The 72,089-nt window shown below is 35.6% G+C and overlaps 1 protein-coding gene across 1 annotated transcript; it reads left to right on the forward strand.

Annotated features, from left to right (window-relative positions):
* Nucleotides 1-4,545: 4,545 nt before the first annotated feature.
* triqk (triple QxxK/R motif containing) lies at nt 4,546-51,722 on the forward strand. The gene is made up of 4 exons (NM_001127256.3): nt 4,546-4,627; nt 16,414-16,485; nt 33,460-33,545; nt 51,066-51,722. The coding sequence occupies exons 2-4, from the start codon at nt 16,425-16,427 to the stop codon at nt 51,171-51,173; spliced, it is 255 nt and encodes an 84-aa protein (NP_001120728.2). The 5' UTR covers nt 4,546-4,627; nt 16,414-16,424; the 3' UTR covers nt 51,174-51,722.
* The last annotated feature ends 20,367 nt before the right edge of the window (nt 51,723-72,089 follow it).

Genomic DNA, 72,089 nt, shown 5'->3' on the forward strand with positions numbered 1-72,089 from the left:
AAACACATATGATTGGCTTCTGCCTTTTCGCGATGAACGACTCAAAAGACTTGAAATGAACGATACCACATGCACAAATGTGCACACACGGGGATGAACGAATCACTCCCTGAGAGGACTCGTAGTTCCCGAGTCATATTGAAGATTCGTTTAAAATGAATGAATCGATCATGAACGACCCATCGCTAGTAAAAACCTACAATCTGGCTGATCGTTATCTGTCTGAAGCGAGGATGGGGTTCATTGTGAAAGTGTTGCAACATAGGCTCATTCTGAAAACGTAGCCCTACATACAATGCTGGAGATTGTAAATTATTTAGCCAACTGTAATATATAGTATAGCTACATTTCACCTTTAAAATGAACGCTATGGGGCAGTGTGACACTGTTCCTTTTTGCACTTACCAGCTGACCGCGTACCTCTGTGTGGACAGCTTTTCCGCTGTTACCAGTTGGTCCAGTGGCTCGCCGAGTATGTCAGAGGATTTGAGATGCAGAGCGTAGTTGACTGTGACAACAGGTTCATGTGTGGTGAAGAACAATTTCAGAAAGCGGAAAATAAAAACAAAAGGCAAAAAATAAAACAAACAAGTAAATAACGGAGTGAGATTGTAGTAAAATCTGAAAATGTGGTAAAATCATTGGATTTACACAAGCAGAGCGGGCACGAATGGCACTCAGAAAAGAAATTTGAGTTCTCAAAAAGTGTACACAACGGCCTCTGGTGGATTCCAAAAAAAAAAAAAAAAAAACTGCAAAAAAAAAAAAAAAACGTAGCTCCTGGGACAAATTTGGTGCTCTCCAGAAATGTATATAGTGGTACATATTCCAAATGAGCCTGGGTTGAGGTTTTGCTGAATCATGTGTTTATAAGATTTCATTTGTCACTTCAGGTTTCTCTCACAATCATTATTTCTCATAGTTTCATAGCTTTTAAAATACTATATATCAGCTAGCTGGGGGTAAAAAAAATAAAATAAAACAGCATCCAAACACACAAGCAAGTAATAATTTTCCAAGTCCAAATTATTCACGGTAGTGAAGCCTAACCTCTTTGAATTAATCACAAAAGATTGGGTGCAGCATGCAAATGAGAAAATTAATTATGCAAAACACATGGTAAGCAAGTCTCTCCCTCAACGAAGATGGCAGGGCTTATTTAAATATTTGAAAAAGATTTTTGCTCTGAGTCCTTGCGCTATGAAATAAAGAAAAGAAGCCATGTTACATTTTGTAGCAAAAGCAACGTTTATTTATTTCTCTAAAATCAGAATTTCCGTTCTATTGATTCCAAGAACGGTTCAAAGGACAGCGCAGGTCATTACCGTTACATCCACATCCACTTGTGTTGCTTTATCAAAGCACTGCTAAATTGCTCTGTATCCGTGTTCTCTGCTGAGTAAATAATGTGTTATACAGGCTCATTATAAGCAGATTAGATCTATTAGTTACCGCTGCGCTGCTCTCAAATCAGCTGCCCATAGGAGAGCAGAAAATCATTTTAAACTTCAATAAGTTACAAGCAGTGGCAAGCCTCTCCATAATCCACACTGCCCCAGGCAGCAATAAGACTGGATGCAATTATGCAGACTAAATTCAACACAAACAAAAGAAATGGAAATTAGCCTTAAATAAAACAAAAAAGGCAAGAGAGGAGTAGAGAAAACAAGTTGGTCTCTTGCTGTCTCCCTCTCGCTTTTTCTTTCATTCCGAAATATCACATTGTGCATTTCAAAGCATTGTGTAAAGATCTCGCGGCACAAACATGTGGGATTGTTAAGGTAAATTAGCCTTCTCCCTGAGATGCTGTGCGTGGTTCATTCATGTGCATGCAGGCAACAAATGTATGACACATTTTTAAATATTCCATCACATCAAGCTCTGTGAACAGAACTGCAAGTATAAAATAGCTGTGTCACATTTGTAGGTAGACTTTTACAACAAAGCCTTGGGAATTTGAAATGGCTTTCGGTGTGTGCTAAACTCCAGGGCTGTGCTATTTCTTATGCCTTGGAGTTGAGCATATAAGATTGCTGTGTCACTGTATGAGGACATGATCACACGAACAGAAACTCAAGTGTCTACACAACAATTTGTTAAAATAGCTTAAAGAAAATTGTGGCAGAAATATATTGCTGTATAATTTATAATGTTAGAAAAATACTAATTATTTCATAGATGTAATGAATTGTAAATTAAGATTCATTCATTCATTCATTTTCTTTTCGGCTTAGTCCCTTTATTAATCTGTGGTCGCCACAGCAGAATGAACCGCCAACCTATCCAGCACATGTTTTACACAGCGCATGCCCTTCCAGCTCAACCTATCACTGGGAAACACCTATGCACACTCATTTACACACATACACATACAATTTTATCATACCCAATTCACCTATAGCGCATGTCTTTGGACTGTAGGAAAAACTGGAGCAAAACTTACGCTAACACGGAGAGAACATGCAAACTCGACACAGAAACGCCAGCCGAGGCTTGAACCAGCAACCTTCTTGCTGTGAGGTGATTGTGCTACTCACTGTGCCACCGTGACGCCTGTAAATTGAGATAACACTGTAAAAAATATTATCTTACATTTTAATTATTATATTTTTTTTTAATTGGACAGGGGAGCAGTGGGGGCGCATTTAATAGGGCCCTCCAATTCTTGTTCTTGTAATTATTCATATTTATGTAAACATACAATGTAAACATACAATTTTTGCTTGTGTGTGTGTGTGTTATGTCTCTAACTGTGTCTCTGACCAAGATTTTTGCACTCTGTGCTTAAACTAATGTTTCCCATGAGGTCATTTAAAAAAAAAAAGTATTTGTGTGCCTGTGAACCCCAAGCAGCTTTATAGAGCTAATGATATGCCAAAACAATCTGAATTTGAATTGTGTTTATTTAAATAATTGATAATTGTAATTTATTCAATTTGTGAATTTTTATATATCATTAAAAATGGTTTTGAATTTTTTTTATTTGAATTTCATAACTTGAATATTGAACATCTGAAATTTAAGACAACTGATTTTTTTCAAGGCATAATTTTTTATAGACTTATTTTCAAACTTTTTTATGTTTTGAATTCCTAGACATTAGGCTAGATATGAAAAAAAAAAAAACACACACCTATCTTACCTATTACCCCCAACCCCCCTGTAATTCACACCCTTTAATTCATCCATAACCATGAATCAAGCAGAGATGAGTGATTCTTATCATCTCTTCCCTGTTGATGGCTGACCAACTTTCTGAGCTGAATCTTAATTTCACAATCTGAAAATCTGGTTTTGAATTTTAAAATATTGAATTTGATGTTTTGAATTTCTTTATCTTAAAAACTTGAAACTGTATTTTTACAAACGCTATCTGCAGTCAAGGAATTCAGAACACACAAAAAAGTTTGAAAATACGTCTATAAAAATGATGCCTTAAAAATTATTTGTCTTAAATTTTAGATGTTTAATATTCAAGTTATGAAATTTAAATTAAGAAATTCAAATTCAAAACCATTTTTAATGGCATATAAAAATGATGTTTTATTAAACTACAATTGTAAATAATTCAAATGAACACAATTCAAATGTCTTGGCATATTATAAAGCCTGATTTATACTTCTGCGTCAAACGTCGGCGTATGCTACGGCGCTGACGCATAGCCCTTCGCCGTGGCCATCGCCGTCGCTGACGTGCACCTCTCAAAAAATGTAACTACACGTCGCAACGACGCGTAGCGTAAGCTCTGTGATTGGTCGGCTTGGTAGCGCTGACGAGTCTGGGCGGGACCGAGAGGCGCAAGAATGGCGCGACGCCGCGCGAGCGATTGTTTACAAGTGTGGAGTACCGTGAAGGAGCTCCGGATGGAAAGTTTTGTTTTGTGTTTACCTCATAGTTAAATTTGTTGCACGTCCGCCGGTTCCTGCCTCAAAATGAGCGAGTTTGAGCCACTTGTACATCCCGGAAGTGTTCAGGAAATGCAAAAAAGTAGCGAAGAAACTCGACACAGAGGAACATTTACACCTCACTGCCAACTAGCGTTTCGGAAGTGTTAATGCAGACCAACAGAGACAGCGCGCAGAAGTATAAATGCACAGCCACGCGCGTTGCCTGCGCCGTGGGTTACGCCGGTTACCTGACGCAGAAGTATAAATCAGGCTTTAGATCCATACAGCTTTACCTGTATGCATCAAAAAACTCAACATGTTTTTTGAAACTTATATTGTTTTGTTTTTCAAAACAAGGGATGTTTTAATTATTTGATTATGAAGCTGTATTTTCCCATAATTTAAACTCTCTAAATAAACATTTAAGAATATTTAGCTTTAAAGTTAAATCATATGACTGTGAACATATGTATAATGTTTTATTTTACGCATACTCTTACTGTTATAAATGTCATATTCTTTCCATCAGTCCACGATGACATCTTGGGTTTGAAGCATAGACTGTAAAATATTGGGTTTGAAGCATATAGGTTTGGACTGAAATGGACCCGCCCACCAAATGACGTGTTTAGATTTTCCCTGCAGTGAATAATTTGTGATTGGCTGAATCGCGCATCCATTTGAAGTCCACGAGACTGAACCAGGAACTACGGAGAGGATTCTTTCCCTCTTTTTAGTGGTAAGTCTGTGCTCTCTGACATAACGCTATCGTTTTACACAGCTAAGCGATTTGTATTGTGTTTAGATGTCGGTCACTGACCTGGGAAAACAGAAAGCATAATTTATAGCGATTTGTCGCGCTTTTAAAGCTTCCTGAAAAATCCAAACATTGGCTTACGATTTAGCTCCCGCCCCCGCACAGTGTGTGATTGGTCGAGCCTTTCAGTTTCCGTGTTATGATTGGATAACTCCTCAGACTGTCAGAGCTTCAGCTCAGAGTGCAGGAACTGGATGATGCGTTTGCAGGATGGAAACAGTATATCTGATGCAATTGCATTACGTGGCATTCCAGTGATCCGAGTGTTTATTTATCTCATTTTTTTAAATCGCATTTTGGAAGAACTTACAATACGATTTAATTATTGCATGTTTGTATTCAATGTGTTGCATGTGATGCCTGTTTTATACCGCATATAGTGAGCATCACTGAAATAACGTATATTGTCTATTTATGTCAGATAAATTCAGCTCAGCTCTTTTTTCAGCTTCTGGCTGCACTTGTGGTAACCTTTTTGAGCACTTGGTTACTAAAATGCATAATGCTGTCTATTTTTTTTTTTTTTTTTTTTTTTAGAATTGCCTGAGGTGCTTATTTTAATCTTAAATCTCTTTCAAACTGAAACCTTTGTAGTTCAGCTTCTGAAAAAAGGATTCTAGTCTCAATTTGAGTCTTCAAAGCGCAAGTACACATAGCCCTTGGCGATCTCCCTCTATTTGTGCATCGACCACATCTCACCCAACTTATGTTGTCTGCAATTTGAAGTGTTATTTTTGAACATTTTTTTCCTACACATTGGGGTGTGCATGCTTTATGTGTCATAAATAGTTTAATATATTCAGTAAACACAGACTTGATGTAATTAGGTTAAGTCTGTTTGTTGTGATTTTATTTTAGTCTGCAGTTCTGAGTCAGCATCAGAGTAATCGCTGTTCAAATCTCAAACTTTGTAACCTGTAGCTTCCCGATCTCCGATTGAATTATCACCACTTTAAAAACCCTAAGGGTGTATGGGCAGAAATAGGACTGAAGTTTCTAAAAATGGGCGTGCTTGCCCATTAAAGGGATCGTTTATCCATTAATGAAAATATCCTTTAAATACACTCATCCTCAGGCTATCCAAGATAATATTTCTCAGAAGGTCAGTTCTTGCAGAATCCATTGTCCTCTCTGATTCAATGACTACTGGCACTTTGAGAATAAAAAAGACATATATCGGAAAAAAAAGAAGTTGGCTTCAATTTTGTCTTCACGATAATTGAATTTATTTAGATGTAGAGCCATCTTCACAACAACCGTACATGCGAGGTTCCAAGAGCATCAGGAGATGAATAGTGAATAGTAGATAATATACAAAACAGTGGAACAGGTATTCCAATTAAAAGTGATTAAAAACGATGTCAAAACGTTTAAGGACATATCTCTCAAATTTATGGATTAAAATGACAGTATACAGTAATTGAAGTAATTAAAAAGTTTTTTTTTTTGGTTCTTTACACCTGTAAGTTAATGCACAAATACATGTGAGCACCAGTGCATTTCTATAAGAGAATATGCTCAAATTTTGCTTTAGATCATACAAAGCACAAATGAAAACAAACCACATTTAAATGTGCATAAAGTAATACACTTCCCATTTTTAACGGCTATGTGGTTGACGTTTACACTATATTCACATTCTTTCACATGTAGGCAGTGTGCAAATTACACATTGATGATCGGAGGGGGGTCAACTTTTTTGGTAATGTTAGTTTTTTTTTTAATACATGCTTTAGTGAATCAAATTTATATATTTATTTAAATTGCATAATTTATAAATAAAATGTATAATGTAGAAGTTTTCAGTGTTTTAAGGCTAATTTTGTGTATTCTGACCTACAGTATCCGATTAGCTACTTTTGAGGTTACTTTAAATCAAACTATGCATCTAATTTGACTTTACTTTGAAGGCTTTATGTAGAAACAAACAGCTATTTTTCGTGTGAACGGTAGCATTGTTTATCGGTGCTCTAGATCTGCCGGTTTCAGATTGTTGAATAAGTTTTTTCTCACCGACTGATTGGCGGGATTTTGTAAACACTGTGGAATAAACCATTATAGCGGTGGTCAAATGTATATATATTATTAATTCGATTTTTTTTTATATATTCATTTTAATTATTAACATTATTATTTAAAATACAAAGCAGAGAAAAGTATTTCTCAGTATTAAGAAGCTGACCCCCCCCCCCCATACATGTTGTTTTGATCAAGCTTTAATTGAGGGGGTCAGTTCCCCCAAACCCTTCTGTAATTCGCACTCTGCATGTGCTGTAGGTTCAAACTAAAAATAGATTGAGTTCAACTAGTTACTATAAGGTTACAATTGTAGTGCTTTTAGGGTGTCGGTGCATTTAGTCCTAACCAAGGGCAACAAATGATACATTGTAGCATTTTTCTGCCGTTTTTGGGATCCTTTTCACACCACACTGATTGCTTCGGTCCAAACCAGTTAAAAAGAACCAAAATGCAGTCATGTGACAAAATCCACATCAATTATTGGCCTGATGTTATTGAACGTACAGTATTTCCTATACAAAACTGCTTTTTGATTGGTCAGAATTAACATGTGGGAAAATGGCAATGAACTCTCCTCCAAGTAAACAAATCGGCTGACACAAAATGTGACGACTGCGCTGGCTGACTGTATCTCTGGTCATCGTATATTATATAGTTTGTAAACATCACTTTTGAAAACCTATACATTTTGAGAATGAAGCGCAGCTGTGGCTGGAAAACAATGTTTAAATGCATTGCAAACGGCGAAGGCACATCGCGAGTCACTTTAAGAGGAGTCGTGAATTAATTCAGCTAAACTGCAACATGGTTATCTTTCAGAAATATTACCAATGATCCATTAGGTGTTTTTTCTCTTCTGGGAGGCCTCGGTACGCTTTTTTGGTCTGCTTTTGGTGCGCAGTTGAGTGCGATTGCTACATTCACACGGTCTGGATTGTGTGACTCCTGTCACAGTCTCACATGTGAACTAATACTGCTTGCTCATATTGGAGAATGAGGAAGATTTGCTTCATAACATCAACGTATTGTCTGTATAGCCATGGACATTAATTTTGTTTTGCCTCTATATGTTTTTTTTACTCTGACTGTTGAATTGCATTTTACAAATCACCAAAGACCATGGCTTCAGCTCAAATTATTCTACAGAAGAGAACAAATTTTCTTTTTTTTTTTATCTTGGATGACCTTTATCTTGGCGAGTAAATTAACAGCAAGTGTTCATTTTGGGGTGAACCCTTAACAGCCCTTGTCAACTTCCTTTAGTGGTTACACTCATTACAAAGGAAGCGTTTGGTCATTGTAGGTCATGCCTTGGGGCTTGACTCAAACCATGTTGTGTAAACACAGTAATGTTCCTCTTCCTCTAGCATCTTCGGAAAAGTAATTGATTCCTTTTTGTCCCACTTAGATGTTGCTTGTGAAGCCCTTGTAATTACATCAACTTAAAGCGCAGATTAAAGACATCAAAAAGTAGGATGCTAAGATGACCCTCGAACTCACTTTACATAGACAGCCTTAGGGAATGAGGTTTGGCTTTCACATTCATGCCTAAAGAGAAGATGAAAACAGGCTCGTAATTCTGTGTTTTCATGCACCTCTGCACTTCCTCCAGCTCTTCTCCGCTTCCATGCTAATCAGTCTGGGCTCTCAGTACAGAGCCTGCACACCTTTCCTCAGGAGATATCTGGCTTATGAGCCAAAATGGATCAGGTCGAAGGTCTGCAGCTCGATTTCTCTGGGAGAGAATAGGTCAGAGAGGTTTAAACATCATCAGAAACATAGCCTTGCCCTTTGGCTCATGTGCCCTTTTTCCCAGTCTTTAACAGAAGAAGCAGTATTGATTGCAAATAGTATTGTGAGGAGTGCAGAATCTTGATAAAGGACTCCCTGACCACCTCACAATAAAAACAGCTTGTGAGACTAGAAGTATGGCTAGTGCTTTAATGCACTTAACCCATTACCAATTTTAACATTTCTTGCCTTCCAAACTAACCATTATAACATACATCACAAGATAAGGCGCCTTTTTTTCTTCTCCTCCGGTCTTTTTTCACTTCAGTTGCTATGGAAATCAATCTGAGATCTCTATCGGGAAAGTCTGAGTAGTGTAAAATGAGATGGAGTGCACGCTCCTTTAATATAAATGGACAATCTTTGCAGTGTTAAACCTACTTTAACATTACATCGAATGATCAGATACTGTACATTCAAATACTTGGAAAAAACGTAGGAAACCTTTTTAAAAAAGCTTCCAAAGGGAAGTTTTGTTCTAAAGTTATAGAAGAATGATCTAGAGTTCCACTGAGAATCTTTTGGTGAAAAATTTGGTGAAGAATATTTTAAGTGTGACGAATATTTTAAAACTTAAAAGAACCTTTTTGGAAATTTAAAATGTTCCTTGTATGTTAAAGTTTCTTTATTTTTTGTGTCTATGGAAATTTAAAATTTTTTTTTTTTTTGAAAATGGTTTCATTTATACGATTTTAGTTGTACTTTATAATAACCATCATGCAAATTACTTCAAATATTTTCTCAAAATTAAATATCATTTATTTTTTTGCATTAGGCATGGGCCGGTAAAAGATTCTGACTATATGATAACCTTAGATAGATATATGACGGTTTCACGGTATTGTGATTACTGCTCTAAAACATATTCTTTTTAAATGTCTGGGTAAAAATCAAAAACTTTCCCCCTTTTGAACTCCAATATATTTTATATACATATTTTGGAACAGTAAACATGTCAGGCAAAATAATTAAAATAAACTGTTTACTTCTGCTGTCTGTATTAGTTTCTAAAACACAGATTTCTTTACAATTTAAAATGGCTTCTTTGGATATCTTTTCTGCTGGACATACTGTTGTCCTAAAAAACTAAAAACAAAAAAACATTAAACGAATCTTACAAATACCTTATGAACGGTAGCAGAAATTTTAACAGTTTTAAAACCTTGAATTTTCCAAACCGCAGCATACCTTGAAAATGGTTATAATCCCATGCATAGTGCAGACTTTCTGAAGTCATTATTGTTTTCTTAAATATCAGATCATTTGACCTTTTTATGACAAATTCAGATTAGTTCAGTATGTAAAATGGCATGTGGTGTGACTCTAAAAGTATATTAAAAAGCTAAAGTATCATGCCAGTGACTTAAAATATTTTTCCAGGAGCTTTAAGAAATGCTATTTATTAGGGGTGTAACGATACACTCAGCTCACAATACAATGTGTATCACGATATAATGTTCACAATTCGATATGTATCACGATATTTGAAAAAAAAAGGAAAATTAAACTGAAATGCAAATTTTATTAAAAAAATTTAATTACCAAGTAAACTATTTTTTTATGCATTTCTTTTGTTTCAACTTGTTAAACTGAACCGTCTTTAAGAAAATAAATTAAACAGAACTGTCTCTGGAAAATAAAACAATTTAAAAACTTCTTATAAAATATTATTGAAATGATTCAATTCAATTGAATTTAACAGTAAGAGCTTAAGGCTTTGCTTGGTCACTTGCTTTTTTTGTGTGTGCAAAATAAAAAAAATTCTAAGTTCTTTAAAATAATCCTGAACTTATGTGTGTCTGCCTGAGAGGTTTTTGTGGATGGCTGTCTTCATGTTGGGCATGAGGTTTACTATTTCAATAGGTTTACTATTTCTTCGGCGTTGACGTGCATTTTTGTGTACCTCTGTACTCAAAAGGGTTAATGCTCGTCGTAATCATAACTCTAAAATGCGATATGATTATTTAAATAATGTGCACGCTTTCGGTTTCATTTCCACTGCTGTTCATTCTTCCCACGCGGCTCCTGAATGATCACTCTGTTCCACAAACTGAATGTTGTTTACTACATTATTACCTGTTAGTCACAACCTGCAGGTTCTGTTCACTAAAGCAGACGCGCGCGCGTCTATCATAGTCCGCCCTCTGTAGTTACAGCTCACGGTCAGCTCACGTCATGTGTGATTTTGCGGTCGCCAATACATCATTATTTGAAGACAGAATGATATTTTATGGTGAATTGTACCTTATAAATACAGTATGTGACTCTTTCAACACCATTAGAAGGTAAGGTAGGTGAAGACTAAAACTTAGGCTGTTTGTCCCAGTATGCGTGTCAAAAAGCGGACGAGTCTAAAGCAATGACTGTACAATCGAAATGTTGCCAGACGTCTGATTTTGAGAGGATGGGCCATCCTCTATTTCAGCTTCACTCATCTTGGTCTGCTAACATTACTGCTGCTGCAATCTGAACTCACGTGCGACAGCAGGTGGAATGTAGCTCACGTGCAAACAGCTCAACTAATAAGAGAAAACGGACGTCATATCGTAATGAAATCGTCATAACGCCATGATGCATATTGTGACATTTTTGCATCGCAATAAACCGTACAACGATAAATCGTTACACCCCTACTATTTATGCATGTAATATCTTGAACACATTTACTGTATTGAGTTAATTTCTGTAATTTCTTTAATTTAAAAATATATATTAACAGAACTGCTTCATTTCTTACTAATAATAAAAAAAGATAGCTTTCCCTGCTTAATCAGTCACGTGTTCTGACCAGCATAAAGAAAAATTGTAACACGGGAAATGAAATATCATATATTTAATGATCTGTGCAGACTCTCCTGAAGTTAATTATAGTTTTCTAAAAATATCAGACCATTTTATGAAAACTTCCAGATTAGTTTGTTATGTAAAATAGCATGTGGTGTGACTCTGGAAATACAACACTAAAGTATTGGGCATGTGACTTCAAATATTTTCTCAGAAGCTTTAAAATATGCAATTCATACATGTAATAACTTGTTTACTGTAATGAGGTCATTCCTGTAAATTCGTTAATTGAAATATATGTATATTAAAAGAACAGCTTTATTACTTACTACTATTGCAAAAAGCTTTCCCTGCTTAATCAGTCATGTGTTCTGACCAGCATACAGAAAAATTATAACACAGGAAATGAAATATCATATATTTAATGATCTGTGCAGACTCTCCTGAAGTTAATTATAGTTTCCTAAAATATCAGACCATTTTACCTTTTATGACAAATCCAGACCAGTTCAGCCTGTAAAATGGCATGTGGTGTGAAGTACGCTAAAATACCATGCTTCTGGCAGGTATAAAAAAATGAGATTACCTATCCTCAAACAAATATCAACGTTGCCTTTCCATACAATAGTCCAAGTGCTTAAATCAATTGCAATGTTTTAATTTATGTTGTTATTATTTTAATCAGAAATGTCAAATAGTGAAAAATGTGTAGATCTATAATTTCAAATGTAATTGTATCGAAATATAAATATAAAAGTATGTAAAATAACAGAAAATGCAGTGCCAAATTTATTACAAGGTTTCTGTACCATAATATACAACACCAACCCAGACATTACATTACTTTAAAGTTTAAACTATTAAAAATGTTAATAAAAGTCACTTTTTTGAATTTTTGCAAGTTTAAAAGTTGTTGGAATAAAGGTCAATGTCCCAAAATGCAACCCAAATGCACAAATAAACAGGGTAAAATAAAAAAAAAGAAATCATAAAATATGGAAAACTGCTAATTTGCGGATATTTTTTTGCAGTGAAGTTTACACAGTAGGCATGACAAAGATTGACTGTATTCAATTTATATGGTAAAGATTTTTTTGTTATTTTACATTTGATTATTTAATTTCTACAGTAAATGCTGTTAGACTAAAATATTAAGCATTGTTGATTTAATTTTGACCTCTTATGTTGTAATTTGTTTTATTTTATACAGATGTACTGCCCTACAAAATCATCCGAATCTTTTCAAAATAATGAACTCTTTCCACAAAGAGCTACTCAAGTCATCTGGTGCTTTCATATCACAATATACAAAAAGAATACCACAACTTTGGAAATCTGTATTTAATCAAAGATAAAACCTTGGGTAATTACAGGTAATCAATGTGAAGATTACTTTAAAAAATTTTTCAGTAGAAAACAAGTTCATAGATGTTCAATATGACCCCCTCCAGACACTCGAGGGACATCAACCCAAAAGATAAATAACAAAAAAAAAACAATTCAAATAAAAACTCAGTTTGTTTTTATTCCAGTCATGCAGTCCTATTCTGGGCATTGTTCTTATTAATTGACCTAATGTTCAATTCAACCAATACGAACAAATAGCATCTATATTTCTACAGCTTTTTTTTAACAATGAAGATTGTGTTAAAGCAGCGAAGTAAAATTTTCTTAATCATCACCTAGATGTTTCACATTGTACATCCCACACAAGTGATTTAATTTCAAATGTGTTCCTGACCAGATGAATTCACTGTAGAGCAATTCAACACAAATTCACTAGCGTAATGGTGGTTTGCAGGCATGGGAAGACTTTCAAATAGACTTTGTCTCGCATCGACTTTCGCATGATTGAATTCCTTGAAGTCTCCCGCCACCTCTGGGGATGTGCCTCACATCCATTCCTCTTTCTAACTTCAAGATGCTTTCCGTCTTACACAATCACCCATGACTTTTGCAGCAATTTAGGATGTGATGCTGAACTCTGAAAGGGCAGGAAAGGCTGCGGTTCCCAACTGCTGGGTCACAACCTGAAAAAAAAAGGGAACAAGAAGGGGAAAAACAGCTAAACGGTTTTCAAAAGAGCTCCATTTTGCTCAGACTTTCTCTTTTATAGAAAAATGTTCTTGTACTTAAATCTTTGAAGTAAATGTTGCAAAATTGTCAGTTCTTTTGTTAAATTAGTCATTGTACAAATCATTAATATTTAGTTATGAAGTTTTCGGTAATTAAAAAAGATGGCAAATACATTTTCATAGTGTTGAATTGCAATGTTACATCTAGGTGGTAAAACAAAGTTATTTGTGTACATTTGAATGAGCTTTGGTATTATGATGCTCCTTTTGTGTGTTGGAAATATAGTGTTTTAATCATTAAAAAAATTAAGAAATTTTGTTGTTGGATGAAGCATTTCACGTGCTTGCTCCAGCCACTAGAGTTTTTATCGTTGTCTCTGTGATATAATACAAAACAGACAACTAAGATGTCAGCAGTGTGCGAGTTTTTCATCATAAAAAAAGAGAAACCGACTGTTGTATGAAAAGATGCTTCTTTTTGTTTAAAAATCATTTGTTTTTGCAATCATGCAGAGAAAATGAAAAAAAAAGTATTGCTCAGGCTATTTGTTGGCTATCGGTCTCCAAATCTAAAGAGTTATTGGTTATTAATGTTGTCAAATTCCATATTGGTGAATCCCTTTTAGGGCTGCACAATATATCATTTCATCATCGATATTCCAATGTGTGAACCTGCAATAATCAGATTGCAGGATCTGCGATGTTAGATTGAAAATATAATAACCAGGCACAGCAGTTCAGGCATTATTGCAATGTTTAATAATGAAAGATGCACATGTTTTAAGGAAGCATTTCAAGTGACTTTAAAGTATTATGAAATATCGTTCATTTTCCTTCAGCTTAGTCCCTTATTTATCAGAGGTCGCCACAGTGGAAAGAACCGCCAACTATTCCGGTATATTTTATGCAACAGATGTACTTTCAGTCGCAACCCAGTACTGGGAAATTATGAAGTTCTTTATAGTAAATTTTAAAGCTTGAAGCTCTTAACAGTTATTTAATTATTTATACATTAAAGACTATATTTTATTTTATTTTATTTTAAAGACTATAGTGTTATTTTATATTTATGAAATTTCAGTACCCGGATACGTCACAGAAAACCATAAAGCATAATTTATTTCATTTTTATCTGTTTATTTATTAACTGTTATTAACTGCTAACTATTTTATGCTTTCTAATTCAGTTCTGGGACATTAAGCTCTGCTTTATCATCTTGGGAAAATGATAACTTTACAATTTAACAAAGTGACTCCAAATTGATGTTTTTAACAATTTTAACAAATGTGTTTTATAATAAATAAAGATAAGTAAATCTAGAATAAAAAAAATGCATAACCTAATACATAACCAAACCAGACAATATATAACTTAATACTTCTATAAATGTTTAAAAAAGTAACTTTGTTAAACTTTTCAACATCAACTTTTCAATATCTCTATTAACCTTCCTGTCGTGTTTGGGTTAAATCTGACCGATTAACTACTTAAAACTCTCATAAATATTGTGTTTTACATCTGACTACCTCAAGGCCTAATGATATCCTCCACACTATGCTCTTGAACATGAAAAGTGAGAATCACCTCTTTCATTAAATTTTGAGTTTTAATAAACCTTTTTACACTTGTGCTGTTCCCGGTCAAAAGTGACCACCACAGGAAATGACTGGGTATCCAGACTATATTCACCCATCAGACTGAACAAATTTATATCAATCTCTGGGTCTAGGAGGAGCATTTTTAGCTTAGCTTAGCATCTATTATTTTATTAGATTAGTCCTTAATCACGGTCTATAACCTCATTTAATATCCCCTACATAGTACACTAATATAGTGCAATTTGAGGACTGAACTAAAATTTGAGCACACAGGAATGGATACCATTTTGTTTGTGCTTTGCTGGTTGATAAATGGATTAAAATGTTAATTTCTTTGGTCAGACCCTGTGATAGATATTTTAGTGAGCTGTCTATTGGTAGTGGAACAAAGTATTTTGATTTCTGTCATCTATTGTTCATTTTGTTATGCATTTTTATGGCCTGTTTGAATTTTTTCACTGCAGTTATTTTATGTCTAATTCTATATATTCATGTTAAACACTACTTTAAGACATTGTTCGCAGCTAAAGAATGTTGAAAACAAATTTGGTCGAGCAAAATGATTTTTGTGCTAATTTAAAAGCAGTTAAAACAGACCAGGAACACTAAAGTAAGGGGCGAGATGTGAGCATGACAGGAGGGTTTAAATATTTAAAAATAGTTTATTTTGTGAGTATGATTTACTGCCTTCTGGCTTACAATCCAAACGTTCCAAACCAGATATAATCGTTTTAAGAAATCTTTTTTACCTGCGTTAATTAGACTTTTTTTAAAAAATATGTAATATTTATGTTCATGATGGAATTGTTGTGTCGTCTGTTTTTCGTTCCGTGTTTGCAAATGTGGGTCTATGGTCCAATACAAATTTCCCCTTTGGTGACAATAAAGTTTAAACAAACAAACTACAGGAAACTGGAAAATAACAAGTATTTTCCACAGACATTTGTAGAGTACAGCTGAAGTCAGAATTGTTAGCCACCCTTTGATTTTATTTTTTTATTTTTTTCGCAAATGATGTTTAACAGAGCAATGAAATTTTCATAGTATGTCTAATAATATTTTTTCCTCTAGCGAAAGTCTTATTTTTTTTATTTTGGCTAGAATAAAAGCATTTTTTTAATTTTTTAAAAACCATTTTAAATATATATATATATATCATGGCAAAAATAAAATAAATCGTTTTTTAAAAAGGAAATATTAAAACTGTTATGTTTTAAAACATGTTGAAAAAATTCTTCTTTCCGTTAAACAGAAATTTAAAAAAATTTAATAAAATAAACAGGGGGCTAATAATTCAAGGGAGGGTAATAATTCTGACTTCAACTGTACGGTTTACATTTGATTCCCGTGTACAATCAGACGCAGAACTCTTACTATCGTTCATTACTTGTACTCACTTTCCTCATACTCTGTGTGTTTTTCATTCTGTTTCTCTGTCAGGTGAATGAAGGATGGGGAAAAAGGATGCAAGTTCTGTCAAGTTGCCGGTCGATCAGTACCGTAAACAGATCGGTGAGAACCTCTGTGCTTTCCAGCAGACTTTATTTTTTAATATGGAAGTTAGTAACCTTCATCAAATATTGATTCAGTTTTTTTTTAAAGGCAGTTTGAAATGTTGCTTTTTCTCTTTCGTTGCAGCCAACTGTGATTATATTACTTATGAATGTTACGCATGAGTAGATTTGATCAGAACGCTCAGCTGGGAACAGACCGGTGTTACTTAAAACAAACCCAAAATAAACAACCACATACACCGGTGTAAAGCATACACCTATGCTTTCTCTTTTATAATTTAGTGCTAAGTATAGGAGGAAAGAGTCATTCGTTTTTTGTGCCTCCTGTTTCTTAACCAAGGCACTATACAGCCTATCAATCATACTAGTACGGGTTAGCTTGCCAGCTGTGATAAAGCGGAAGGAACATGGAGTTTGTTTTATAGCTGAGACAATGTCAGTATGGATGCAAGTGACACTATAAGAGAAACGGAGCTGTAAACACTTAGAAAAGCTGAATTAATGACATTTACACAATAGCAAACATCCAAGCTGTTAAACGAACCCATTTTATAGCATTTAAGTGAGTTTATACACTGGTTGGGTAGCATTTTAGTTTAAATCCCAATTTGTGCTGTTAACTACTAGCTGTTTATTAGTACTTTTAAAGTATGATTTTATTCTACATCCTTAATCCTACCCAATACCTAAACCCAACTTCTACACTGAAAAAAAAAAAGATTTAAAGATGATCCCTTGCATTTACTCAATATTGTAAGTTAAGTGGTTGTAAACAATTTATTTGGACTGAATTTAAACAATATATTCAAAAAGGCGGCAACACCAAAGCTCTAAAAATGCAAATTTATTGAATTAAAAAGACTCACACAAAGCATGTAACGTTTCAAGCACCAGGCTCTTCATCAGACAGTGTTCATCACAGTAAGGAGTACGCTTTCGCGTCACATGATCTATACTATCTCACAAGACAAAAAAAAAAAAAGACAAAATAAAACACATTAATAAAGACACAACTTAGATATTCAAAGAGAAAATACAAAAACAAACCATAATATTGGATCACAAATGATAGAAAACAGAATATAACAAGGAAATACTACAAAATATAACACCAAATATTGCCAAAAAAAAAAAAAAAAACAGGAACAGACCACTATGAAATAAAAATAAAAATTAAATAAACAACCACATACACCGTAGAGTCTTCAAAAGAACATTTGTTTGCTCAAACCAATGCTATCTCTTTTATAATTTAATGTTAAGTAGAAAACGGTCATTAATTTTTTTGCCTCCTTTATTTGTTTCTTAAAGTGTTTCATATTCAATGGGCTATATTCACACAGACTTTTAACTTTTAGTCAGTCAGCCCAACGGCTTCCTGGCCATTACAAAACTGTCACGTTTAAGATCTGATCAGTGATCTTCACTGCCTGTTAGATATACAATATGAAGTGGGTCTCAGACCGGACAAGAAGCACTGCATTGAATTCCATTTCCACCCGCCATTTATTTAAAACATGACATTTTATTTTACCCCAGTGTTTTCTATGGAGTTTCTGTGCTAGCCTGTTGCTACTGATGGCACTTGTGGTTAGAACGATCTTTCAGCTTGTTTTACGCTTGAACAGCTAAATAAATGCTTAAGTCTGTTTAACTGAATGTATTGTAATTACATTATAACATCGTTGCTTTAAAAACAACCTTGTAAAAATTAAAAATAGTCATATTTACCGGAAGTTTAACGTTGGCTTTAAAACTCTAGCTGTGCATAGAGGTTATTGTAGAGAAAAGCAGACAAAAAAGATCAGTTGTCCAAATATCAGTATCACTTTCAGTGGTGGCAATTCAATATTTTGCCCTCACATTTATTTTCTGATCATGTGATTCCCACTGGATTTACTAGACCTGCCAGACAACCGTAAATGTCAACTTTAGGCCTCTGCAAACTCCGTTTCATACCCGTTCTTCATTTTCATTCTAGGGCTGAGATATGGACGTGCAGTTTTGTCATGGCACTAAACCCATATCTTTTTTCTTTATTATTATTTTTCCACTGCCACATCCCTGATGTAATTTGCAATGCCGATATCATCTTCCCGGCAGAAAGCACCTGTCTCGTACACATGATTTTATGTGAGTTCATATCGCACGCTTTTAGTAGGACTATTAAGCTTGCGTTGCTCCATCACCTTGCCTTATTGTGCCTGTGCTGCATGACTGTGCTGGCAACATAACAAGCTGAACTCCTGCTGGAGCCTTGCGAATCTCAGACATATCCCATTTTGTTTTCTTTCTTTTGCGTCTCATCAATTCAAAGGCGTAACAGCAGGTTGTGGACAATTGCGTCCCCCCCCCACCACTCCTGGTCCTCCTATTCCTTCCCTCAGTTTGCTTTGAAAAGAAGTCAATATCAGCCTATTTCACAGAATCGTTGTTTAACAAAAAAAGCACCCAAAATAGCGTAAAGCAGCACAAAGGCAGAATACACGTTGTAATTTGAGAATGTAATGGGAAGGTAATTTTAATCCTGACAGGTCTTGCTTTTTTCTTTTTTGTTTATTTATTTATTTCATTTTTTGTGATGCCTTGTAAGGCTGCGGTAGTCACAGTGACTTTAAATACAGCTATTAAGCGCCATAATGGATTCCAGAGAGCTGTCGACCACCAAAAGGGGTTATTCGGGCCTGTGTGGTCATTCGCACCATCCTCTTTTCTTTTGTCCTGTAATTATTTGCATGACCAAACACTTACACATATACAGTTGAAGTCAAAATTATTAGCCTTCCTGTATGTCTTTTCCCCTAATTTCTGTTTAACGGATATAATTTTTTAAAAACTCATTTCTAAACGTAATAGTTTTAATAACTAATTTGTTTTATCTTTGCCATAATGACAGTACCAGAATATAAATTCATGGTGCAGTGAAAAAAGAATTACTATTGTGTTTGACTCCCATGAGCTTGGAGGACTGCATCCATACATCTCTGCAATGACTAAAATAACTTATTAATAAAGTCATCTGGAATGGCAAAGAAAGCATTTTTGCAGGACTCCCAGTTCATAAAGATTCTTTGGATTCATCTTCAATGCCTCCTCCTTCATCTTACTCGAGACATGCTCAATAATGTTCATGTCTGGTGACTGGTCTGGCCAACCCTGGAGCACCTTGACCTTCTTTGCTTTCAGGAACTTTGATGTGGAGGATGAAGTATGAGAAGGAGCGCTATCCTGCTGAATAATTTACCCTCTCCTGTGGTTTATAATGTAATGGGCAGCACAAATGTCCTGTTACATGTACCTCAGGCTGTTGATCTTGCCATCCACTCTGCAAATCTCTCGCACGCCCCCATACTGGATGTAACCCCAAACTTGACTGATTTCTGTGAGAATCTTGGGTCCATGCGGGTTCCAATAGGTCTTCTGCAGTATTTGTGATGATTGGGATGCAGATCAATCGAGGATTCTTTAGAAAAATCGACCTTCTGCCACTTTTCTAAATGATCAACTAGAAGTAAAGTTATTATTTGTTGCTCTTACAATTAGAATCGATGACAAGACTTATGTCAGGTAGTGTACATAATATTTTACTAGATATTTTTCAAGATGTTAGTATTCAGCCTAAAATGCAATTTAAAGGTTTAACTAGAGTTAAGGTAATAAGGAAAGTCATTGTATAACAGTGGTTTGTTTTGTAGACAATTGAAAACAAATAATAAATAATATTGCTAATGATAATAATAATAATATCTTCGACCTTAAAATAGTTTAAAAATACAACTGCTTTCATTCTAGCCAAAATAAAACAAATAAGATTTTCTCCAGAAGAAAAAATATTATAGGAAATACTGTGAAAATTTCCTTGCTCTGTTAATCATCGTTTGGGAAATATTTAAAAAAGAAAACAAAATTCACAGACAGGCTTATAACTTCAATAACTTCAACTGTATGTGCTTATTATATCTGACTGGATCTTTAGATGCTCCTAATGTCTCTCAGTGAATGGGTTGCACTTGTTAGAGATTTTCAGGGTTTTTTTTTTTATCAGAGAGTTGACAGTGTATCAGGGTCGCCCGCTGGCAGAGCTCTCACCTGTGCATCTCGATCATGTCACGGTGATTTTTAGCTGTTGTTCAACACTTATCACAGCCTGCGTGCAAAGGTTGCGCTCCCTCAGACTGTGTGCACACAAAACTGTTGTAAAGTGACTTTTGAGCTGTTTTGTTTACAGATTTTTTTGGTTTTTCGACATCTGTGCGCTAACTTTGGATTTAGCACTTTTTTTTCAGGTACATAAAACCTGTTCACACAAAGATTTACTGTTAACTCTGAGCACTTTAAATTTAAAGTAAATCCCACCTGGCATTTGATGTCTTTAAAAGGATTTATTTAAGGATTTCACAAAAGATAGAATAAACCATACAATAGACACTTAATTTGCGTTTAATTTGTTACCAACAAAAATGGTAACACATTAAATTATTGTCCATGAATTTGTTATTTAATGCATTTATTAATATGAATAAACAATTAGTTATACATTGATGTTATTTGTTAATGTTATTTAAAACGAATAACGTTTGTTAATAATTTTAGCTCATGTTAACATGCTCAACTTTGGATGTTAATAATGCATTAGTAAATTTTGAACTATGATTAATAAATGCTTTACAAGATTATTTATACTTCATGTTAGTAAATACATTTATTTATTTCATTTTGATTTATTTGATTTAAATGTGTTTGTTCATTTATTTATTAATAACAAGCTCTACAAAATTGTTTACAGGATTATTCATACTTGGTTAATGCTAGTAAATGCATTAACTAATAGATCATTATTCTGTTGCCAAAAATATATTATTTAATTAATTAATTTGTTTTGTTTTATTTATTTGTTAATTTATATTTTATATATTTATTTATTTTGTCACAACTGAAACAAAAATCTCTGATTATCAAAGTACATTGTCTGTAAAGTTTCAGCTCAAAATACCCATCAGATAATTTCTTAAAGCCTCCAGAATTTGCCCATTTTGCTTTCTTACAGTGTAGCTGTTTTTGTAGCCTGTGGCCTTAAATCTAAATGAATTGTTTCTTCCGGCCCACTGCTCTGACTTGCTTGTCTGCTTCATCATGCATTATGTCAGTTAAACAGCCGTCAGTGATAGAGACAGACTCGGATGAAGCTGAAATACAGCTCACTAAATATCAAGTAAGTTTATTTGATGTATTTGTGGTGGAGTTTATTCAAGCCTTTCCGAAATGATGATTCACACACAAGTAAACAATTATGTACTGACACTATGTCATGTCGGTGATTATAGTGGTTAAGAATTACGATTCTACTGTCTTTATTACAAACAGGCTCTGTTTAAAAAAAAAAAAAAAAAAAAACTTTTAAACTCATAAATCTTAAAGAAATGTTATTATAGAAAAATGGCACCTGTCAATCAGTTCATTGGTCAAGGATAACCTAACTCCTACATCACGTTGCGATTGAACTCAAAATCATTGGTATTTGGATCTTATTTTAACATCAGGAAATAAAAAAAAGAGACTTGTTGGGTTTATATTAGTCCAGTATGACTGTGGACACACTATACATACAGACAGTTCAGTCCAAACAGCTTACAAAGGTTTATTTTCATCACAGGTACCTTTTGAAATGTCTTAAATTTCTAAAAATTAGTGTTAGGCCATAAAGTCTTTAATTTACTGAAATATTGTCTTGCAGGTCTTTAGATCCTTTTAAACATGTCTAATTTCCATCTGTCCATGTCTCCAATCACCAACAATTCATCTTAAAAAAAATAAATAAACCAAACTCTAACATTCTACTGTAAATACAAATATGTATTTTTTTTTTTGTTTTTTTTTTTTTTTTGAAGAAAAATTATGTTAAAAATGTGCGTGTTTACAATTAGGGTTTGCTTGTTTTTGACACATTATTTAAAGTATGTGGCAAATAATTAACTAATTAGATTATTTTTTAGATGAGGCAAGTAAACCTCTTTTCCACATGACCAACCTAAAAAAATCCTTAGTTTAGCCCTTTATAAGTCTGACATTTCATTTTATAACGGTCTTAAAAAGTCTTAAATTTGACTTTGGGAAACCTGCAGAAAGCCTGTATAAAGATTAGTGATCCATCAGTATAGGTCTTTTATTGACTGTTTATTAAACTTTTGCATTTGGTTTTGTGTAATATTGAATATTTGGTATTTGTGGCAGTGTGATATTTTAAGAAGTAATAATAGGCCAGTTCAAACCATTTCTGTACAAAATGCTTTGGATTCTACTCGTTTGTGCCAGTTAATTAAAAGTAGAATTTACAGTCAGAATAGTTTTAATAACGATTCTGGCAGAAATTTGTCCTTCATGTATCATAAATAAAAATATAAAGCTGAGTGTGAAGTTTATGGAGATGCATAATGTCTTTGAAAGGAAAATAACAAAATTATGCCAACTATTTGGACGTGTTTTGGTCAGACTCATCCCATTTCTTTTTCTAACCGTTTTATGTGTTTGTGGAGAAAATTGGCCAGTGGGTTTAGCAGAACTTTCTTGCAATCTAATAACAGGAATAATTGCACAGCGCTTTCCTGCACTCTCCAAAGAGCTTGTTTTCTCCCGTAATGAAATGCAATTTGTGAATTAGCTAGATCACGTTAGAAAAGCACCATGCTGATGCAAGAGATGAACGTGCTACCCACTATATAATATGTTTTAGAAAATACGTTTAAAGGGAATAAACAATAGTTGCAATTTCATTATTTTTACTGATATGCTTAGTTTTTTAAATCATAATCTATACACTCTCAGAAATAAAAGTACAAAAGCTGTCAGGGGTGGTAACTTTTTTTAAAAGGTAACAGAATTTGGACATTACAGCTGCATATTAGTATACCTTTTTTAGGGTACCTTCAAGATTCCCTTTTAAAGTAAATACAGATTTATACGTTTTAGGGTATTAACATGTATCTTTAAGGATCTGTTTGGAACAAAAAGTTCCTTTTGAAAAGGTCTGCTCCAGTGACAGATTTTCTAACCTTATTTCTGAGAGTGCACCATTCAGGCAGTAATACACAATTCTTTTTTGTTTATAATAATCTGTTAATTCTAAAAATTCAGCATAAATATTTCTTTACTGGGGAGTTGCTCTGACCGGATCATTTAAATCAACACTTTGTTACTGCGACGATTTGTTTTCTAACTGGATCTTCTGAATCAGTGAATTGTTAACTGCAGACTCTTTCTGAATGGATCATTTGAATCAGTGCAGCAATAACTGCAGACTTTCTCTGAATGAGTCATTTGAATCAGTGAATCATTAACTGCAGACTCTCTCTCTGACCAGATTATTTCAATCAGTAACTGCAGACACTCTCTGAATGAGTCATTTGACCATCTGAATCAGTCATTAACTGAAGACTCTCTTGAAATGGATCATTTGAATTAGTGCAACATTACCTGCAGACTCTCTCTCTCTGACCGCATCGTTTTAAATCAGTAACTGCTGACTCTTTCTGAGTAATTTGAATCAGTGAGTCATTAACTGCAGACACTCTCTATGACGGGATCATCTAAATCAGTAACTGCAGACTCTGAATGAGTCATTTGACCATCTGAATCAGTGAGTCATTAACTGCAGACTCTATTTAAATAGATCATTTGAATTAGTGCAACAGTATCTACAGACTCTCTCTCTGACTGGATCGTTTAAATCAATAACTACCGACTCTCTATGACGGGATCATCTAAATCAGTGAGTTGTTAACTGCAGGCCCTCTTTGTAGTATAAAGACTGGTTTATACTTCTGCGTCGAGTGACCCATGGCACCTCCCTTGCGCTTCGTCATGCATTTATACTTCTGCATGCTGTTTGTGAATCTGAATCATTGAGTCATTAACTGCAGACTCTCTTTAAATGGATCATTAGAATAATTTTTTTAACAATATCTACAGACTCTCTCTGAAAGAGTCATTTGAATAATTTGAATCAGTGAGCCATTAACTGCAGACTCTCTCTCTCTCTCTCTCTCTCTCTCCCTCTCTCTCTCTCCCTCTCTGTGTGTGTCTCTCTCTCTCTCTCTCTGTCTCTCTCCCTCTCTCTCTGTGTGTCTCTCTCTCTGTGTTTCTGTCTCTCCCTCTCTCTCTCTCTCTCTCTCTCTCTCTGTGTGTGTGTCTCTCACTCTCTGATCGGATTATTTAAATCTGTATCTGCAGACTCTCTAGAGGAGTCATTTAAACTATCTGAATAAGTGAGCCGTTAACTGCAAACTCATTCTGAATGGATCATCTGAATCAGTGAGTCATTAACTGCAAACTCTCTCTGAATGGATCTTCTGAATCAGCGTGGCAATAACTGCAGACTCTCCGAATGAGTGATTTGAATCAGTGAGCCATTACCTGCAGACTTTTTCTCTGAACAGATCATTTAAATTAGCAACTGCTGACTCTCTCTTCATGAGTCATTTGAATCAATGAGTCATTAACTGCATACGCATTCAGAACAGATAATTTGATTAGGTGATTTGACTCATGAGAAGAAGCACCACTGTTATATAGCTTTTATTGTATAAGCACAGGGAGGTTTTGATGCAGATGAATGGTGAATAATGAGTGAAGGTGCGTTGAAAACCCGCCTGTGCATTGCAGGCCAAGTTGAGCACAACCGCAGCGAGACGGCAATGCCAAGAAGGCCATGGAGTCATCATGATCAGCGAGACTCCCGCGGAGAGAAACGCCTCATTGAACTCGATGGCGTGTGATTCAGCACACTGGCACGGCCACAAAGTCTCGCTATATAAACAATTTATTTCAAACTCCGATATGATTACAATTAACTATTCATTTGGAACAGATGGCTGAGGCTGTTTGTTGTGGGTATTTACACCACAACAGGAAGTTTCAAGAAAAATAAGACACACACCTAATCTGTCCCAGTTGGCTTGGAACAAAACGAGTTTTGCTTTCCACACCATGTAAAATCTCCACAGGTGTGAGCGTAAAATAGACAGAGCGAGAGGGAGAAAGAGAGACTGTCATATTATGTTGGAGGAGTATTTTGAAGCTGACATAATTCTCTTTTGCTCAAGCAGGTTGAGCTGGGAAATGGCATATTTATATTGTAACAAACGAGCGATGATAGTTTTAGTTATTCTATTTAATGTATGTATATAATTTCTCACATATTTTGCACACTATTATTGACAACTTCCCTAAATATGCAATTACAAATTACGATTCACATGGTCTTAAAATGACAGTATTATATGAATGAAATTACAATGAAGATATGTGTTTAACAAATCAGCAAAAAAGCTTGCTTGAGTTATCACTCACTCATTCACTCAATCACCATACTTTGGCTTAGTCCCTGATTTATCGCTTATTTTTATAACTTAAACAGCGAAACAAACAACCTGCTCAAGTTATAAAAAGCTAAAAAACAGTATTATGTGTAGTGTTAATATAATTATTTACATTCACATACATAAGAAGATACTTTTATCCAAAGCAATTTACCAGTGAGGATAAAGCACTTCTAATTTTATTATTAACTTAGACTCGAGATGATTTGTAGTTGCTGTTGTTTTTTCCTTTCAAGCAAAAGTAGAGGTAAGAATGTGTCCTGCAGGGGGTTTGCTAAGCTTAATAACTTGAATGGAACACCCACAAAAATCCATTATGTTTTCCAAGAAGCATGGAGTGTTTATAATAGTGTCTGGTGCATTTTGAGAAGAAAAAAAAAAGAGTGTCGTCATCTTTTTCTTTATATATATATATATATATATATATATATATATATATATATATATATATATATATATATATATATATATATATATATATATATATATATATATATATACATATATATATATATACATATATATACATACATACATATATATATATATATATACATACATATATATATATATATATATATATATATATATATATATATATATATATATATATATATATATATATATATATATATATATATATTAGGGATGTAACGGTATCAGAATTTGACGGTACGGTAATACCTCGGTATGAATGTCACGGTACGGTATTTATTGAATCATTTACAGGAAAAAAAAAACTTATGAAAATACTCCAAAAAAGTGCCAAAAGTGTCAATGACATACAAATTAGCCATCTATCTGTAAGCTTTGAAACAGGAACTTCAATTTTAATAACAAAAAAATTATTAAACCATGTAAAAAAATAAAGTTTCAATTTAGTGTTGTTGAAAACTCATCACATTTAACATTTAATCACTCACTCACTTAGATAGAGATGGGTTTAAAGGAAAATTATCATATAATTATAATCTGGTAAAAGCTGGTATCTCTGGGTTATTTACAATGTCCCCTGCAACAAAAAAAAACCCTCTCATTTGGGACTGAGGTTTCTGGGACAAGAGAGATATGACTTGGCCCATGTTGACAGCAGTGGGGTAACGTTGTGCATTGTCTTTCCCCCACTTGAGAAGACAAACCATGAGTGAGATAGAGGTCTCTTTGCGGTACAAGTCAATGTCTGCATCAATCTGAACAGTGTGCTGTGTTTCTGCAGTCCCCATGACTGTTATTAGTCGTATTCCCCAACTTGCAGGCACGTGCACACATAGGGCTCAACCTGTGCAGTGCACATGCCCTTTTTAGTCTTGGATAGAAAATGCCCTTCCAAAACGATCAAAAGTGCCCCCGCGACGCGACACAACCTCCGTCCAGTCCAGCCCTTCAGTAGGCGCCCGACAACACCTCTCTTGAGTATGCGCGCTCAACCCCGCCTCGGCGCTTTACAATACGCGCGCCACAACAGCTGATCAGAACGCGCGCGACAGCACCGCTATTCAGCACGCGCGCGGCGACAACACCCGCTTTAGGTTCGATCATTTCCATCTTTTTTTCATCTCCGCTACTAGCAGCACACTCCATTTTCACATTACTGGATCTGTAGCGACAACAGACCGCAAAGGATTATGGCCACGCCGGGGCTGATGGGAAATGAAGTTTCAGCTACCTCCCGTTCGCTTCATTCGCCTGAGCAAATTTTCTCTGAAGACCTATAGTTTTATCGAGTCATGCGACTTCGGTAATATCAAAAAAATTTAATATTACGGTATGACGGTATTTACAATACCGTTACATCCCTAATATATATATATATATATATATATATATATATATATATATATATATATATATATATATATATATATATATATATATATATATAAAACAGGAATGCTGAGGAGGAGGAGGTGTCTGTTAGGTTGTAACAACTCTCCTGAAACCCTTCTTCAGCTTACAATAGAAAAAAAAAACAAGCCACACCTACTGTTTTTACAATATTCTGTTTCTATAGGAACTGCATGATCACAATGCATCACAAAAAAAGTTAAAATTCCGGTTCATGCATATTAATGAATCTTAATGATTAATTAATTATCACAAATTAATGCATATTAATGAAGTTGCATCTCATTCACAACAGAACACGCCGATTGGTTATTGAATTGAATTACTGCACAGACACGCTAAAAGCTCAATGACGTCACTGTGTACTGGCCACTACTGATGGCCATACACCACACTGAAATTTACGCAACGACCTCATTGTTGTGACTTTGGTTTTTAAACTGGAAGAACGATTTTGCTCTAAATACTGCAAAAACAATCCATTTTTACTTGTTAGTGAAATATAGACTATTTTGAGGGGTGTAAACAAAAACAATGGTCCTAATGAATTTCTTGTTTTACATTTTTTTAAATTGCTATAGCTTCTGAGAATCCCAAAAAAGGCACATATTCACATATTGATACGTAAATGTTTAATATTAAAGGCTCTATTTTAACAATCTAGGCGCAGTCTAAAGTGCATGGCGCAAAAGCATTAGGGGTGTGTCCGAATCCACTTTTGCTATTTTAAGAGCGAAAAAAATATGGTTTGCGCCCGGCGCATGGTCTAACAGGGTTGTGCTTATTCTCTTACTGAGTTTTGGGTGTTTTTTGAGCATAACGTGCATTAAACCAATCAGAGTCTCATCTCCCATTCCCTTTAAGAGTCAGTTGCGTTGCGCCATGGCGCACATGCTATTTACATGGCGGATTTTGCAAGTGGAAAAACTGAACGCCTCACTGGCGAGAAAACTGTTAAACAAATCTCTTTACTTTTCTTTTACTCTTTACTTTACTTTTTAACTTTCATGGATAAGGAAATGGTTTTGTGCACTCCACTGAAGACATTCATTAGCCAACATATTTAATTCTGTTTGTTAAGCACAAAATTTGTTTCAAAACTATTTCTAATTTCATTTCTAATTTCCAGTAAACGAATAAATAAACTATAATAACGAAGTGTGGTCAAAAAACTGAGTCATATCCATATGCAGACATCTCCAAAACCCGGCAGGTGGACAAAAGTAAACTTGTTTTAATAAAGCAAATATAAATTTGCATATAATTAATAATAATAATAACATTAAACAAATGCACATTGTCATGAACTAAAAACAGGCATTGAGGCATGAAGGCATGGAGGTAGTGTTTATATATATATTTTTAAATATAGGGGTACCTCAGGGATGTGTACTATCACCTCTTTTATTTTCTATATATATTAATGAACTGCAGTGCAATATTGATGACAATCTCACACTCATGAAATATGCTGATGATCTGGTATTGGTTTCCTGTCAGGAAGAAATGAATAGCTCTTTATATTTTAGATATATTGATAGTATTATAGATTGGTTTGGCAAAAGTTCATTACACCTAAATATTGGGATAACAAAAGAGTTATGTCTGGGGAGTCAAACAAGAAGAGTAGATACTGGACTCTTTAAACCAGTCACTATAAACGGACAAATAGTAGAGCAGGTTTCAAATTTCAAGTATTTAGGCACAATTATTGACAATAAATTGAATTTTAATAGTAATGTAGAGGCGGTTTATAAGAAAGCAAGTCAGCGCCTCTATCTCCTCCGCAAATTGAGAAGTTTTAATGTTAGTACACAGACTTTAAACTTGGCATATAGATCACTTATAGAGAGTGTTCTCACATATAATATTGTTTCATGGTTTGGTAACACAACACTTAAACAGAAAAAGAAATTAGCGCAAATTATCAATCAGGCAAATAAAATAACTGGTCACAAACAGCATTCATTGCAGATTTTATTTGACTTTTTTATGGAAAAAAGAGCAGTTGTGATTTTTAAAGATAATACACACCCCCTTCACTCAGCATTTGAATTGCTACCATCAGGACGCAGGTTTAGAATTCCTAAAGCACGAAGAAATGCCTATAAAAAGTCATTTATCCCAGTGGCAGTTGTTGTTCTAAACCGGATCAATGTTTGTAGTGAATGAGGTGGTTACCAAGTATGATTTGCAGTATTGTGTATGGGGCTAATTTGGTTTTTAAACTTTTAACTTATGTTGTTGTGTTGATAAGTATTATTGTGTCGTTGTTGTATGTTTGTAATTGTTGTCCTAAATCCAGTGTTGAAGAAAAATTTCCTTTCTGTTTCAAGCAGAACGGACAATAAAGTTTAAACTAAAAAAAAAAAAAAAAAAAAAAAAAAAAAATATATATATATATATATATATATATATATATATATATATATATATATATATATATATATATATATATATATGTAGAAAATAATATTTTTTGTAACATTAATTCCTTTAATTTTAAAGATATTTGTGTATTGCTCTACATCCTGTGTGTATTAAGCAATGTGTAAGCATTTAGACTTGCATAGGCGCAAATCTAACGTGCAGTTTAGACCTGCTTTTAGTTGGTCAATGATGCAACCTATTTCAATTTCTCAGAATAGCAACGCACCAAAAATGCACCTTAACACACCTCCTTTATACACAAGCATGCCCATGAGTGGATAAAGTGGCGCAAATGGATTTGCTGTTTGAACAACGTATATATATATATATATATATATATATATATATATATATATATATATATATATATATATATATATATATATAAATGTCTGTCAATATCAGGGTTTCAAGCTTTCTTGACCCTTTAACACCCCAGTACTGAACCAAGCTTCATCATTCCCCACTGTAACAAATTATTTTTTTGGATGTTTCCCTGTGATGGTGTCCTCCAGCAGGCCGGTGTCGCACACAGAAGGTGCACCATACGGCAGCAGAGACCTGCGAATATCCCCAGAGACGGGTCAGTGTCTCGCTTAGGCAACTGAGAGTCTCCAGCCCAACAGTCTGCTGGTAAAAGATGGATAAGGACTCTCTCACTCTCTTCTCCCTTGCTCCATGTAAATAAGTCTTAATGAGGCAGGAGTTGCACTTGAAACGGCCCCTGGGTGTCAACAGCTTTTCCCAGAGACCTTGAGTCTGACCCGGGTCTCTGCCGCAGCTCCTCCACCACCATCCAAGCTGTTGCCTTCCCATTTTTTTCCCTTTTTTTTTTGCTTCTCTTCCTTCGTCTGTTTGTTTCTAATTAGAGACAGCACGCTCTTCGCACACCTTGCACACATGCGCTCCAGGTGGCCGCTTTGCCTGGTGGGTTCGTTGTTGTGAGATTGCCTGATAACTGCCACTGGGGGTGAACTGGTGGTTTTCGGTCTGTGTTAACAGAATGGAGGACTAACATTGCGTGTGGTATACAAGGGTGTGAAACCGTTTGCTCTAACAAACGTGTAGCTGACAGAATTTGGAATGGGTTTTTAAATCTTTAAGAACACAAGCTAAGTTCTTGACCGGGTTAAAAACAATGCCGGGTTAAAAATGTAGCTTTAGTTTAAGGTATTTCTCACTAACTAGTGGCTTATTACCAGCCTATTTTATGATATTGGCTGTGTATTAGTACTTAGAAAGTACATATTCTGTATGATTTCAGTATATATACTACTACCTTAATAACTATTAATACACTGCAAAAGTCAAAGTTTATTAACATATTTTCTTTTACCCAAAATTGAACTGTATTGGAGTAGATAGTACAAATAAAATCATCAGAAATACACGTAGAGGGTTTAAGTTAACTGGATTGTATGGTTAATTCAATATTTACACAATTTGTTACGTATTCTTTTGATTGTTTTAGTTTTTTCACTTTACTTATGGTCAAGAAACATGAAAGTAATATTGATCAGGGTCGGATTAATGGGGTCTTTAAAAAAAGGTGTTTTTTTATAGATTAAATGTACTTGTTGGCATTCTTGATGTATACATATGGTTATGGTTAAATTTATTTTGTATTAATATTTATTATTAATTACTTAATTTAATATATTATTATTTATAGAGTGGCGACCCCAGATTAATAAAGGGACTAAGTCGAAAAGAAAATGAATGAATGATTATTTATACACTGTAAATGTGTGTATATACGTACCCTATGTACATATACAGTGGGAAAAATGAGTATTGAATGTGTCACAATTTTTCTCAGAAAACATATTTATAAAGGTGCTGTTGACTTTGTTTTCACCGTATGTTGGTAAAAACTAAACTAATTGGAAAGACAATGATCCAAAACACGGCTAATGAAACTCTCAGATGCTTTCAGAGAAAGAAAACCAAGCTGTAGAATGGCCCAGCCATCTACCTGACTTGAATCCAATAGAAAATACAAAATAAATATCAGATTCAATAGATGAGACCCACAGAACCATCAAGATTTTTACACTCTGCTCAGGTGTGATTCTTTTCAGTCTTCAACAATTCATGTGACCATTCATTCTTACTTTAATACGAGAGGCGTTTTTAAACTGACATCACCAAAAAAGCCTTTTACATACTGTAAAGTATTAAATACGTTTCAATGGTCCAGTACATTTTTGTTTCATTGTTATTTCAAGTAACTAAATTTTCAGATTTTTTGTTTTATTTTATTTTTTATGTTTGTATTGTTTAGGTTTTTACCAAAATCTTGTTCAATTTCATATCAAAAGCTCCTTTAGAAATATTATTCCCAGGAAAAAAAAACAACATGGCATGTTCAATACGTATTTTCCCCACTGTATTTATTACATACATATTTTTCCTTTTTATGAATAACATTTTCTGAATTAAAAACATCTCATTATATGTATTGTATTAAACGTCTCTGTGTGTATAAATAGCCTTGTATGTGTATTTCTGAATAAATTAATAATAAAAATAAAAATTGACAATGCAAACTCAAAATTATCTCAATTTATCGTATGCAATGAGTAAAGCAATAACCATCACCAACCAAGTGATGACAAGGATTTGGTTTTTGCTACGTTGATCCAATTTTGTGTAAAAACATAACATACAGTCTGATCTAACAAGAAATCCATATATGCAAAGGAAACTAAACTAATTAAATTACAAATGAAGTTGTTTAGTAAAATAAAATGACACAGGGAAAATGTATTGAACACATTAAGAAAGGAAGGTGTAAAAAGACAGCCCAGACAGCAGCTGAAATCTCTCAGTAGTTGTTCAGCAACCCTCTGCCCTTCCTCATTATAAATTAATATTAGCTGCTTCAGATTACATTGCTGCCATCCAACAAAAAAAAAAAAAAATCAAGAATTCATATTTGAGTAAAAAGGGTCCATGTTTTTGTTATATTTAAGATCAAATCAGACTAAATGTGTCACGCATAAATTAAATAGCACTTTGTCTTTACATAAGGTAGTACAGAAGGTTAACAGCCTCATATTGAGCATGTTAATAAGAGTTAAAGCAAGCAAACGCATTAAGGCTAACTAAAAATGTTTCTACAAAATCCATTAGTTTAATGATTCCTAATAGGAAATTGATCAAGTCGATTGCAAGTGCATTATATTCACTTATTTTATTAATACACTATTCGACTGTTAAATGAAGAAGAAAAGCTTTCAGACTAACTCTAAATGCAAATGTACCTCCAAATGTCATGGTGGCAGAAATGACCCGTACGCCTCATTTTTTGTGTCTCTCAGGAAAACAGGATTACAAGAAAACCAAGCCGGTGCTGCGAGCCACTCGGCTGAAGGCGGAGGCGAAGAGAAGTGCTCCGGGAATCAGGGTGAGACACTGCTGTCTTTCATTCTCATTACCTCCCCCTCCATCCCAACTGATCCCTCTCTCCCCATCTGCCAAACACACACACACACACACATTATTCATCACACCTCTCCAACCTGAGAGCAAGTCAAGCAGTCTCCATATTGATGAGGCAGAGAAGAGCTGTTTGACTCTCAGAGGAGAAGCTCTCTTTCTCCCTTGCCGTCTCCTTTGCTTTCTCTCCATCTTTCTCTTTCTCTTGGCTGTCACTCTAGAATAATAATCGGGAGTTTGAGGGAAAAGCCGTTTTTTTTTTTTTTTTTTTTTTTTTCAGCGTCTTTGTGTAATTTCCATTTATTAGTGGCAGTGGTTTGGTTGAATGTAACTTTTTTTCTGTTGCTTATAGTGGATTTGACTAATATGTTGCAGATTGGTTTTGATTTTATTTGCATTTTATACATATAAAAGTCCATGTGCAATGTGATTTTGTTTTTAAGCATAAGATTATCAGTATGCATAAACTTTATGAGGTGGTTTTATTCATATAGATGAATGCAAAATGAACAGTTGTCCATAGTTTATTATTCATGGGTGTTTTCTGTTTACTCTTTCTAATTGCTCTATGGGATCTTGGTCTCTGCTCAGTATTTGATTTTGACAGTATTGATATTTTAGGTTTGTTTGACAACAATTAGTCTCAAACAACTAAAACTATCAATAAACTTTATTTTGGACATATTATTATTTAATATTATTTATTGACTGTCTTAGTCCTTGCACTTTACAATAACATACACTGTACATCTCTCTATATTTAGGCTAAAACACTGCTTTATTTATTTATGCAAGTATGTATGTTTGTACTTTCATTTTAGTTATCTTTTATATCTTTAATTTGACTTTCCAAAACTTAAAGGTGCAGGTGATTGTCTTCAGAAACATTTTTTGTTGTGCTGGTTGAAAGTCTCTTCACATTCCAATAGAATTGATTAAAGTAAATGATCTAAGTGTTTTTATATGTATTTTTATATGCTGGGTAAGGTGTAAAACATAAAAATGTTCATCCAATTAAATAGAGTTGGGCCGACATCTCTCATAATTACCATAAGTAGCTCAAACTGTCTGTCAGCAAATGCAGATTTGAACAACTGCGCAGCCGTTTGTGCATTGCACCTTCATGAGAGTGAGAGTGAGAGAGGGAGAGAGAGACTTTGCTCTTTTGCACTCTCAGAAATAAGATACAAAACCCGCATTTCCAAAAGGTAAACTTTTGTTCCTAGCAGGTTTTTAAAAGTACATATTAATACCTAAAAAGTACAAATGTGTACCTTATTAAGGATTAAGGGTACAAAATTGAACCTTAAAAGGTAAAAGTGACCTTTAAGTTCTCCCAGTGTTCGTCAGGGTTTTCTCCAGGTTCTCCAGTTTCCCCCACAAGTCCAAAGACATGTGGTATAGGTGAATTGGGTAAGCTAAATTGTCAGTATGTGTGGGAATGAGTGTGTATGGGTGTTTCCCAGTGATGAATTGCAGCTAGAAGGGCATCTGCTGTGTAAAACATATGCTGGAGTGGATAAGTTGGCGGTTCATTCTGCTGTGGCGAATAAAGAGACTAAGCCGAAAAGAAAATGAAGGAATGAAGTTACTATCATGAATGAAGTTATGTCAACCTGTACGGTACGAAAGTAGAAAAGGTACCACCCCAGTGACGGATGTTAGACCTTGATTTCAGTGTTTACTTATTCTCAAGTAATTTCAAATGAGCATGACTTCTTTCTGTAATAAACAAAACAAGATATTATGAAAGTTTTCCCAATGGATACCAAAGCTGGAACTGATGTAAGAACTTGTATTTTTAGTTAAACCATCACTTAAAGCATTTATTTTTTTAATTATTTAATTATTTTCCTCCTGTTTTCTTTTGAAAAATCAAATGGATAAAATGTTTCTTATAGCATATTATCGCAAACATCTAATCAAAACTCTTGCTTTTTTGTTGTAAAGATCCTCTCTTCATCCTTGATAGTTTTGGCAGATAGTTTATTTTTGATTGGTTTTTGGCACGAGTATTTCTGGTGCAATATGTTTTATCATTTCTCTCAGAATACAGAGCGCTGTATTGGGAACTGTTGCCAAAAACAGCTCGATTCCGTGCTCAGTCCTCTCACTGACAACAATGATCTGAAACTAATTCATAATTCATAAGCTGCAATAGTTTCACAGCAGACTGGACGATGTCGAAACTCTGAGCACGACTGCACATGGCTAGAAAAACAACTTAAAAAGTTGCTTGTGTTGGGTTTAGTTTGGAATGAAGTAATCAAATGTGAAGGCTGCAGATTAGCTGGTCTTAGCAATTCAATTGTTTTTGTTAGAAAGCCAAGCCCTCATTACGATTCTTCTAAGTCTCATTAGTCTTTTATCCAATTACCGAGGCTTAAATCTGTGGAAATAATTTACATAAATTGCATTTTTTTTTTTACAAAAACCATCTCCTTCTTAATGACTTGAAATGTTCATTTAGTACATTTGAGACCAACTAAACGTCATTCCACAGGTATTCTTTCAGCCTATGAGCTCAGTGTGTTTACAGCTGAAAGCAACATCTCCTCATTCTGTCACAAACGTAGTTTATTGCGTACAGCTTTGGTCATTGACTTGGCATGTTTCTGAGGAACGTGGACGGCGATTTGTTTGTTCTGGTTTGTAATGTGACTAATAGACCCCTGAGCGCCACACTTTGGGTTTTTTTCTGGTGAGCGCTTCTCTGTGGTATGCTTCCTTGCTTTGCTTTTTTCTGAGGAGTTGACTCATTCTTCTACCACTTGTTTTTCCACAGGCCATTTTCTCTGGCTGTTTTTGCTTGGCAGGTGGCACTCCATCTATGACCATCCCTCACTCAACTCTCAGAACCATACACACGCGTCAAATTTTTACCTTTGTTGTTGGGTTGAACGATTTTAGAAAATTATTAAATTGGGATATTTTGCTCAATATTGCGGTTGCGATTTTAATATACTTTTTTTTTTCCAAAGTTCTTTTTTTCTGTATTATTAAACAACAGTATTTATGTTGATGTTTTAGTGGTGAAATATATAAATAAATGTGGTAAAATAACATATATTTATTTTCTATTAATTTTCTATAGATTTTATTTACTTTTATATTTATATTTATTTTATATTTATATTATTTTATTTTATATTTATTTTAAAATTAATTTATATTTATTTTATTTTATATTTATTTGATTTTATATAAATTTTTTATTTATTTCATTTTATATTTATTTTATATTGATTTTATTTTACTTTTTATTTATTTTATTTTATTTTATTATTTTTATTTTATTTTATATTTATGTTATATTTATCTTCAAATGATTTTATTTTATATTTATTTTATTTTATATTTATTTTAGTTTTTAATATTTCATTTATTTTCATTTAATTTTTTTGTTTTATTTTATGTTTAATTTATTAAATATTTATTTTATTTTATATACATATTTATTTAATATGTTTTTCATTTTATATATATATTTTTTTATTTCATATTTATTTTATACACATTTTTTATTTATTTTGTTTGGTTGGTTGGTTGGTACGTACTGTCATTCGCTGTTGAAAAAAAAGTGTAAAAACTGAAGGATAATGTAGGTTCACACAGCCACACAGCTAACTTGCACTATACAAAGGAAAAGCCCAAGTGAAAAATAAACTTGCATTCAAAGGCAACTTCATGACCCTCCAATTCATAATGACTCTCTGATGCATCCATTATAGAACTGCACAATAAAACTATTTTACATACACATCTCAACGATGCCTGAAATTAAGAAAATCTGTAACCTGCTGCTTCATCTGCAACAACTTTATTCTTGTCACATGACCACAGTTTAATAGCAGATGTTTAAAAAGAATGTGAAGCCTTGCTTTACAATGAATTTACAACAGCTAAGGGGCAATGTTCGAAGCCTAAAACCTCCTTAGCTGTTATAAATATTCCATAAACCACAGATTTACAGTGCTTATTGCTTTTATGAAACAGTTCATTGATATACGTAGCTTTTGGCTCAGTGCTGATAGCGGTTGCCAAGGAATAGGTGTATGATTGTAATTTATAGCTTCAAACATGGCTCAAACAAGAACAGGAACTCTTTGTATTTTTGAACATCACAATATTATTTCAAATGCAATTAATCAGTCAGCTTTAATGCTCACACATTCATCTTTTTCATCTCACACCTCCCCGTCCTTTAGTCCCATTTGTGAGGCTTCGGAGAGCAGGTTGAGTCTGAGGTTTCAGGCTGTTCTGGGGTCTGCTTTGGCAGGCCGCACAATCTGCTGTTCTGCACGTGGTGGCCAGTTGGTTTGCAGAGATGTTGCCTGCCGGCTCGGGGAGGCAGCGGGCGCTGCACCACCTGCTGTGGGCACTGCTTGGCTCCCTGGTGCCTGGCTGAACGGATGGCATCACCTGGCACGAAGTAGAGGGGCTGGCGGCATCAGCTGTGTGTGGGGCTCCTGGCCTAAAAAGTATCCATGCCAACTCGCTAGCCCTGGAGCTGAATATTGAGTGCCCATCAGCCAATTTTAACTGTTTCTTTTTAGTGCATTCCATCGCATGCATAAATAAGTCCTGGCGGTTTTTATCTAAGCTTCTAATAAACCATAAAATGTTGTATAGTAAGACTGTGCTTTTGGACAATTTTGTAAGGTGATGCATTCTGGCACAAGACACAAACATAATGACTGGGAGTAAAACATTCACCTTAAAAAAAGATCACAATATAGACCCAATCCCAATTCTATTTTTGTACCCCTTCCCCTTAGGCCCTTCAAACAAAGTGTGAAGGGGAAGGGCTTCAAAATGTACTCCTAAGAAGTGGGACACCACTACAGCACCAGCACGTCATCATATGTCATCATAAGCTCTTGCTTCATATGAGATCAGACGATGGTGACTGCTGTAGTTATTCCAGTTGCATTCTTTTTTGGTATTTATCTTAAGGAAATCACTGATAGCAATGATATCATGTTATCATAAGTATATAATGTGGCAATTAAATTGTAACTATACTGTGCATTTACAAATACTGACTTAAATTTTGTTCATGTAAATAAAAGCTGATAAATATTCATGGATTCCTTCTCAATTGTAAGTCGCTTTGGACAAAAACGTCCACTAAATGACTAAAGGTAAAATGTATTTTTTCCACATTAATCGACTTTGCTGGTTGAAAGTAACTTTAAGTCAGAATTTGCCAGGGGTATGAATAATTTCAGGCTTGACTGTACAGTATATTCCTTTTAAGGTGTTAGTACCTGTAAACATTCATAATTATTCATTCATTTATTTTCTTTTTGGTTTTGTCCCTTTATTAATCCACATATATTAATCATATGTGTCACAACAGCGAAATGAACCGCCAACTTATCCAGCATATGTTTTACATAGCCTTCTTCTCTGACAAAGAGAGTGTCTCCAGCCAGCAGTATTACAGCACACCTGGGCTGAGCTGAGAGAACTACACAACCACTTAACGCGGGCAGAAAATCCCACTTCAGCTGTTTCTGTTGGCCAGTGAAGCCGCTGTGCCGAACCGCACCTGGCCGTGAGGGCCAAAGTTATGAACACAGGGCTATATGAGAACATACCGCAGAATTCAGTGAAACTAAAGGAGCGTGAGAATGCATACAAAGATTGTATATTTTTTCCTTCAATATCTGTTTAACAAAAATACAATTTTTTTTTCACATATTTCTAATAACTGTTTTCTTTTATCTTTGCCATGATGACAGTACATAATATTTTTCAAGATACTAGTTGTCAGCTCAAAGTGGCATTAAAAGGCTTAACTAGGTTAATTAGGCAAGTTAGGGCAAATAGGCAAGTCATTGTATAACAATGGTTTGTTCTGTAGACTATTGGAAAAATATTGCTTAAGGGGGCTAATCATACTGACCTTAAAATGGTTTAAAAATAAATAAATAAAACTGCTTTTATTTTAGCCAAAATAAAACAAATAAGACTTTCTCCAGAAGAAAAAATATTATCAGACATACTGTTAAAAATGTCCTTGCTTTGTTAAACATCATTTGGGAAATATTTAAAAAAGGAAAACTAAAAATGTCAAACAGAGTACTTATAATTCTGGCTTTAACTTTATATTAAACAACCATTTGCTCATAAATAATATTGATTTGCCTAAATAAATAAAAAATAAAAACAAATGATATAATAATGACATTTTTCATAATATTATCATGTTTTTTAGCCTTGTTGGTAAGATTTTTACCTTTTGAAATGTACACCAGGCCCCATCATTTTATTGAAATAATTCTACAATTTAAATTGTCATTCATGTTCAATTGAAAAATCAGCCTAAATAAAATGTGTTTAATTCATGAACACTTCTAAATAAATAGTAAATATGTAAATTTATATTCTGACCATTACTGAACTGTAATTATTTCAAACAATTCCTTTATGTCCCCACAACACAAGTAGAGTTTCACAAACTAAGTTCAAGAGGAGCACGTGATATGATCGACTACAGCTCATCCTCAGCGCTAATCATTAGCTAGCCTATTAGATCATTCTAAAACTACTATAAATATCCTCTCTAAACTTCATTCTTTATCCTTTATCTTCGTTTTTGGAACCCCTCATACTGTTGTTTTTATAACAATTAAGTTGTCCTAAAACATTTCATCTTATTATGAATAAGTAGTTTAAACAAGCAGCAAAAGTGATTTTTTTTATTTTATTTTATTTTATTTTATTATTATTATTATTTTTTTTTATTTTTTATTTTTTTTTTGATTATGTATTGGTATTCACTAGATTGTGGGGACTAAATGCTCCCTCAAGTATAGTCATTTTTGACCTTTCGAGGACATTTATTTGCTTGGTCACCATGAGGATTACAGCTTGAGTCATAAAGAATGAAGTATTTTGAGACCTCTAAGGGTCTGTTTTAGGGCTGGGGTAATACAATCTGTGCAGTGTAAAAAAAAAAAAATCATTTTTAAGTCCCCATAAAACATGAAAACCCTATTGGGTGTGTGTTCGAGACTGGACTGTCGCCAGATGAATGGGATCTCACTCCCGTCCTGCCGCAGCTGCTGCTGAGAGCCACATGATGCTGTTGGGAATCTTCCAGTGTTTTCCATCAGAATGTGGGAGAGACTGAAGCGTAGGCCGCTGAATTATTAGCTTCCTCAAGACAACAAGGTCTCCGCTCTCCACTCGGAGATCCTCATCTGACAATTTCATTTTCACACAGCCTCCTCTGAACTTACTGTGTGTCTTTTTCTCATGAAAGAATATGAGACAACATCTGTATTCATGGCTTTTTACTTGCCGTTTCAGGAATGAATTTTTGGGTCACTGATTTGGGTCCCACTCTACCAAGTTATTCAAAAATGTTCACCTCCAAACTTTCGGGGATGTGAAATGGAATAGACGCACTTTCTTTAGCTCTATCTGACCAAATTTTCTCACTTGGATCAATTTATATGTGGAAATAATATTGCATGGGCGACACAGTGGTGCAGTGGGTAGCGCTGTCGCCTCACAGCAAGAAGGTAACAGGTTCAAGCCCCAGCTGGGTCAGTAGGCATTTCTGTGTGGAGTTTGCATGTTCTCCCTGCGTTGGCTTGGGTTTCCTCCAATTGTTCCAATTTCCCCCACAGCCCAAAGACATGCGCTATAGTTGAATTGAATAAACTAAATTGGCTGTAGTGTGTGTGTGTGTGTGTGTGTGTGTGTGAATGCAAGAGTGTATAGATGTTTCCCAGTGCTGGGTTGCGGCTGGATCTGCTTCGTAATAACATGTGCTGAATAAGTTGGCAGTTTATGAGTTTTATTATCAGTTCTGAATAATAAAGGAACTAAGCTAAAAAGAAATTGAATGATTGAATGAATAATATTGCACTTCAGTATGTTGAACAATGACAAACAAAGTTAAAAAGGGAGACAAAGTAGCTGAGGAGCTGATGAGGAAGAAACAAAAGTAATGAAAGTGAGCAAAGGTGATTCTAATGGCTGCTTCTTGAGTTAGCAACAACGATCTCATGCTTGCCATCAATGCTCTTAGCGCCAATATGGACAAGAAATTTGATGATATTTTAAGTTCTTTTCACACTAAAGAATGCAGTGGACGAAGTCGTTGAGCGAGTGGAGAAAAAGTGGAAAACAAGCAGCAAAGGAACATGAACAGCGAGTAGATGCAAAAAGAGGAAAAAGAGCAGCATACCAGGTTTGTTGCGATCCTACTTCCAAAGGCCCATATGGTGGGCACCTTGCAGTTTGAAACCGGCAAAAATAACTGTAAGCAAAACAAAGCAGATAAAAAACTGCATGTGTGATAATGAAAGGATGATCACACGCACACAGTTAACGTTGGGCCAATTAATAATCCGTTCAACGAATGTTTAAAGTGAAAGCAACCAGTGCTGCTTATTGACAAATCTGAAGCTCTTAAAAGCAGCAAAACTGTGGGTGCATGAGCATAACTTTTTGCTTAGTCTATTTGAAAGAGAACTGATTTCACCAGTTGCATTTCTTTGCATGGTTGCTTAACACAAGAAATTCACATTTTAACGTGAGTGATTATTCTCTCCTTCGTTATTCACTTGGGGCCCCATGTACAAAGACTTGTGTTAAATTAATATTAAAACATTGCGTATGGACAAAGCTGTAAATGTGCATACTGAGTAAAAAACAAAAACAGATCCCACACAAAATCCCACACAAATCCCACACATATTCTCTTTGTACATCTGAATTAACATTAAACTGAATGCACATACACAAGTGCAAAACCCCTCCCTACCCCCTCCCCTGTGTAAATATGGTAATGACTCCACTTTGGCAAAACCAAACGAAAAAGCAATGGCAAAAGCAAGCAAAAAGAGAAACTTCACAGAATGTGAACTAGGGGTGCTCCTATCGGAGATGGACCAGAGAAAAATTGTGATATTTGCAAGTGTAACCTCCGGGATTAATAACAAAAGAAAAAAAAAATAGAGTGGGAGAGTTTAGCTGACGCGATTAACGCAGTGGGGTCTGAACATCACACTTTGGAAAAAAAAGGTTCGATGTAAAGATGCAGGTTAAGAGGAGAACAGCGGCGCGCCGTCAAAGTGTGGTCCGAACAGGTGGGGGAACAGGGGATGCTAAACATGCTTTGAAGAGAGAGTTGCCTCAATTGTGGGCGACTCTTTAATTTCTGTAGTATCCGTGTCTGTGGGAAACACAGATGTATTAGAGGAACACTTTTGGTAGGGCAGTAAAGCAGTACCCCTCCACTCTTATCAAGGCAGCGCCACCGGCATTTCAGTTGCTCAATCGCCAGCTCTACAACTTAGCTGGAATAATATCTTTAAATAAATCACTCACCAAGAAGCCACCCATCGCACACCCAGCCACCTGACAGCCTTTGCATTCGACCACTGACAATGTCCTCTAGGAAGGCCAACACTGCCATTGCCATAGACTAAGGGTTGTATACATTTGCAAATGCTTTTATATGTTCAATATTATATTAATTATTTGTGTCAATTAACCCATTTTATCAATTATAAATTAATAGCAATGTTTTTCACGTGATACTCTTTAGTGTGCAATTTAACATAATTGCCTCTTGGATTTGCCAATGGAAATAAAACAAACACACACAAGAAATATATGTACGCCAGGCATAAAGTTGGCGCGGACAAACGCACATTCTCACAATTATTTCATCGTTAGCAAATACAAACATGAGCGTGAAATCTGACGTATGCAAAGTTTTTGTGCATACACGCTGTTGATACATGAGGTCCCTGGTTTCTTTTGCTCTAACTAAATAACACAATTATTTTTGTCAGTCGTGCTCCTTCTAGAATCTAAGATCACATGTGCACGAATATTGAGCCATCCTTATTGTCAAACACTGCTTTTAAGAAAACTACAATTTAAAAATGATTTTCAACCAGCCAAAGGGGTTCGTGGCGCTGGCTGGCGGGTGTTAATGTCAAGCCCTGTTGTTAGTTCTATATTTTTCGACCCTACCCTTTTAAATATCATCATCTTGTTAATCTTAATATTCATGTTTATGTTGTAAAAAAATTACACACGTGAACTATTCTGCCCTTCGTTTATTCCATAGCCTTTACTGAGCATTTAAAAACATTTGCCACACGTCTCACGAGAGACAAACGCAAAACAATTCCCTTTGGATGCGATGACACTTAGGCTCCGACACAAAGCAGTTAAATAAAGAACGGGAATCAGCGTGAGCCTCTGGTAATGTTTGAAACTAAAGTGCATGAAATTTAAAAGTTTTCCAATTAAGAGAGGCTTAAGCTGTTTGCAGTCTGGCTGGAACAAGATAAATGCAGCGGGCAGCGAGTGCTAATGAGGACATACACACTGATGACTGCCGCCGCCGCTTGTACACAGATAGTCATGGCCGTCGCAGAGCCTTTTAATAGCCCTTTACAATTTATCTGCTCGAATTATTATTAGCCTCCTGTTTGCTGGGTGGCTTATCTCTGCTGCTCGGGGTGGATTTGCATGCTGCTCTCTGTTTGATGTGTATGTGTTTGTGTGTGTGTGCGTGTGTTTATGTGTGAATGAACACAGGAGGGGGAAAAGATGGAAGTGTGTGATTATTATTTCACTTTCTCCGTCTTTGTGTCTGTTCTTCTTTCTATGCATCTGTCTTGGAAAGACACAGTTTGAGACAACTATAAGAGGATGCCGTGGTCTTGTGATTATACTGCAGTCATTAGTGTCCTTGTTAGTTTTGAAAGTTTTGTTTTAGTTTTGAAAATTCCTAACCTGCAATGAGCATCCGTCATGGAGAACGTGCAAGTCCAACCCATCTGCTCTGGATACACGACGAATCCAGGATTATGTGATCCTCGGGATAAGGAGAAAAAGACAGACTAACACGAGTGTAACAGAAACCAGCTAGTTTATTGCCCTGACCTCAAAAGGAAAACTGTCTGCATGTTGTTTTAAGGGTGAAGGGGTGGGCGGTTAAGAACTGTTCAGGTAAACTCCTCTCACCTTGTATAAAGATGGACACTAGTAACCGATTTTAGAAACTGCATTATTCAGCGATCTAGTTAGTGTTACTGCCACCCATACTAGGCAAGCGGGCTCAAATCCCTTTCAGAAAGGGGCAAGTAGAACCTCTTTGCTTATATTGGCAACGTGATCCAAGTGGAAGTGTGGTTTAGAGGGTTAAATGTTATGGAGACTAACTTGCATGAGCTGTGCAAGTAAATCTCACTTCCTGTCCTCGAGGTGCACTATCATCTAATACTACAATCTTTGCTTTTTAGTGCTCTTGTTAGTATGTCCTTTTACTCGAGATGCAATTTAAAACCTATTTGGACGCTGCAAGTAAAGTGTAGTTTAGAAAATTAAATCTAAACAGTCACAAAAAGCTGTGCAGGTAAATCTCATTCCCCTGGTCTCAGGGACTACAGTAATAACTGATGGTAGAGACTGCTGTGCTTTGAATCTCTCAGGGATGCAGTAGACCCTTTGGGGTTTCATTGGCACCATGACTGGAATGTTATTGAGGTTTAGAAAGGTGTCAAGATGGTAAGACCTCAAGAGGCAAATAGCTTCTGACACTAGAGGGTTTAGTCCTTAGCATCCTTATTAGTTAGATACTAATCGAGCTGGGCAACTATTACAAGCAGAGGATGTTCAGTGCAGAAAACTCAACAAAACCACACACAATTTTAACGATCTAGGTGCAAAGTCTAAACCGCAGGGCGCACAAGCATTAAGGACGTGTCCGAATCCACTTTTGCAGTTTTAAGGACGGAACATGGTCTAACAGGGTTGAGCTTATTCTTTTAATGAGTTATGGGTGTGTTTTGAGCGTAAACCAATCAGAGTCTCATTTACCTTTGCCTTTACGTGTCAGTTGTGTCGCGCCATGGTGCATTTGCTATTTACATGGAGGCTTTTGTAAGTGTAAAAACTGAACGCTTCACTAGTAAGAAAACAGTTCAACAAAGCATCTGCAGCAAGGATAAAGAATCAGCCTCCTCCATTTGGCCTTTACTTTCACTTTCTCTCTTTCGTGGATAAGGAAACGTGTTGGACGCACTCACTAAAGACATCTATTAGCCTACATAATTCATTTTGTTTGTTAAGCGCAAAGATTTGTTTCAAAACTATTTCTAAATTCTGTTTTAATATTCCCAGCAAATGGAGATATCCAAACACACATTCTATGCCCCAAATGGTCCAAATCTAGGTGGACAAATCTAAGCATGTTTTTAATAAAACAAATATAAATATGCATATAATAAATAATACTAACAAAAATAATAATAAGTTGTCGTAAATAAACTAAAAAAAGCCCCCCGAGATGAAGAAGGCATGGAGGTACTGTTTTTTATATTTATGTAGAAAATAATCATTTTTGTAATATTTTAATCCTTTAAGGCTTTTTCATTTGTAAAGATATTTCTGTACTGCTCTACATCCTGCCTATTTTAAGCAACGTATAAGCGAGACGCCCAACTGACGTGTTCTGCGCTTGACTTGAACAGTGTATTTTAGTTCCCCAAAATAGCAACGCGCCAACAATATGCCTTAACACACCTCTTTTCAAGACCAGAACACCCATGAGTCCACAAAGTGGCGCAAATAAATTTGCTATTTAAACAATGTGACAGAAGATGGGAAAATTAATGTTGCGTTGGTCTGAAAATAGCAACGCCTTGGAAACACGTCTTGCGCCTTATTGTGCCCGGGTGTATGATGGGGCCATTGAAACAAACTCCGCTTGGTCTCAGCTAAAACAACAACAGTGTATAATGGTTGAAGTATAGCCATTTTTCATGGGCAGCCAATGAAACCGTAGGCTGTATTATGCAAATTGTAACAAAATTAAATACATTGGTAATGTAAGAAATGCTGGAATTACCAATTTTTTTTTTTTTTTTTTTTCGGCAGTTCTGAAGCGGTTCTTCATTTTAGGAGACAGTAGTTTGGTTTAACATGCATTTAATCTTTGCAGACCTTTTAAATATGCAGTTAGCTTTATTACTCATATTACAAATATACTTTCATTTATGTTTACCTTTATTTATGTTTTTATTTATGCACAGAAAACTCTGCATAACTTAAATTTAATATATTACTTATAATATTGCAAGACAAATTGTCAACCTGAAATAAAACAACTGATTCTGTTGAAAAGTTTGCATGCCCTTTTGATTTGTAATATGATTTGTAGCATTTATGGGATATTTATTTTGTTTTTTTATATTGTTTAAAATACTTTGCATATTATATTAACATGTGATGCAATATAAAAGTATAAAAATGTATTTCTTTCTTTCTTTCTTTTCTTTGTCTTTACCGATAGTAGTATATTCTTGTTATTTTTTATTTTACTTTTTCTAGACATGAATTACGAAGAGGCATAAAAGTCCCACAAGCACACAAGTTTTGATTAGAAAGTTTGATAACGAGTTATCAAGATGAAGAACAATTGCTTTCCTAAATACTTGAGTGCTTCTAATGAAACCGAGGTTGATGAGGATTGTAATTTAACACAAAAGGTAATAAATGACTGCTTTAAATCTAATTCATGCTTGAATACCACTCCTTCAGCCATCATCAATTTAGCTCGGGCATTAAGCTCCCAACAACTCTTAATTAGAACGAAGACATTTCTGGGAGATTAGCTTTCTCTGAGCCTGCTGAGTCTGACAAACCCTGTTTGTAGCACAGCGAGAGGAAGATAAAGAGCCCAAAAACCACTTATACTTCTGCTCAATGTTTGTTCTGAGAATTGTGTATCTATGAATGGTTATGATCAGTCCTGGGTCTGTGATCATGAAATCAAATAGAGAGTGTTTCATTCTCAAACTGCTTGGGAATGGCATTGCAGCTTTTTTGTATTTAAAAACAGTATTAAATATGCATTTTTAATAATGCAGCATAAACACGGTGGAAAAATGATGGTTCAGCTTTTTTTTTTTTCCCGGGAAAAGGGCTGTATAATCAATTAAAATTTTGCTGTACACAGTAGGTTGCTTTATTTGTAGACTAAAAAGGTTTCTAAAGTTAAAGTTTCTCCAAGTTAGTTGCTCTTTACAATGCATTGATTTTTCCTTTGAAGTATACTGTTAAACAAAAAGTTTAATAGTTTACTTGCAGTGTGACACAATTGGACAGTGTTTCAGCTTGGTCTGCTTTCTTTCATAGTTTAAATGCTTGAAGAAAGCCACAAAAGACAATCTACTATCTATTTACCAACTTAAAACATGATTGTTATGCAACATTTTGGAGAAAGGTTCATATATTGCAAATTCATTTATTCATCATTTTCCTTCGGCTTAGTCCTGTATTTATCAGGGTTTGCCACAGCGAAATGAACCGCCAACTCATCCATCAAATGGTTTACACAATGGATGCCCTTCCTAAATTGCAAATTTTGATCAGAATAATGGTTGCCATCAACTCTCGTTTCATTTGCTTGTTTCATTTGCTTTCTTTCGTGTTCAATTTTAGGCCATGTAACATAGGTTTGTTCATTTAATAGTAATCTTCACACTGAGTGCACCTATGAAAGTGATAAAGGGCCTGATGAAGTTAATGGGAAGGGTCACAACGAAATCAAAACACACTGTATTGTTAATACCAGATGGAAACAGTAATGCATCTCGACAGACTGATTGGCCCACAGAAATTATTGTTAATACCAGGATTGGGTGCTGAAATGGTATCTTTATAATCGGTGTGTGCTTAGTCCAAATTAGAACACAGAAATCAGTGCTTTATTTAAAGAGGCTTGAATACCTGAGCTGTTGATTGATATCTGATGCGTGGGTGAAACTTGGGTGTTTCTTTACATGAAAAATTGAATAGTCTGCATTTTAAAATTCACTATATAGAGGATCTGTACAGCAACCTGTGGCTTCTTTTTCCTGGAGGGCAGTTGTCCTGCAGATTTTAGCTCCAACCCTAATCAAACACACCTAAATGAGCTAATCAAGGTCTCTCTAGGTATACTTGAAACACTCAGGCGGGTGTGTTGAGGCAAGTTGCTGCTAAATCCTGCAGGGACACCGGCCCTTTAGAGCCGAGATTGGTGACCCCTGATCTAAACACACCCTAAGTAATGTATTTCAGATTAACAGAAATGTACACAACACTCTCAAGTAGATTTGTCATCTTTAATGTGCAACAAAACGTAGTTGGAGCAATGTATTTTTTGTTTTGCAAAAATGTAGGCTGAGACTTGTGTTTCCACTGAGCCTAAGGGTGCTTTCACACCTGCCTTATTTAGTTCGGTTGAATCGCACTAGAGTTCGTTTTCGTTTGGGCAGGTGTGAATATAGCAATTGTACTCGAGTGAGCACCAAAAAAGTGTACCGAGACCTCCATCAAGAGGTGGTCTCAGTATGCTTTCAAGCAAACCCTGGAGCGGTTAGTTTGTGGTGATAATATGATCTTAACTAGAACAGACCCAACCGCAAAAAGTACTGTGCCTTTTTTTAACTAATTCAGCTGCCGTAGACCAATGTGCTGTGCTTTACGGAATGTGGAGGAAAATATTTGTTAACAGCGCTTTACCAACACAGAGAGAGAGAGATAGAGAGAGAGAGGAAAAAACATTACCTGATGGATCATTGGTAATATTTCCGGAAGATGACCATGTCACAGTTTAGGTTAATTATTTTATACCGCCTCCTGAAATGACTAGTGATGCACCTTTGCTGTTCGCAGTGCATTAAAACATTGTTTTCCAGCCGCAGCTACATTTCATTCTCGAAATGTTTGTTTGTCTAAAGTGATGAATGCAAACTATATATACCATATATACTATATGTATACCATGAGCAGGGATACAATCAGTCAGGGCAGTCATCCCTCCATAGTCAAAAGTGACATTTTGTGTCTGCCAGTTTGTTTACTTGCTGGAGTTCCATTGGCATTTTCTCGCACGTGATTTCTGACCAATCAAAAAGCAGTTTAGAAAATATGTTCAACAACATCTAGCCAATGAGTGATGTGGATTTTATCACATGACTGCATTTTGGTTCTTTTCAACTGGTTCAGACCAAAGTAATCAGTGTGGTGTGAAATTTTTTCAAATATAAAATGTACATTTATTGCCCTTGGTCCGGATTAAATGAAGCGATCTACAAATGTGAAAACACCCTGAGCTAATGAATACAGAACATTTTGCTGTTATTAGTACTGACACTGTTACTTTGTGTGAAATTATTTAGGTTGATTTTAGTTGGATCTTATTGTAAATTTACTGTGTAGAGTTGTTGTTATTTTGTATTTACTTTCTATTTTTAAGAAAAAAGCTGTTTTTAGTCTCCCACCGTCCAAAAACATGCAACTTAAGTAAATTGACTAATCCAAATCGGCACCATTGACATGCTCCTAGTAAGTATTTATCTGCAGTCACTATTTGTTAATCAGCTACTACAGCAGGGGAGTTCTCGAAAACTACCTGAGCTCAAACTCCCCTCTCGCCTTGCAAATGGGAGGTAGCCCCGGGCTCGAGAAACTTATGAGCTCAGGGCTCTCTCTTGTTATGCCAAACAAGCTTTATAATCAATCATCAGCTAAGTGTGAATTCTTGAAATGAAGATATTTTAAAGAAATCTGGAAACAATGACTTTCATAGTATTTGTTTTTCCTACAATGGAAGTCAATAGTTACAGGCTTACAGCTCTCGTCAAACTATGTTGTTTTGATTTTAACAGAAACACATAAAAGTTTGGAACCTTGTGAGCAAGCAGATAGTAAAGAAATTTTTATTTTGCGTGAACTGTCACTTAAAATCTTTCACGAGTACGATCACACCGGTGTGATTTGAACATTTCTTTTATTATAGCCATCAAAAAGGAAGAATCAGTTCAAGCACTATTTAGGCATTAATATTGTTTTAAAAGTATTGATTTGACAATCAATAGTTGTATACTGTAGTTCCAAGTATAAAGTAGTTATTTTAATGTCTCCATTACAGTTTTGAAGTTTATTATTTAATTTAATATCACACTGTATAAAATATTCGTAAATTAGCAGTTTACGGTATTTTGTGAATCATGTTTTTATTTTCACCCGTTTATTTACAGTATCCTTTTGAATTGCATTATGAATTGAATTGCTTTTACTAACATTTTTGATACTTTAAAATGATATATTATCTGGATTGGTGTTGTATATTATGGTACATAGATCTAGTAATAAACTGCCAGTACATTTTCTGTTATTTTACAGACGTATTTCTCTATAAATTTATGTCTTATCCATTATATTATTTTAAACTACTAAAATTTCAATAAGTCACTTTGTTAAATTGTAGAGCTGAATTTTCAGAGATCGGGGTCCCACAGTGCAATTCACAACCATAAATAAACAGAAAACTCTTGCGAATCACAAAACATGGAAACGATTCATTAACAGATCTTTTTTACAATGTCGTTTTACTCATTTACTGATAGTTCCTCTCTGTTATTTAGAAACCGTTTTTGTTTTTGTCTGATTACAGGACATCATATTGGTGATTGTGGCTGTTCTGCTCTTCCTGCTGGGCGTCTATGCGTTTTTCTACCTCAACCTGAGCACAGAGCTGGATCTCGACGTGGACATGGATTGAAGGACTTTTCTCACATTCGCCCTCTCAGAGGATTCTGGGTGTCTGGACCCACTCATGAAGTGCCAGCAGTTTCATAGTATCACACATTTCTCATCTTTGTTCCTTCCATGCCTTTTATACCAGCAAAATGTGCATGAAAGGAAAGAAGACGAGTCTTAAAAGTGCACAGAAGCATGAAGCTACCTTATTTTCGCAGTGTTTATACAGAATAACCTTTTCGATTATTAATAAAGCTCCACATGCCCTGCAGCTTTGAGATTTGAAGAACCAACTCGCTTTCTACTTGAACCTTTTAGTTTATCCAGAAATTTTTTTTTTCTCTCATCTTTAACTCTCTCTCATGCCTTTCGAGATGCTTTCTGCATGAAATATGAAAAGAGCTATTTATAGCAGGATTTCAAGGATGTTGTTTTTGATACAATAAAAACAAGATTTTTATTGAAAAACAACTTCATATATTTTCTACCATCCATGCTTTGAAGATGTGGCAAATCAAGACTAAAGCTCAAATTAATCAATTTATTTTATTATTATTATTATTATTATTTTTGCATGACACATTTACATTATTTTGGAAATATTTTTAATATCTGAAAAAAAATATCTGCATCATGTAACAGAAGAGAGTGTAAATGTCACATTATTTTGATTTTCCTCACTATAAAAACTTAAAGTCAATCTACAGATTGTATTGTATAACCTAAAAAATTGATAGATTTAGTTTTCAAAGGGATAGTTCACTGTCAATTTTATCATTTACTCATCCTTTGCTTGTTCCAAACTTGTTATAATTTCTTCTATTAAACACAATTAAAGATATTTTTAAGAAATCTATAAACATTAACTTTCATAGTATTTGTTTCTCCTACAATGAACGTCAGTGGTTACAGGTTTTTGGCTCTCTTTAAACTATGCTGTTTTGTTTTTAACAGAAACACATACAAGTTTGGAACTACTTGAGCAAGCAAATAGTGGAGACATTTTAATTTTTGGGTGAACTATCCCTTTAACCCTTTTATGAGTATGATCACAACGGTGTGATCAGCTGTGACCGGTCCCTGAAGTGTATGATCACACCAGCGTGATTTGACATTCAGAACGCACATCATCAACTGATAAAAAATTAAATCTGAATGTGTTCGCTAAGGCACAGAAAGAGGTGCGTAGCGCTGGTCATAAATCACAATTTATCTGTGCTTTCAAACAAATAACACTGATTTTAGGTTACAGACATTCAAATTCACATAACTTTAAGCAAAACATACCATTTAAGGTTTGTAAAATACACACGGATGTTTTTGGATATGGCAATAATAATTATTTTTAAACCCTAAACCCAACCTTCCTGGTAATGTAAAAATATTGTTTGTTGTACAGTGCCACAAAAATGATGCTATATTAACGTGAGTATCCTCAGCTGTATCCCATTTAGCTAATAAAATACTATTAATGCATAATTTAATTTATAATATAAATACTTCTCTTTAACTCCCGATTGCAGCTGTATCCCATCTAGCAACTCTGGCAGCACCCATTACTCCTGTTTAAAAGGAAAAATATATGTTCCATCACATATTTGAGAATGGGAATATCTGAAATTTTCCAATATAATTAAAATATTTGTCAATATTTACAGAAAAGGAAAAAAAGAAGAAAATTCGACATATACATAGATCATGGGGCCTGGTGTGTTGCGTGATCAACTTGACGCGTCACCATGGGAACTTTAGAATGCAATGGATTAACGTAACTAAGTAACAGATGACTAAATTAATTAATGTAATTAAGTACATCACACAAAACCCTTGCAGGAGGGTCAGCTAGAGTATTTAAAACTTACGCTTGACAACGTTAAGGTTTTGGCTGCCTTATACCACATAAGCAATAAAAGCAATAAATACAAGTTAATTAGGGACCGAGCACCAAAACGGTGCATAGGCCCTATTGGAATTGCTCCGTTTTACTATTATTATTATAATTTCGCCCGTAATCGAGGGAATTTTGAGGGTCTAAACATGCTTGAAAACTCATGAAACTTTGCTCACGCCAGACGTGCTGTAAATGGTTATTTGATATGGGACTCGACAGCACCACCTTTGCACTTTTGACGGACTAACCCCCGAGCTTACGAATCGCGCACACATACAAAAATTGGCCACGTGTCAAACATGTCAAAACTTACAAAAACATCAGATTTTTTTAACTTCCTGTGCCGAAAAAGCACAGTTTTTGCCATTTCCAGGCATTGTATTTTAACGAACATCAAATATAGGAATTGTCATCTAAAGGCCTTGGCGATGTTACATTGAGAAGATCTACAGTTTTCGTCGAAGGGTGTGTTCGTGGCGGACTCTCAAACTTTGATGATTTGCCACAAAACAGAAAGTCGTTATAACTCAGGCATGCATTATCCGATCTGCCTCACAATTCACACTTTTGATAACAGTCCTGACCTAAACACGTTTACATGCCAATATCCAGCTACAGTTATAGCGCCACCTGCTGGCAACAGGAAATGACATGTTTTACAATGTAACAAACTCCTCCTACAAATTTTATCACATCCAATCCATGTTCCCGTAGTTAAGTTCCCTTTGTTATGCTAAATTGTGAAGATCTAGACTTTTTGTCGAAGGGCGTGTCCTTGGCAGACTGTGTTTCTCCATAGAGGAGGAAATACTTATAACTCAGCTAAACATTGTCTGATCTGCCTGAAACTTCACATGTTCGATGAGATTCCTGTTCTGAAGACATCTACAAGCTAATATTGAGTCACTGTCATAGCGCCAACTGATGACAGAAGGAAGTTTGGCATAAATCAGTAATTTTCTCAGATTTTTTAAAATATATACTGTATATCGGCCTAAATTATTATTGTTTATTATTCTCTGTCATCCTGAGGCAACCCGGCGGCGTTGAGCCTGGGTGCGAGGTCCCTTTCATTGCTGCTTGCAGCTTTAATTTTAACTTATAATCCCATTAAACATTTCCATCTATTTTAAATTTGATTTTTTTTTTTATCAAAATCGATTACGTAATGTCTTGTTTTCCCCCCTTTTTTTAAATATTTAGTTAAGTAAACCATCCAGACACTAAAGGTATGTTGCGTTCCATACCGAAGCTAGACATCTCAATGCTGGAGATCAGAGGCGATTTGTGATCTTGTTTTTGTGTGTAATTCTGACAATCTTTCACTCTGTCAACGCTCATTAGCATATCAAACGCCACAAATGTTGCTTATTGAAAGTCAAAGGGGCGCCGGCGAAGACACCAAGCATTACCTTTTGCTTATGTATGCGTGTGCGGGTGACCTCTAGAGAGACATTGAAGCGTAATCAATCAGATGCTGTTACTTTTAACTAGCGTGCATCTTTTGATGTATAGCTAAAGATAAAACAATTGGTCCCTGACATCCAGTGCTTCTTTTACACACTGCTGGGCCTGTGTGTGTGTGTGTGTGTGTGTTTGTCATGGGAGAAAAGAGAGAGTCGAAGGGTGGAAAATGAAAGGCTGAAGCTGATGACATTCAAAGTTCATTTACATTCTCTTTGTATAGAGCGTTGGATCTGGTACAAACGCGCAGCAACGACTTATTTCATTCCAGGCCGTGAGAGTTGTTTTATCTTTCCCTGCATGAGGTATATGTGTCTAACTCAGGACAAGCTCTTCGCCGCTCAGCCCTTATTTTCCTGGGACGTCTGACTGTTATCATTAATTCAAGGATTGATACCCTATTGAACAAAACATTTTTGTAGTCTGTCTTTGATTTCGACTCGAGCGCTTTTCCAAATTCTTTCGTAGTGAGAGCAAAGCGAACCAAAACAAAGAGTCTCGTGTTCCTTGTTGACTGTTTTGCTTGTTTTTTCTTCTTCTCTTGTTTCTGTCGTACTTGAGGTAAAATAATAAACATTGTCAAAACACGCTGTTTCTGATAAAAGCTTATTGTTTTCATTTTCAAATCCGTGGAACAATGTTGAGCTTATAAATAGGACCTCTGTCTTTGCTTTGTGCCGTTCGACTTGAAGTTAAACAGTTGCACACTTTAAAATTGAAGGCTTAAAGACTTAAAGGGATAGTTCAACAACAACAAAAAAAGGAATTCTGTCATCATTTACTCACCCTTTATTGTTCTGTTACACACAAAAGATATTTTGAAAAATGCTGCTGACTGCCACAGTATTTGTTTTTCCTATGGTATGGAAATCAATGGTTACTTGTTTTCATCAACAAATCTTCTTTTGTGTTTCACAGAAAAGGAGATTAGAGCCACGTGAGGTAGAGTAAACAATGTTCATATTCATTTTTGGGTGAACTATCCCTTTAAACCGATTTAAGATTAATGAGTACACTGGAATTTATTTATAAGATTTTTATATACTTGTGTGAAGAAACAACTTAGTATTATTTAAAGTATGTAAACACTTGGACAAATATGAATTTAATATGAATAATAATAATAATAATTTAGTGTGTGTGTGTGTGTGTGTGTGTGTGTGTGTGTGTGTGTGTGTGTGTGTGTGTGTGTGTGTGTGTATATATATATATATATATATATATATATATATATACACGCAGTTGAAGTCAGAATTATTAGACCCCCTGTTTTTTTTTCTTCCCCAATTTCTGTTTAACGGTGAAAAGATTTTTTCATCGCATTTCCAAATATAATAGTTTTAATAACTCATTTCTAATTACTGATTTATTTTATCTTTGCCATGATGACAGTAAATAATATTTTACATATATATTTTCAAGATGCTTTGATACAGCTTAAAGTGACAGGTTAGGTTAACTAGGCAGGTTAGGGTAATTAGGCAAGTTATTGTATAATGATGGTTTGTTCTGTTGACTAGCGAAAATATATAGCTTAAAGGGGCTAATAATTTTGTCCTTAAAATTATGTTTAAAAAAATAAAAACTGCTTTTATTCTAACCTTAATAAATCAAATAACACTTTCTCCAGAAGAAAAAATATTATTAGACATACTGTGAAAATGTACTTGCTCTGTTAAACATCATTTGGGAAATATTTAAAAAGAAAAACATTTCAAAGGAGGGCTAATAATTCAAACTTCAACTGTATGTGTGTATGTATGTATGTTTGTATGTATGTATGTATGTGTGTATGTGTGTGTTTGGTAAACTTTGGTATACTTTTGGTAAACTTTACAAGTTGCATTGTGCGTAAATCATCTAAACAGTTGATCAATATTATTAATAACATTAATATAAAAACTGAATAAATATATATTTGCACACAATTGCATAAGTAATTAAATGGATGGAACGCTGTGCTCAAAATTCTGCAGAAATCTAAAAGGTCTGAGTCAAAGATTTTTTCAAGGCCTATTGATGGGTAAATTATAAACTATTTACAAAGTGATGTATGGATGTTCACTTGTTACATATTACACACACTAAATATTTCCAAAATGATGTGCAACAGACAAAGACATTTTTCACAGTATTTTCTATATTGTTTCTTCTGGAGAAAGTCTTTGTTTGTTATATTTTGGATAGAATAAAAGCAGTTTTAAAATATTGACCATTTTAAGGTCAATATTATAAGTCCCCGTAACTTGCCTAGTTAACGTAATTGAACCAGTTAAGCCTTTAAGCCTTTTCCTAAAATATCTATAAAATATTATGTACTGTCAACTTGGAAAAGATAAAATTAACCAGTTTTATGTTAGTTATTAAAGCTACAATGTTGAAATGTGTTTAGAAATTTCTCCTCTAAACAGAAATTGAAGGAAAATATAAAAGAATTCAAATTAAACAGCAGGGCTGATAATTCTGACTTCAACTATGACATTTATTTGGCGTTTTACCTCCACTAATGACAAGTTCAAACCATTTAAAAAAAAGTTTTGCACACTAGTATTGTGTCTGTCTGTTGACATGTTTTTGGTTAAATTTTGCAGCTCTTTTTAACCACAAACTGATAACAAAAACCTGATTCGTCATATTAACCTTTGTCTCAGTGTTCCTGTGTTTGTTGTAAGTTAGCAGGTAAGGCTCATCTGTTGTCCTGGCTGTCGAAGTCGCCCCCATGAGACCTCATGCTCCAGTGTTATCCCCCTCTGCCTCGGTCATTAAGTCAACGGCAGTTAAACTGTAGGAGTCTGGCCTAACCGTGTCCGATGCCACCAATGTCAATTACGTCCAGTAGCACAGTGTTAGTTCATGAACCCTGGGCTTCACATTCACACCCCATTGCACTCATTAGCAGCAACAGGTGGCCAGCAGTGGGCAAACAGTGGCCGAACAGCGCACTTGTGGAACACAACACTGCATCTGTGATTGTCTCTATAGATACTGTGGATACGGGATGTTTTTATGAATGTGCTTCTGTCATCTTAGCCTCATCTGAGGGCTGTTCCGGTTGACAACAACAATGTTCAACATTATATAATATCAAACAGAAGCAGTTTATTGAGTGTTCTTGAAGAAAGGTGGCATCAGTGTGTGCCAGTTATTTTCAGGAGTTATTTCAGTGTGTGTTTATAAATTACAAATGTGACCCTGGACCACAAAACCCTAAGGGTTAGTTTTTTCAGATGTCTATTTTTAGATTGTAGGAGATTCTATTTGGCCGGGTTACAACTATTTGTGAATCTGGAATACGAGGTTATGTTATTTACAACCACAGGGGGCGACGCCGAGTAGGCTAACTGTCAGGACAAAATGGTTGAAAACGTCCGGGAGTTGCATGGTGTAGTTGCTAAATGAATGAATATAATCAAATTAATTGGTTATAGATAAATTAGGAGAAAACGCATGAAAACATTTATTGACGTAAGTATTTCCGCAATCTTGCCAACAACATCTCGTTGTCGCATGGCTCAATGGGATCTCGAAAACTGCAAGTTACGCCTCTAACTTACTACAAGCTATGCCCCTTCATCTTATGCCCCGATCTTGCAGTCAGCAGACAGATACACTTGTAGAAATTTGCAGATTTCCCACTGTTTTAAGCCAAGCGGCAACCTCCCGCTCATATTAAGTTATATTAAGTCTGCATAGTTAAGGGCGTGGCCACTTGAGTGACAGCTAGGTCTCGCTGGTTGTCATCACTTCACCTCAGCTGATTCCGGCTGATTAGCTGCTGAACTTGGCATATACATTCTATTTTTGTTTTGTTTTATGTTGCTTTATACAGTCAGTTGCCTTTTGGAACTATTTCCTACAATTATTAGATAATATTAGCAGAGTCTGGCTGTAGACATTATGCAGTTTCAGACAGATGCAATTTCTGTCGCGCATGGGCATTTATATCGATTTAATCTCAACCGCTCATGCACATTTTAACACATGCATGCGCACGTTGCAGTGGTTCAAAGACAGAAATACACCAAAATACAGTTTACAAACTAAAGGTATGACAGACAAAAAATACCTGTGCACTACAAAACATTTCTACACATTCCTCCCACATAAAAATACTTGCTTTGCATTAGTTAATGCAATCATATAAGTAAAGAGTCTAACATAAATAACATGCCAGTTGAAGATTGTGGAGTCATTGTTCATTATTTGTTCGTGTTAACTGCATTAAATAACACATGTATAAGTTTATATTAACATTGATTTAGCATTACTAAATAAATGTGTTGTTCATAGTTTAGTCATGTTATTTAATCAGTGAACAAATACATTAATCTATATGAAAGTAAACATTAGCTAATTATGTTGAGCTATTAATTTAACAAGTTGCAATAAAACAATGAGAAACTATGTTTATTTAACATTAACAAAGATTCATTAACTCTTAACATACATTATGTGTATTTCATGGTAAATTCGTGTTCATGTGTTTGTGTTCATGTGTGAACTGACGTTATCTAATGCAATCTTCCTGTAATTGTTACGCTATTTAATCTTATGAATAAATAAATTTACTGGCAACAAGCTAGCGGGCGCTAAACTGCTTACTTAATCTTAAAACACATGGATGACATTGAGACCTGTGTGCAGGATATATCAGACTCATATAATAATCGTTTTTTTAATAACATTCACCTAATAATTAAAAACAACACATTTAATAAAATAAACTTACAGTACGAGTGACTTTCTGACTGCACATGTCCAGCTGAGATTGCATCACTCTAAATGCGCTTGTGCAGCTGAGATTGCACCGGTCTGAGATTGCATCGTGTCTGCAGCCAGACCCTTCTCGATAACGTGGCATGCTGTGTGCATGAATTTAGTTCATGAATTCATAGAATAAAAAAAAAAAACAGTATGTGAGAAGCACACAGATGACACTACTTTCGGTGAGATTCTGAAGTGCACATTCGATGCATGCTATGCTATCCTATCATGCCCCGCAAGAGAATTCATGAAGTTGTTAGATCGGATATGGTTGCGGCCGGAAGTTAACAAGAGTTATTTATATTATTTATTAATTTTATCATTTATTGTATTTTTTTTTTTACCTCCACCCCAACCATAAACCCAACTGTCACAGTAACGTAAAAACAGTGGTTGTACAGAGTATTATTTACCTATCGATTAAATTACCCAATAAATTTTATTTTTAATGCCTAAATCTAATCATCACAGTACTGTAAAAATATAAATTATTGCTATAAGGTGTCATAAAAAAATGCTGCTATATTGATGTGCATATCGCCGCATACTCGATCTAGACTTTACCATTTATGAATGGGAGTGAAGCGACGCAACTGACGCAGGTAGGTCACATGATCATGACAAATAGGTTGATATAGTACGCCTGAGTTCCTTTTCATACTGTATAGCTGTGGTTTTTTAAAGTGGGGGTCATGAGACAACGAGGGGGGTTGCTTGGGGATTTCCAAAAATCTCATATATGTTATTAAATTATTAGAATTACCATATAACCTACAGAAGATAAACATTTATAAAAAATAGTTTTTAACTTATAATATATTTAATAAATATTTAATAGTTACATAAAAACAACATGCAAATAAAAAGCTTTCAAATAATCAGGCTTTCAATATTTTTTTTTTTTCACTGGATTGGGACCCCTGGGGTTATAAATTGAATTTATGGCACAATATTAAACTTTAATACCTTCATGGCACTCATGTACATTAAAAATAAAGGCCACGACTGAACATGGAGGATAATCTCCAAGTGGCGGTCTTCAAAATCATACCTTGCACTGTAAACATTGTGCCCACCATTCTCATTAAATGAGGTTAAATAAAAATTATAATTATAATAAATATACATATAATTATATTAAATATTAAACAAATGGAAATTAATTATAAAAAATAATATAATTGTTAAACTTTGGAGCACCTGGAGGAAACCCATGCGAACACGTGGAAAACATGCAAACTCCACACAGAAACGCCAACTGGGCTAGCTGGGACTCAAACTAGTGACCTTCTTGCTGTGAGCCACTGAGCCACCCCTGTTGTGTTTAACAGAAAAAGCCAAACAGAGTGGTGACAACCCGGATGGGTAAATGATGGCAGAATTTTCAATTTTGGTTGAACTGTCCCTTTATGATTGCTTTCTTAGATAAATACATGTGAATCAGTCCCCTGCACTGATGTTTGTCCCACACTGTCATGTTAGTTAATTGTACTTTTCCTCAGTAGAGTTTACAGAACCTTTTCACCTCCAGCTCTTTCCCAGTTTAGCTTTCTGCCCTTTGTTTCTTCATCTGGCCTCGTCTCTGTTGTTCCCTTCGTTCCAGGAGGAACTGCTGCTTGACTGCTCTCATTGATCTATGGCACATTTCCTGCAACGTTGCTATCGATTTCTGACACGCTGCCCGCTATAAGATCTTGAGAAGCCTTTTCTCTGTAATTAACGTGCTCTACAAAAGGTTTTGTGACCTTGCCTGCCTTGTCATCCTGGAGATCTCGGCTAATTGGAAATGATCAATTGAATTTAATTTCCATGCCTATACATGGGAATTAATCAGGTGTTGGTGAGGCGACGTGTACCGCGACCCGAGCTGCGCTGGCAGGAGTTGGCGTTTTGTGGCGCCGAAGCTTTGGGTGACAAATGGACTGGTTGCGGTGGCCTGAGATTGTCTCATTAGTCATGTGAAGTATGTCAGATGGAGTAATTACTTCGGCTCAGGTCCACCTCCTGCTCGCGAAGCTTCCCACACACGTACATGCATTTCCTTCACACGGAAAGTGCTGCTGGTTCTGCCATGAATCATAATCATGGTCTAGGAGTGGTGTGAAATGGAAGTGTTCAGCTTTGGTAGATCTGCGACCCGTCCGTCGTCTATGGCCTCTGAGGTTTTTTTTGATGTAGCTGTGTTTCTGCTTGTAAATGTCGAAAGAACTCAAGTGGTGCTCGCTGCAGAGCCATTTGAGAAGAGGTGAGCTCCAGAGAGGGGGAGCTTAAGCTTGAGCTCCACCTTTTTTGCACTTCTTCTACGAGTGATGTCACTGGGGGTAGGGTTAGGGGTGGGGTTGGTGTACGCATTAAAACAGCTTACAGGAGGAGAAGCGAGAGCTCATGCTCCCCCTCTCTGGAGCTCAGCTCTCCTCAAATGGCTCTGCAGCGAGCACCCTCTCAAAGAACTTGAGAAATGAAGGTGTTTAGTGTCTGAAATTAAGCTGCACTTAACTTTAAGATTTAAGCACTGCTTGAATATATGAGTATTTCTCTTTCAAAACTTTAGGTTTCACTTCAGATAAACATTGTTCTCTGTATTGTGCTGTGCTGTGTTATATTCTATTGACTAAAGATTCTGTGTCATTTTGTTAAGATTTTTTCAGTTTGCCTTTGAATGCCAGTCTTAAACATTTGTGTAAAACGTCATAAAAGCTACATTGTGTCATCATTTTAATGTTGGCATACAGCTAGCCTAAAAATGAGTACACTCCCAATCAAATCAATCAAAACTTTGGGGTCAAGAATAATTTCAAGAGATCAGAAGAAATCCGTGAGCAAGGACTAAACAACAATGACGCTACAGGTTGACACACTTACCACAAGGCTATTGGAGTTAAAAATGGTGAGAAATTTTAAAAGTGAGTGCCTAATCCTGTTTACCCAGGCTGATGGTTTTAGCTTAATGCTGATTTATACTTCTGTGTGAAGCGCAGCTCTTATGCGATCACATAGCCCTCACCGTGGCTGACGCCCACCTTAAAAATGTAAGTACACGTTCCAACGACACAGTGCGAGCTCTGTGATTGGTCGCCTTGGTAGCAGTGTTTAGCGTGGGTGCTAAGAGCCTAATGGAGTGATTGTTTAGAAGTGTTGAGTCGCGTGAAGGAGCTCCAGATGGAAACTTTTGTTTTGTGTTTACCTTATGATTAACAATGTTGCATGCTCTAAATGAACAAATTTGAACTACTTTTAATGTTCAGAAATAACACTTGCCAGGAAATTCGACACAGAGGAACATAAAAACCTACTGTCAGCTAGCCTTTTGGAAGTGTTAATGCAGAGCAACACAAACAGCATGCAGAAATATAAATGCACGACTATGCGCAAAGCAGGCGCTGTAAGTCACACCGATCACTCGATGCAGAAGGATGAACAGGGCCGAAGCAAGCTGAACTGGCGCCCTAGGCAAACTACGATCATGCCGCCCTCTACCTGAAAGTGCAAACGGAAGTGACCGGTTTGCGAAGTGAAGACTGGTATTGGGTAGGAGTCGGGGGCTTGTGGTGGACGCCGCCCTCATTATTCTGCTGCCCTTGGCGGCCACCTACAGTAGGACGCCTCCATTGACATGCCGGACCTGAGTATAGATCAGCCTTTTTCCAAACATTAATAAACCACAGAAAATCACATAAGAGCTGCTTGTATTTTTATAGTTGCTAGAACTACTGATAGCAGTTGTAAACAGAGATGATTTTTGCTTTAAATGCCTTTTGTGGAGGGATTAAATTAGCTCCAGTTTCAGACTAGGCTGTTTTACAGCACAACAGGAACCAACTCTCTGCAGCTCTCAAATGGTCACTCACTCAAGCTAAGCAGGGCTGAGCCTGGTAGGTACCTGGACGGGAGACCACATAGGAAAACTAGGTTACTGCTGAAAAGGTGTTAGTGATTTTAACAGGGGGGTGCTCACCCTGTTGTCTATGTGGGTCCTAATGCCTCAGCATGGGGACACTATACTGTTTAGTGGCCATCATTCTTCAGATGAGACTTTAATCCAATGTCCGAACTCTTTGTGGTTGTTAAAAATCCCAGAATATCCCACGAAAAGAGTAGGAGTGTGTACCCAGTATTGCAGCCAAATTTGCTCACTGACTTCTGTCTATCATTTCCTCCTAACCATCCCCATATCATAATAGACTTCATTGATGGTGTGAGTGTGTTGTATGGTCTGGCACAGAATGGCTGCCATCGTGTCATCCAGGTGGTGGTTGAGGAGATTACCTCCAACATCGGTAAATCGCTTTGAGTAGCCAGAAAAGGGCTACATACATGTAAGGAGTTATTATTACAATTATTATTTAATATTACCAGTGATGCGAGTATATTTTGATTCATCACTTCAGACTTCCAACTGATGGTGCAAAGGAAACAAAGGGAAATCATCAAGGGTAAAAAAAAAACTTTTCCAATAAAGAAAGAAAATCCAGTTTATTTGCTCGATCTGAAGCCATTGAAGATGTAGGCGACTTTTTTTTCTTAAGCAGAACATTAGAGAGGATTTTTAGCAAAATTTGTTATTCATGGTGATTCGTTTAATGCATTTATGAGATTAAAAATAAACACATAAAAACAAGTCTGAATCAGTTCCTGTGATTCCTGATGATACATTGAGGTCTTGTGAAGTGAAACAATCGTCCTGTGAGGTAAATTGAATATTATTTACAATATTATTAGCTTTGATTCCCAGTCTGTTTTTACCAAAGTGCTTCTCACCTGTGATTATGCTAGATGCGGAAACTGATATAAAGGAAACTCGCAGGCATGCACACATAAATCATCAAGTGTCTAGAAGCTCACTACCCTCATGCAACTGTTTACACAGTTTGTGAATTAAAGCAAATAACATCATAAATAATGTTCCAATTCAGATTGGTTCGCTTATCAAGACATCAGTGTGTCGCAAGGAGCCACACAAGACTAATGATTTGGACTTGTTTGTATGTTTATTTTTAACCTTAAAAACAGGTAACCATTGATTGCCATTATTTAAATCATGAAGGATCACAAATTCAGCTAACAATCCTCTTTAATGTTCTGCTGAAGAAAAAGGCTGAGTAAATAAACAGGAAATTTAATTTTTTAGGATTAACTATCCCTTTAATTCTCAAGGGACCCACCAAATGGCTATAGTTCCCATGAAAGAGTTCTTATAACTACCCACTGTGAAAGCATGTCTCTCAACTAGACCTTGCAAAACAATGTCTTTCACAACCTATCACTATTAAGAGTTCAGGCTTTAGAACAGGTCATGCTATTGTGTGCTCTCCTCATTTCCTGTGTTTGTGTGTGTGTGTGTGTGTGTGTGTGTGTGTGTGTGTGTGTGTGTGTGTGTGTGTGTGTGTGTGTGTGTGTGTGTGTGTGTGTGTGTGTGTGTGTGTGTGTGTGTGTGTGTGTGTGTGTGTTGATACAGGTTTTGTTGGTTTACAATGACAGGTTTTTTTTTTTTTTGTATAATGACATGGGCATAACCTTTAAGCTGCAATCCAGTCCAATTTATTTATATGTCCTTTACTCACTAACTTCTTCCATCTCATTCCTTCAAATGTACACCATTGATTACGTCCCAAAAGTGTCTGGTGGAGCATTTGAATGAATGTAATGTAATAAACACTTGAGCACTTGGGAGCAACACTGTTGCCACGTCACAATCTTGTTGCATTGCATTCTTGGACATATAGGTGCTGGACTGGACATGTAAAGCCAATTCGCTCTCTCAGTCAGAATCAAAGGTATGTCCTAAACATAAAAGTGGAAAGCACTTTAAAACAAGACAAGAGAAGGGTAATTTGCGAGCGCATTTCTAAAAGTGGAGTGGAATGTACACCTAGTTTTACTCTTTTACGGTGGATTACGAGGACACACCCAATGTCCTCGTAATTCAAAACACTTAAAAATCCTACTTAGCAGAGTCTTTTGACATTCAAATTTTGAATGTGAGGGCTGAATTGAATTGAATTGAATTGAATTGAATTGAATTGAATTGAAGGCTGAGGTAATGATGAGGCCATATAATAAACCAATTTTACCCAACCCAGGCTCATTCTGAAAATGTACCGCTATATACATTTCTGGAGATTTTTCAGTTTTTGTTTTCATGAATCCACCAGAGGCTGCTCTGTATGCATTTGAGATCTTAACTTCTCAACTGACTGACTGACTAACCGTCCTCCTTCCCTAAACCGAACCGATAGTGTTTTCAAAGGCATTTGTTGACCTGAGCACACACTTTCCTAAACCCAACAACAGTTTTGCCCTCACCTGATTTTTACAATTTTTTATTTATTTTTTTTTTTTACAGATTTTTCACATTTTTTTGGCTTCTGTTTTTGTCTTACCTACTTTCTGGAACTGTTCTTCGCTGGACTTGAACCTCTTCGTCGTGGTCAACTTCTCTCTGCATATCAAGTCCGCTGACCTACATGGCGAGATAACTGGACAAAATGGTAACAGCGGGAAAGCCATCTATACGAAGGTAAGCGGTCAACTGGTAAACACAAAAAGGAGACATCATACTGGCGCGTAGCATTCGTTTTAAAGATTAAATGCAGTCATACGTTCCTCTGGCTACATAATTCGTGATCTCCAGAAATGTAGGGATACTTTTTCAGAATGAGCCTATATTGTTTTGACTACACTGTTAATGATTTCCTGGAGAATCTACAGTAAGTTACTAGCTAGCTAACTAACTGTAAATTATTCACAGCAAAAATACTGTATTTACAGCACCATTTAGCTTGCCATTAATGTATTTACAGTATTGTATGTCTTTACTGTAAAATATACACAAATTTTCACCATGCAACTTTAAAATACAGTAACCTACTCAGGGCTTAATTTGTGCTGGAAAATGCCGGATCCGGCCACTCTGAAACCTGATTCGGCACCTCATTTTACCGATACCCCTCCTGCTTAACCGTCCTCCTCCCCCGTCCACTGTTCACTTTCACTTTCTTCCGCAACTCCCCAATCCACTTCACTTTCGTCTGCGACAACCCCCTGCTCTTCACTTTCATCATTCGTCCGCGACACCTCTCCATCCTCGGGTAACATGCCGGATCCGTTATCCTTATCTGTTCCGAGATCTCGCAATTCACAAAATAAGCACTAAACCTACTGCATAACTACAGCAAAATACAGTTCATATTACAGTTTGCATTATGAAATAAAAAAATCTTTAACAGTGTAAATAAAATACATTATAGCCATGGAGACTCCTTGTAAACCAATGCTAATGTGTGTGTTTGTGTGTGTGGGTCTTCAGTATTCAGAAGTCTTCCTGGCCTACTGCATGCTCCAGTGAAGCAGACTTTGCTTCTCACTGACTGCACAGACACCTGCAGCACTGACAGACAGAGGGTCACTCTCAGGAGAGCCTCATTTACTCTCTCTTTCCCTCCCTCTTACTATTACCCTCATCTTCCGTGTCCTCTTTTACCCTCTCTTTCATATTGCTATGTGACAGGTGGGCCTGGCAGCCCTTATAAAGCATCCTCAATATGTATCCCACTCAGTCATTAATGGTGTGCGAGCAGAACCGGAGATCATGATCCACATCACACACAGCCTGTAATCCCACACAGACAACACCTACTTTCTCATTCCTCTCTGTCTGTCTCATAGCATTCTTTTCCCCATCTCTGTTTCTCTCCACCTGTCCCTCGTTATTTTTGTTTTCTTCTCCCACATGCTTTTCTTTCATGCTACCTGCTGTATATTTGCATTTGAAAGAGTGTGTGCATCATATACGCAATTAGAGATGATTATACAATTGGGTTTGGAGACGTTGTATGGTGAAGTGCTTTAAATCCATCAAACACTTATAGTCTTATAAATAAAGATGATTTACTTACATTGATGGTTTCATGAAGAACAGTCTCAAATAACCTTTTCTTTCCCTTGTTTGGTCACACTTTACAATATGGTTTCATTAGTTAATGTCAGTTAATGTATATATTAAAGTGAACTACGAACAATATTTGTACAGCATTTATTAATCATAGTTTAACATTTACTTATGCGATATTAAAATCTAAATTTGCGTTTGTTACATTAGTTAAGGCACTGTGAGTGACTAACAATGAACAACTTTATTTTCCATAACTAATGTTAGCAAAGATGTATAAATATTGTAATACACATACTGTTCATTAGTTAGGGAAATATTAATTAAAATTAATAAATGGAACCCTATTGTAAAATGTTACTGAAATGGACTATCAAAGGGTTCTTCACACTCGGGAAAAAATATTTAAGTTATTTTTAAAGGGAATGTATTATTTGTGCGTGTTTCACTATAATATTATGCTTGTGCTCTGTTGTAAAAATAAAAATATATATTCTTAAAGAGGTGGTCCAGAGTGTATTTTAAGGCTTGGTTGTGTTTATGGGGTGCAAAGCAATGTGTGCTCATGCTTCATTTGTAAAAAATCACATTACATCACATTATTTTTTTTCATATATCTAACTTTGATTATATACAGCTACTCGGCTACCATGAAAACGAAACCCTGCCCTTAAGAGGCTCTGATTGGTCAACTAACATAATGTGCTGTGATTTGCGAATCGGCTCCATGTCAATAGGAAGCTTCTCTGCTATAACATCGCAGCACTTCTGGCCACACCCCTTTGCTGCGCGGAGTGTATGCTCGTAACCTGAAGGGTTTATGACATCCTTATCCCAGATGTATTTTTTTGTAGTCCCCAAACTTCGTTCTCGGTAGTCCTTGCTAAGCTAACACTGCTAACACAAAAGGCAATGTCTCCTTTAGCATTGAACTTTGAGCATAGTACATTCAGTTGTTTATGTTTACACATCTACATTACACATCAACTAAATTTTAAAATATGATATCATAGTGGACCACCTCTTTAAAGGATTTCAATTGTGTCATTGTTTACTCACCCTTGTTCAAAACAAATTTGAACAAATTACACAAAAGAAGATGTTTTGAAAAATGCTGATATCTGGAACCCATTAACTTCCATAGTAATCTTTTTCCAACTATGAAAGTCAATGGGTCTTAGCAGCTAACATGCTTCCAAATATCTTCTTTTATGTTCAACAGAGGAAAAGAAGGTTTAAAACACATGAGGGAGAATACATGATGAGGAAATGTTCATTTTTTTGTGAACTATCACTTTAAGATCTCAATCTAAAAGGAACTGAGACTGAAAACTCAATATGGGATTGTATTGTGGATACGTTCATGTGAATGCAAGCTAAAATACACACTTTCATTTACATTTTATTTTCAATATGCTTATTCTTAGGATTTATTATTTTGAGGCGTCACGGTGGTGCAGTGAGTAGCACGATCGCCTCACAGCAAGAAAGTCACTGGTTTGATCTCAGGCTATGTCAGTTGGCATTTTTGTATGGAGTTTGCATGTTCTCCCCGTGTTGGTCTGGGTTTCCTCCAAGTGCTCCGGTTTTCCCCCACAGTCCAAAGACATGCGGTATAGGAGAATTGAATAAGCTAAATTGGTATGTGTGTGAATAAGTGGGTGTTTAGGTTGCGGTAGGACGGGCCTCCGCTGTGTAAAACATATGCTGGATAAGTTTGGCAGTTCATTCCGCTGTGGCAAGTTCTGATTAAAAAAGGGACTAAGTTGAAAAGAAAATGAATGAATGTATTCATTTTGGGGTTAATTTTATTCATTTAACATTTTGAAAAATGTTTATATCTGCACAGATGACTTCAATATGGGAGACATAAATATATGTCAATAGTCAATAGTCAATAGTGACCATAAACTGTAAGTGAAAGTCAATGTGACCAATCATTTTGAAAGTGAGCTACTATAGACCTCTTTGAGGAATGTAAACAATACCAATGGTCCTGTTTAACATATTTAATTTCCATAACTTTCGAGAATCCAAATATATGGCCACATATTGATAAATAATGTTATGATAGTTGTTTAAACATTAAGTTATGATTGAATTGCCTCTTGTTACAGTCATGATATAGTATAAGAACAAGCAGGAAATGTTCAAGGACCAATGACAGGACCACATTAAAATGGTCTAAATATTTATAATGAAATTATGTTTCATTTAAAATTAATTTAAGGTTTGCTAGAGATAACATCCATAATACATACATTTCTTATTTATAAAAAGCAGAGTATTTACATTATTTTATTCAAGTGTGATTCAAAGGATGGATCTATGTCAAATAAATGGCAAAACCTCACCAGAGGTCAACGCTCACATTAATAACTGAAGCAATATCAGTGATCTCTTAAGGAGCAGAATGAGGCAGCAAAAATGGCAGTGTGTGTGTGTGTGAGACTGAGGTGCATGCATTAGCAGGATCGCTGGCTTTGTGGATTAGAGCACCTCTGTGTTTTGTGAGCTGTGTGGTAATGCCAGACTTAAAGGATTTCGGAGCCTATCACACACCCTGATTGGATCCCTAATCCCAAATGTGCTTTTAATATCAGAGCGGACTAGAATGTGTAAGAGAAAGGACACAGTGAAATCCGATTCATCTGAATGACGAGTGCTGCCGCATTCATTCATAACAAGGTAAACAGAGATGAATAATGCTGGGCTGTTTAGAATGGGTTTTTGAAATATGTATCTGTGTGTTTTGGACAGCACGTCGCAGGTGTTCAACAGGTGAGCGATGACACTATGCTTTGTCTATCTGCATGCTTTCTTTTCCTCCTCTCTCTCTCTCTCTCTCTCTCTCTCTCTGCTTCTGTGTGTTTGCACTGGCTCATTGTGTTATTCATAGAAGCACACCTGGGCTCTGCGCACCTGGTCCGGCTGGTCGTCAGAGCATGGCGCGCTGCCAGTTCCTGTCCAGACCAGGAACCACACACACACATACACAACATCCAGGCCTCTGTTTGATAAGCAACAGCCAACGACTATCGCGGAATTAAATTGTACAGAAAATATCCCAGAGCCACAGGTGCACAGACTGTAGAGAGATAAAGACTTTCAGGAATGCTTTGATTGTATATCAGAAGACAGCTCACATTAGACGGTGGAAACTTCCATTAATATATTAAAAAGAAATACAAAAGGCTATTCTTGCAGATATTACTTTTTTCTGCATATTTTACAGACTAAGATTTTTTTTTTAAACAAAATTAGAAAATCTGCTTGGAAAAACAATAGAAGATTCATAATTGTTTTCACATAACGCAACTTTAATATGACTGGATTTTGCCAGATTTAGTAGAAACGATGATTTTCAGTGTTTAATCTCTATTAAACAAAAGAAATTATAAATAATTAGTAAATTCTACTACAATAGGTGTTTTAAATTAATATATGTTTGCTTTACACTCCGCGGCCACTTTATTAGGTTCTTCTGTCTAACTGCTCGTTAAGGCAAATTTCTAATCAGCCAATCACATGGCAGCAACTCAATGCATTTAGGCATGTAGACATGGTCAAGGCGATCTGCTGCATTTCAAACTGAGAATCAGAAAGGGGTAGTAAGGTGATTTAAGTGACTTTGAATCTAGCATGGTTGTTGGTGCCAGACAGGCCAGTCTGAGTATTTCAGAAACTGTTGACCTATGGGGATTTTCATGTACAACCATTTCTAGGGTTTACACAGAGTGGTCTGGAAAAGAGAAAATATCCAATGAGTGGCAATTCTGTAGGTGCAAATGCCAGAGATTAGAGGAGAATGGCCTCTCGTTAAAACCGAGGTATGCAGAAGAGCATCTCTGAAGCCACAACATGTCCAACCTTGAGGCGGATGGGCTAAAGCAGCAGAAGACCACACCGGGTGCCACTACTGTCAGCTAAGAACAGTAAACTGTGGCTACAATTCGCACAGACTCACCAAAATTGGACAATAGAAGATTGGAAAAATGTTGCCTGGTCTGATGAATCTGAATTTCTGCTGCGATCAACAACATAAAAGCATGGATTAAAAATATGACAATGTATTTCCTCACTGTCAACTTTGATATATCTGGAATTTTTTGTGATTCAAGAGAATACGACCGTTTTTTTTGTTTTTTGTTTTTTAATTAAAATTAATATTAATTCATTTGTTGATTTTTTTTCTCCTATTTTATTCATCATTTTTTTATCTTTTCCTTTTGTATTAAGATGCACCTCTTTTGTATATTCCCTCTTTTGGATGTTACAAAGCCTCTCATGTTAAATATACATGACATAAACATACAACATATGGACTGAACAAATATGGTACACTCTGTTTTCTCACTCTCAACTCAGGAACTCTGGAATGATGTGTAATTGTGTGTATGTATGTGTGTATGTGCATATATGTATGTATGTTTATGTATATATATTTTTTTTATTTATTTTTTTTCTCTTTCAACGCTGTGGTTTTGGTAGGGTAGGGGTAATGTAATGCTTTAAACTGTAAATGCAAAAACTCAATAAATAAATATTCAAAAAAAAAAAAAGCATGGATCCATCCTGCCTTGTATCGACAGTTCAGGCTGGTATTGGTGGTGTAATGTTGTAGGGGATATTTTCTTCACACACTTTGGGCCCATTAGTACCAATTGAGTATTGTGTCAACACTACAGTATTGTTACTGTCCATGTCCATCCCTTTATGACCACAGTGTCCTCATCTTCTGATGGCTACTTCCAGCAGGGTCACGTGCCATGTCATAAAGCGCGAATCATCTCAGACTGGTTTCCTGAACATGATAATGAGTTCACTGTACTTTAATGGCCTCCACAGGCGCCAGATCTCAATCCAATAGAGCACCTTCGGGATGTGGTGGAACGGGAGATTCACATGATGGATGTGCAGCTGACAAATCT

This window comes from Danio rerio, chromosome 19 (assembly GCF_049306965.1).
Source record: "Danio rerio strain Tuebingen ecotype United States chromosome 19, GRCz12tu, whole genome shotgun sequence".
Classification (NCBI taxonomy): Eukaryota; Metazoa; Chordata; class Actinopteri; order Cypriniformes; family Danionidae; genus Danio; species Danio rerio.

Coding starts and splice junctions, on each gene's coding strand:
- triqk (NM_001127256.3), top strand. CDS start 16,425: ATGGGGAAAAAGGATGCAAGTTCTGTCAAGTTGCCGGTCGATCAGTAC. Junction 16,486..33,459: donor TCAGTACCGTAAACAGATCG/GTGAGAACCTCT, acceptor TGTGTCTCTCAG/GAAAACAGGATTACAAGAAA. Junction 33,546..51,065: donor GAAGTGCTCCGGGAATCAGG/GTGAGACACTGC, acceptor GTCTGATTACAG/GACATCATATTGGTGATTGT.